At 38.9% G+C, this 72,089-nt stretch overlaps 1 protein-coding gene and 1 pseudogene across 1 annotated transcript; both read right to left on the bottom strand.

Moving 5' to 3' along the window:
* Positions 1-16,222: 16,222 nt before the first annotated feature.
* LOC150040341 (heat shock transcription factor, Y-linked-like) lies at positions 16,223-17,985 on the bottom strand. The gene is made up of 2 exons (XM_090327289.1): positions 17,396-17,985; positions 16,223-16,533 (listed from the first exon to the last, which is right to left on the bottom strand). Exons 1-2 carry the CDS (start codon positions 17,903-17,905, stop codon positions 16,309-16,311), a joined length of 735 nt encoding a protein of 244 aa, XP_090183415.1. The 5' UTR covers positions 17,906-17,985; the 3' UTR covers positions 16,223-16,308.
* Positions 17,986-41,241: 23,256 nt separating this feature from the next.
* Positions 41,242-46,337, bottom strand: LOC150040340 (periphilin-1 pseudogene; annotated as a pseudogene).
* Between the last annotated feature and the right edge of the window lie 25,752 nt (positions 46,338-72,089).

Here is a 72,089-nt window from a genome sequence, read left to right as displayed (position 1 = left end):
TGTACCTCCTATTCCTATTTTTTTTCCAAGGGCTATCAACATGAATGGATGTTTTGTTTGTCAAATGCCTTCTCTGCATCCAGAGAAATTATCGTATGATTCTTATCCTTATCTCTATTGATATGATGGATTACATTAATTGATTTCTGAATGTTAAGGCAACCTTGCATGCTCCGTGGAATGAAGCCTGCTTGATCGTAGTGTATAATTTTTTAAAATTTGTTTCTGGATTCTGGTGGCTAGTATTTTGTTAAGGAGCTTTGAATCTGTGTTCATTAGAGAGATATGTCTATACTTCTCTTTTTGTGTTGGGTCTTCCCCTGGTTTGAGGATGCGTGTGATATTAGCTTCATAAAATGAGTTTAGTATGGCTCCTTCTGCTTCTATTTCTTAGAAGAGTTTCAATAGTATTGGTGTGCGTTCATCTTTAAAAGTCTTGTAGAATTCTGCAGTGAAACCATCTTGACCTGGGCTCTTCTTGGTTGGTATTTCCTTGATTGCTTCCTCTATCTCATTGTATGAGACTGGTTGTTCAATTTGCTTATCTCTTCTTTGTTCCATGAGGGTCACCTATACTTATTTAAGAAACCATCCATTTTTACTAGATTTCCCTGGAAGTACTTATTCATAAAGGACTAAATTTCTTGAATATTAGTCGTTATTATTCTCTTAGGATCTCTAATCTTGCTAATTTGAGTCTCCCCTCTCCTCTTTTTAAAATTAAATTTGGCAAGCGTCTGTCAATTTTGTTAAATCTTTCAAAGAACCAACTTATTGATTTAATTTTAATGTATAGTAGACCTTATTCCTGTCTCTGATATTTCTGATTGTATTTTTGTTATTACTGTCCTTCAAGTTGTTTTAGAATTAACTTTTTCTTGCTCCTCTAGGTGCTTCAATTTCTTCTTTAGGTTATTTACATGAAGTTCTTCTGTCTTATGGGCTCCTAGTGCGATAAATTTGCCCCTTAAAACTGCTATCGCTGTGTCCCAGATGTTCATTTGTGAAGTATCTTGATTGTCATTACATTCAAGAAAGTTTTGAATTTCTTCTTTGATTTGTTCTGTGCTTCAGGAGTTATTCAGAAGTGTGCTTCCAAGGGCTTGAATATTTTTTACCCTTTACTATGTTGTTTAGAACTAGTCAGATTCCACTATGATCAGATAGAATGCAGGGGATTATATCAGTCCTCTTGTATCTGCTTAAGTTTTCTGTATGAATTAATATGGGATCTATTTTGGAGTGTGTTTCACGTGCTGCTGAGAAACATGTATAAAGTTTTGCCATTGGGTGGAAGACTCTGTGAATATCTGATAAGCCCAGTGTCAGTTAAGTCAGAGGTGCCTTGCTTTATCTTTTGTTGATTTGACCTGTCATTTGGTGTGAGTGGCATATTGAAGTCTTCCACTATGACCCTATTTGAGTCTATCTTGTGCTGTAACTCTACGAGAGTCTGCATGATGTACTTAGGTGTTCTTATGTTGGGGAAGTAGTAAATGTTTATAACTAACATTCTAGTCATGAATTGTCCCCCTTACTAATATATAGTGGCCACCTTTATCTCATTTTACTGCAAAGTTTATTTTGACAGAAATTAAGATTGCCGCTCCTGCTTTTTGCATGGTGCATTGAAGTGGAAAGTTCTTTCCCATCCTTTCACTTGGAGTTTGTTTCTGTCTTTGGCAGTGATGTGGGTCTCTTGGAGACAGCATATTGACAGGTCTTGTTTCTTAATTCAATCTGCTCTTCTGTGTCATTTGATTGGATTGTTCAGCCCATTCATGTTTATGGAAATTACAGAGAAGTGGTTAGTGTCCTTTGTCATTATTTATTTTTCCTTCTGAGTTTCTCTCTCTCCCTTTTCCACATTTGTGTTTACTGATTTATAGATGATAGCTTCCTGATGGGAGTTCTTGCTGTTCTTCAATTTGTTCTTGATTATTTAATATTTCTGTAATGCTGGTTTAGTGTACATGTATTCATATAGCTTCTCTTTGGAATGAAATATTCTTGTTTCTCCCTCAAATGTAAATGCTAGTTTCACTGCATATATCAGTCTGGGTTGGCAGTTTTTGGCTTTCAGGGCATGAATGATATTTTTCCAAGGTTTTCTTGCATTTAGGGTTTGCATGGAAAGGTCTGCAGGGATTCTAATTTTTTTCCATTGTGGTATAGCTCTTTCTTTGTTTTTTGTAGCATTAAAGATCAGCTCCTTAGTATTCAGGTCTAATGTTTTTACTATGATGTGTCTGGACGAGTGCCTTCTGGGATTTTGCTTGCTTGGGGTCATGAAGGCTTCAAGAATGTGAGTGAGACTTTTCCTTTTGAGGTTGGGGAAGTTCTTTACTAAAGTCTTGGTGAATAAGTGTTGCATTTCCTTTGCTAGAAACTATCCCCCTTCATCATTTCCAATTATATGAAGATGGTTAGATTTCTTGGCTACGTCTGCCCATTCTTGAACTTCTCTTTGGTGAATTCTGATTTCTCCAGACTAATCACTCTCTGTTCCAGCTCTTGTGCTTTATCTTCCATTCATGATGTCCTATGCTCTATCTCATTCAATCTGTTGCTTAGTGCTTCCATTTTCGTTTGCATTGTGGATATTGAGCCCATCATGTCTGCTCTGAGGATATTCATCTTTACACCTAGGAAAGTATAAGCTTTGTCTATTTTTGTCTCCACTTCTCTTTTGAAATCAAGGAACTCCTTCATGATTTCCTGCTTATATTCCTGGAATTATTTTCAAAGTTCTGCTTTAATCTCTTTAGCCATGTCCGTAATCATCTCATTGAACAGAGTCATGTTTTAAGTCATTTCAGATGTCATTTCTTTGGACGATGACTTCTCTCTCGCCCCTTCAGTCTTATTTCCTTTTGGGGTTTGTGTAGGAATTCAATTGTTTACATATTTTGTGATTTGTCACTGTGATTTCTGCTACATTGGGTGATTTTGCTCTGTGGTCAGTACGCAGTAGTCTTTACTTTGTTTGGGGCTGGTGGTTCTGGGTAATTGTGTGTATGTGTGTTTCTCAGCCAAATTAATTCCACTGCTGAATGGGTCTGAGTTTGCAGCTTTTGCTGGTGGGTCTGCAAGTTCCCAAAGGCTGTATGCAACTGTGCAGCTAGGACTCAGCTAGCCCAATTGCCAGCCCTCTTCCCGGGGGCAGAGTCCAGCTGAAGATGTGGGCTCTGGGATTTTGTGTAGTAGGTCGGAGCTGAGCACCTAGGTCTCAGATAGTCCAACCACTCATTTTCCAACCCTGTTCCCAGGGGCAAGTCCTGAGCACTGAGGGTGGAGCCTCACCTTTCTGGTTCTCAGAGCATGAGCTCATCCCTTGCTAGACTGCCTCCAGTTTCCTGCTGTGTTTGGGGGTTGGCATCCCTCTCTTTCTGTTTTTCCACACTAGGACAGAGTGCACCTTTGATTTCCACTAGAAGTACAGGGTTTTTCAGTAACCTCATAGGGAGGACCCACTGGTGCTGGCTTGCCAGAGGCTCCCAGCAGGAGGGTGCACCATTGACTTTTGGCTCACTCAGATGCAGGCTCACAGGCTTGCACGCATACACCCACCTTCTGTTGGAATGCAGGGTCTTAGCACCCCTCAGTCTCTAGTTTAGTGGCCTAGGTAAGGAGGCTTTTGGGCAGGTGCAAGCAGGCACACTTCCACACCATTGTTGGGGTGCTGGGTCTTAGTGCCTTCCTGTCCATCTCCAGGCAATAGCCTGCGGGAGGGGGCCATTAGGAGAAGAGGCAGGATTCTGAATTCCTTGTCCCCCCAACACTTGCCAGTCTTTCTTGGGTGGGATTGAGAGGGGTCTGGGTTTAAGTTCTGTAACTTGCCACCAGTTCTGCTTTCCTCATGAGTTTGGGGGAACTTGGTGTGCTACTTACTCATCCCAGGTTTGGCTGTGAGCTGCTTTATCATGTTGGAGAGTCGTTCATCTCCCCCATGGTCTCGGTCATTATCTGTGCTGTCTGCACCCAGCCTGTGTGGGATTCCTGCATCTGGATTCTGCCACTTGCTGGAGTTCAGGATTTCCTACTCGTGGCACCCACCACCACTGCTTTTGAAGCTTGGAGGCTCTGGGCTAGGGGTGTGCCGGGGCCAACCGGCAGCAAACCAGGGTTCGCAGATTGGGGTTCCTGAAATAGGGGACAAGGACTAGGAAGAAATAGAAGAGAGACACACACACTGGGTCCGGGATGTCCGCAGTCCAGGTAAAGACTGCCGCGTTTATTTTTCACTCCCGCTTCTTCCCTCCTCCAGCCCCCGCGGAACCTCCAGGTGTTACATTCATATGGTAAATCTCAGATCATTTACATAGAATAGGGCCAGAAAACAATAAGAGAATAAAGCCATTGTCTGATGCAAGTCAAGGTACAGTTTGATTCCACTCTGGCTCCCAACAGGGGTGGGGGAGGGGTTCTTGCGTTTTGGATTCTTTGAGAGCATTGGATATAAACTTTATCTGTGTTTATTTAATGGTTTGTATACTTCTCCATTACTTCTTAAATTTGCAGTTGTTGATTTCTTAAGAGAGTTGGCTCCTGGGATTTCCCGATTCTCCCTTTTTTGCTGGGTCTCTATTGTTTTGGTGCCATCTTGCTTTCCAAATATTTTTGGAAGTAGAGTTCACCTTCAGGAAAGGGGCATGCATAAATTTCCAGAGGCATGGTTAAGAGTGCATTACAATTCACTGGACATTCCTAGACCTATACTGTAAACCCAATAGACTCTTTCAACTGAAATTTCTGTAACTCTGTCCTTGACAATTTCTTGGTTTGGGGCCCGAACATCTCAGGGAAAATTTTGCCCCAAGCCTCATGTTCCTGAGATCACCATGACATCCCTCTTCTGCTTTTCATTACAAGTAATCTGCTTTGCTGAAATAGTTCTAATGTTTTGTTTTTCTTTCTATTTTTTTGAAACCAGATTCATGTTTTTATTTCCTTACAATATAACATGTATTTCAGGATCTTTAAACATATTCTCTTTCTGGGTACCTAGATCCCTGATAATCTGTGAAAACAGTTTCTTGTTGGGAAAGTTGGTTGAATCATACTGAGCAAATAATATCATTTACCATTGGACTTGCAGAGAGCTTACATGGCGAAATTACAGTATTATTTCAAATAAACTAAAGGCACCTTAACATTTTTGTATTTGTGTCTTTATTGAGTGTATATGTGGTAGGGTGGTGTCTGCATCTGTGTGTAAACACATTGAAAGTATTCTCATTGCAAGGCATACAAACTGTGATCTTGGTATCACAATTATTTACTCTTTGTCTACAATTGTAATTAATGTGAATCTTGTGGATAAAAAAGTTGATTATCAAGTATGCAGCTTTTTAAAAGGAGAAATCTTTATCATTAACAGCATTAATGTGAGCAAAACCAGCAAATTACTTTTCCCTTATAGCCTAACTGTGGTTGGGAGTCACAATTAATTTCCATGAGGCAGGCCAAAGGAAAAAAAATCACAATGAGGCTCATCAGATTTGAATGAAACTACTTTGTCGAACAATTAATTCAAAACACAAATTAAGAGAAAATGGTAAGGAAATGTGAAGAATATGAAAAGTTAGTAAAGAAAGTCTAAGGAAAGGAAGTGAGGAAAGCAAATTTGGATCTCTTTGCACAAAAATAGGAAAGTAAACATTGTCTTAGAAATGCCAAAATTTTGAGAACATATCAGATGGTGTAAGCCTATTTAAAAAGATAGATGTTATGAGTAAACTTGCTGTGGAATGGAGTTGACTAAATAAAATATTGTCGTGACACTGGGACATTGATGGACATTGAATTGAATTCATTGATAGCCCTTGTCAGAATTGCCAGTCCAGGAGCATGAGAGTTTTTTTTTCCCACTTCCTTAAGACCTCTTTAATATCCTTTTTAGGTTTTTAAAATTATCATCATAAGGTTCTTTTCCTCCTAAGTTAATTTGTATTTTTATTTTCTTTGAGGCTATTGATGTTCAATCTCCATGCGTTACATGGTTTTTCTTGGTAGAGATTGTTGTTGAGTTACAATTTTATGATATTATGGTCTGAGAGAATGCAGCAAATAATTTCAGTGCTTCTGAATTTTCCCAGGTTTGTTTTATGTCCTAAAATGTGGTCTATTTTAGAAAATGTTCCAGGGTCCAGGAGTTTGGCCTACTGCTTGTCTAGCTTGCATGAAGACCCAGGTTCAATTCTTTGCTATCATATAGTAGAAACAGCCGGAAATAGTGCTGTGGCTCAAGTGGTGGACTTTGGCCTTGAAAAATCCCAAAGGCAGTGCTCAGCTCCTGAGTTCAAGCCAAATGACTGGAAAGAAACAGAATATGCTCCATGAGCTGCTGAAAAGAAAAGTATATGTTCTGGTGTTGCTGGGTAGAATAATCTGCAGATGTCTATGACATTGTCCACACAATTGTTTAATTCTGAGGTTTCTCTGTTAAGGTTTTGCCTTGTTGACATATCCAGAGGTGACAATAGTGTGTTAAAGTCACCAACCACTGTGTTTGGATCCATGCGTACTCTTAGGGTAAGTGGAATTGGTTGGATGAAGTTGGGTGTTCTAGCATTTGGTGTAAATATGTAGAATATATATATATATATATATATATATATAGATTTCCTCCATATGTCATAACCTTCTTTATCTCATCTCACTAATTTTATATAACAATGACAACTCTGGACTGTTTATGGGGACTATTTGCTTGATAAATTTTATTCCACCCTTACCCTCTCAGAAAGTGTTCATTTAGGGGGCCATGATGTGTCTCTTGAAGACAGCGCAACAATGGATCTTTCATTTTGATCCAACTAGTCAGTCTCTATCATTTAATCTCACAGTTAAGTGCATTGATAATGTGCATTAGGATTCAAAAACAGTTCCTGCCATTGTTTCTATTTCGTTATGGCCTGTGAGTTGTCAATTCTTCCTGTAATTAGCTGATATGCTTTTTAGGTGCCATTTCTCTGTTGATATCATGTTTGTGTTCATTTTCAATGTGTAGAACATCTTTGAGAAGACAGTGTAATGCAGGTTTGGTCGTTAAATATGGTTTCAATTTTCCCTTGCTGTGGAAAGTTTTTATTTTCCCCTCCACTTATGAATGACAGCTAAGCTGGGCACACTCTTCTTTGTTCGTAGGTATTTGTCTTTGGAGAATGGCATACATCATTCCAAGCTCTTCTTACTTCCATGGTCTCTGTTGAGATACCTGTGGTTATTCTGATTAGTTTTCTTTTGTAGGTGACTGTTCTCTTCTCCCTGGCCCTTTTAAGGATCTTTTCCTTGGTCTTTATTGATCCTGTATGGATTATAAAGTGGTGTTGGGAAATGCTTTTGTGGTCTGGTCTCTTTGGGGTTCCTAAAGCTTCTGGTATCTGGATGGGCCTGTCATTCTGGATATTTGGGAAGTTCTCTGAAATGCTTTTCTGAGGTATATTTCCAAATGCTTTGTCATCCTTCTCCAGGCCCTCCTCAATACCAATTCACCTTAAATTAGACTTCCTCATTGTATCTTAGAACTCCTGAAGAGATTTGCCAGATTTCTTGGATTTGTTTTGAATAAATTTTGCATCTTTATAAGTTCCAGGATCTGTATCTTCTAATCTGCTATTAATAATTTCTACTTTGTTTTTCATCTCCCTTTCTCTATTTTTATGGCTTGCTTCTCTTGTTTTAGATCTTGTCTGGACTTCTTTACCTGCTTGATTTGGATTTGGGTGCTATCATCGAAGTTCTTTAGCTCAGCGACTGTACTCTCATTGGACTTTTGTTGGAATTCATTTAGCCTTCTGTTTATGGATTCTGTGAATTCCTCCATTACATATTGATTGGCTTCAACACGTTCACATTCACATTGGTCAAGTTTACCAGTAGTATCTCTAGAGCGTTTTGAGGGCTCTCCTCTAGGCTTTCCCTGACAGCTCAGTTGTTAGTTTATTTTGAGTGGGAGATGAAGTTCTTTGATTTGTCCTTGTTGTTGAGTTTCTTTTTCTGCTCATTTGGAAATGGGAACAAGGCTAATACCACGTTAGATGGCAATTTTAAAACAAGAACCAACCTAGCTCTCTATGGTTGCATAGACTAGAGCAGTTCATGATCTTAGATTGGTATTTCCTTTTGCTCACTTACAAAGAAATCTAATACCACCATGAAATCCAGAGTTATGGCTCCAAATATTTCAATCCATATGAGGTTTAAATCAATGTTGATCTACATATAATTCAACAAATACATATACAGTCTGGGTCAAGAATATTCATCTCTAGGTCCATGAACTATGGAAATCCAAGAGGGAGCAAATGATCATAGATAGAAAGGAATTATGAAAGCAAGAGGTAGAAATAAGAGAAGACTAATGTGGAGAACAGACTAAAGATAACTATAACCTAAAGTGAGAGAAAAGGAAAAAAAAGAAAAGCACACGAAAAACCAGCTTCTTTGGGACATGGCAAAGGCAGTACTCAGAGGAAATTTTATAGCTCTGAGTGCCTACAATACCAAATTGGAAAAATCGGAAACCAACAATTTAATGTGTCACCTTAAGATCCTGCAAAAAGAGCAACAAACCAACCCTAATCCCAATAGAAGAAAGCAAATTGTTAAAATCAAAACAAAATTAAATGAATTGGAACCCGAAAATCTATAGAAAGAATGAACAAAACAAGTAGTTGGTACTTTGAAAGAATTAACAAAATTGACAAACCCTTAGCAAATCTTACCAAAAAAAGAAGTGAGCATACCGAAATAAACAAAATCACAGCCCAAAATGGTAATATCCCGACAGAAATTACCAAGATCCAGAGTATCATGAGAGAATACTTCTCAAACCTTTACTCCAACAAATTTGAAAATCTAGAAGAAATGGATGAATTCCTAGCCAATATTAACATACCCACACTGAACCAAGAACTAACCCAACTAAACAGGCCTATTTCAAGCACTGAAATAGAAATGGCAATAAGAGACCTTCCACCTAAGAAGAGCCTAGTGCCAGATGGATTCACAGCTGAATTCTAGAAGGACTTCATAGCAGAGCTCACACCAATACTCCTCAAGCTCTTCAACGAAATTGAAAATGAAGGTTCCTTACCAAACTCATTCTGTGAAGCCAGTATAACCCTCATCCCCAAACCAGACAGAGATTCATCAAAGAAAGAGAACTATAGACCCATTTCTTTGATGAACATCGATGCAAAACTTCTCGACAAAATACTGGCCAACTGTCTACAAGAACTCATAAAAAAATTATACACTATGATCAAACAGGATTCATCATTGGGAGGCAAAACTGGTTCAACGTATGCAAATCAATTAATATAATTTAACACATGGCCGATAGACACATGAAGAAATGCTCTGGTCAAAAAAGAAATGCAAATCAAAACAACTCTAAGATCCCACCTCATTCCAGTTAGAATGGTCAGGATCAAGAAAACTAATAACAACAGATGCTGGAGGGGATGTGGCCAGGAGGGATCACTACTACACTGTTGGTGGGAGTGCAAACTCATTCAACCACTATGGAAAGCAGTGTGGCAGTGCCTCAAAAGGCTAAACATAGAACTCCCCTATGACCCAGCAATTCCACTACTTGGCATTTACCCAACCACCCAGAAACAAGGACATACTAAACCCACTAGCACAACAATGTTCATTGCAGCACTATTCACCATAGCAAAGATATGGAACCAACCTAGATGTCCCTCAGTTGATGAGTGGATCAACAAGTTGTGGTATTTGCACACAATGGAATTCTATGCTGCTGTCAGAAAGAATGACATCGCCCCATTTGTTAGGAAATGGAAAGACTTTGAAAAAGATCATAGTAAGTGAAGTAAGCCAGACTTAAAGAACTAAGCTCAATGGTTTCCCTCATTTGTCATAATCAGTAGAAACTTTAGGCTCTCCTAGCAATAGAGTAAACACTTGATACATAAGGCTATATAGTATGACCCTAAATGAAAGCACCTCTAGGATAAAGAAACAAAAGCCATATAATGAATGATTGTTGTCCTTAATGGATTATGTTATCTCTCATCTCTCTTGCTGTCCCCTGGTTATCTCAATTGTTACAGTATCCTACTTTGTTACCTGATATATTAGATATATTTGTATTTGGTCATTTCAAATTGGATAGGGAAGTGGGGAAAACAAGATAAGGAGGTTGGGGGGAGAGAAATGGGGATCAAGGCATGTGAAAGGGTATCAATGTATGTGAATTAATGCACCTCCTATCTGGCAAATATCATGTAACCTTTCTATTAATTACAATAAAAACATGTATAAAAATAACCCCTCTATACATCACCCTGACTATAAGAGAGAAAGACAGACAGAGAGACAGAGACAGAGAGACAGGGAGACATAGACAAAGAAAGAGACAATACAGAGAGAGAGAGACAGAGAAAGAGACAAATACACATAGAGAAAGTCAGACAGAATCTCAATTTAATAGGTGGAAAAAAGAATTAACATTAAATGAGAAATAAATGAATTTGAATCCCAAACACCCCAAAAACCAATCAGCAAAGCAGAGTTGGTTATTTGAAAAAGTTTTGTAAGTTAATGGAAAGATTTGGAACAAAAATCATATTAAGTGAAGTAAGCCTTGATCAAAGAAACATAGACTCCATGTTTTCCCACCTTTGTAATAATTAGTTAGTGTCTAGAATTTAATTAGGATATTATTTAGAAATTAATATGTGTGAAGTATTAGTAAGTGTCTAGCAATTGCTCAAGAGCTATGTTCACATGACCATATAATGATGCTAAGGAAAAAAATTCCAGGATACAGAAAGAAGTTGTACATTTTGCTCTCAGTTTTTAATATATCTTATTAATTTATTTCTTCTTTTTTTTGCTTTCCCCCCATGGTTTATCTATTATTGTCATTATGAATTATTTTGATATTTTGTTTATTGTTTTGTTTACTTGAAATAGGGCAGAGAAGGGGAACAACAAAACGGTGGGACATAGGACCAATGCAATAGCAACACACACAAGACACTGTTGTAAATGAATTCTACAAGTTGTGGTGGAAGGTTGGGGTAGTGAATGTGTGAGAAAAACATGAGACAAAGTAGCATAGTTCTACAAATCCCGTACTCTCCACCATAGGAATATAACTCTACCCCTCTTATCTCACACTGACAATAAAATATATTGTTTAAAAAAAAGAAATGTGCTAGCTACCTTACCTATGTACCTGTAACTGTGGTATGTATTTACAACATGTAAGTTGATTCATTCTTCTATGGGAGGCATCATGGTCAGGTCCACATCTTAGCTATGGTAACTCAGACTGTACTGGACATCGCTGTGTTGGGAACTTTAGTGTGGAATTGTTTGTGGTTATTTTTGGTAAATACTCTGTAGCTGGATTGCCTAGTCATATGGTATAGTCATATTGCCTAGTTCATATTTAGTCCTTTGAGTAACCTGCATAATGCCTTGCAGTGTGGTTGCATTGTGTCTGGAGTAGCACTTCCAGTAGCCATTCTTTCCTTTTTTTGCCAGTCCTGGGCTTAAACTCAGGGCCTGAGCACTGTCCTTGGACTTTTTCTCAAGGCTAGAGCTCTACCACTTGAGCCCCAGCACTTCCAGCTTTTTCCTATGTACGTGGTACCAAGGAATCGAACCCTGGTCATGCATGCTAGGCAAGCATTCTACCATTAGGCTAAACTCTTGTAATGGGCACCTTTTATCCTATTCAGAGAAGTCTCTCCTAAAGTCTTCAGATCAGTGTTTAAGATGGTGGTCACTTCTTTGATAATTTTTTTTTAGAAATTTAATTTTTGTGCACTAAGGATACTTTAGATCTGAGACCCTTGTTTTTGTATGGCTAGTGATGAGATTCTCCTGATCTGTGTGCTTTCATTCATCTTCCTTTGCCATGCAGAAACTGCAGTGAAATGCCATCCAATTTAGCTAACGTTTCTTTGATTTGGTGTGTCACTGAGTATTATTGATAAAGTTTTGATCTGTGCCTGGGAGCCTTAAGTTTGCCATATTGGTTATTGTAATATTTTCCAGGGATCTGCTTTATTCCCTCCAGGTCTTTGATCCATGTGGTCTTTGATTCTAGCACAGAGTGATATATAAGGATCAGATCTCCACAAATGTTTAGTCAATTCTACTAGCACCATTTGGTTAATAGGTGGTGATTTTTCTTGGTTCCTTTATCAGTGACTAGGTCAGAATAAAATTTAGGGTTCCTTCGTAGGTCTTCGGTTCCATTACATGGGTCCTCAGTCCTGTTCTTGTGCCAGTACAAAACATTTTGTGTTTTAAATTTGCTAGGGCTTTGGAGTAATTATTTTAGTTTGATATTCTTATAACCTGTGCACTGCTCTTCATGTGAAGGATTGATTCAGCTGTTCCCTATAAATTTTTGGATTGACTCTTCCATTTCATTGAATCAAGTTGGACTATTGATGAGCATTGCAACAAATTGGTAGCTTGCCTTTGGCGATATTGCCATTTTTCCAGATGTTAACCCTATCAATCTGTGGTATGTGGAAATTTTTTCAATTCCTTACATTTGCTTTAATTTTCATTTTCAGATTTTGGAAGTTTTATTTTAGAGATCATCACTTCTTGGGTTTACTTTCACATTATTTATTGACACTATTACAAAAGGAGTTGCTTTCCTGATTTCATCATTACCCTTTTCATTGTTGGCATAGAACAAGCAATGGAATACTGTGGTATGATTTCGTAACTTGAAACTTGAACAAAATTTTAGATCTGTTAAAGTAATTTAGGAGTGGTGACTATCAGGTTCTCCATATGCAGAATCATACCTTCTGCTGAAAGGGAGTGTTTTACTTCTTTTTCCCTATTGGAATCACCACTACGTTTGCCTTTTCCCTTCTTACTCTAGCAAGTATTTCTAACAGTATATTGAATAGGAGTGAATAAAGTGGCATCCCTGACTCATCCCTGGTTTTAGAGGAAATGGCTTTAACTTTTCAGCATTAAATATTATGTTAACTTTAGGTTTGTCCCGAAACAAAGAAACTATATATATGTGTATATGTGTGTGTCTCTCTCTCTATGTATATATAGACACACACACACACACACACACACACACACAGAGACAGAGAGAGAGGGAGACAGAGAGAGAGAGAGAAAGAGAGAGAGAGAGAGAGAGAGAGAGAGAGAGAGAGAGAGAGAGAGAGAGAGAGACAGAGACAGAGAGAGAGAGAGAGACAGAGAGATAGTCTCTGCTTCCTAAATGTGCCTGAGTTTTTATCATTAATGGATGTTGGATCTTTTGAAATGATTTTTATGTATCAATGGAGATGTAGTTTTGTCCTTACTCCTATGGGTGTATTGAGTAACACTAACTGACTTGTGTATACTGATCCAGCTTTGTATCCCTTGAATAAATGTGACTTTACCATAGTGTATATTATTTTTATTTTTTGAGTCAACTGGCCAGAATTTCATTGAGAAAATTTGCATCAATACTAATGAAGAAATGGGTATATAGTCCATTTTTTAGGAGTCCTTGTGTTTGAGATGAGGGTTATCCTGTCTTCATTGAATGAATTTGGTAGTAAAACTTTGATTTCTCCAAAAATATTGAGAGGATTTGGAGTGAGTTCTCTTTCAAAGACCTACTAGAATTTGGCTGTGAGTCCATGTAGTCCTGAGATTTTCTTGGTTGCCATTTGCATTTCACTACATAAATGCAAAAACATCTGCCCTAGAAGTGGCTTTGGAGTGTTTTTTTGGATGGTATAGACCCTTGTGACTGTCCTGGGTACGAGAAGTGAGAGCAGCGGCACAAGAACTCTCATTAGCAGTTGATACTCTGTGACATAGCTTAAATTGTCGGCATCAGGAGTAGCTATGGCAGCAGAGGAAGTGGGGGTCTGCTTACAAACTCTGGGATCTTCCCTAATTACTCGACTTGGTGCTTTTGGGTCTCATGCTGTGTACTTTCTCCAGATTTATTTTAGCATTCCTCTGTTTACAGTTTGAATGATGGAATTTCAGGTGTGTATTTCTGTGCCTCCCTGCACTGCATAGAGTGGCATCTGGAGGGAAACTGTGGCGCTATAGCTCTGGGGCTATAGCTGCACATCAGGGATGCATTCAATATTTCACTTTTCTTGATGGTTTGTTTTGATTTTGCTATTGCTTTGCCAAGGACGCAATTCTTCCTTAGTAGGGTCAGTATTTATGTATTTGGGGTTTGAATAGTGCAGACTCTTCAGGTAAACTTTGTGTTCTCTGTTTGGTCAGAGACAGCGGGTGAGTTTACATGTAGTAGTGCCTTCATCTTCTACTAAATCCCTGCAGTTTCATTCTTACATATACTATAGTTCAATTTAAAAAGTACATAAACTCATATGCCTATATTTGTGTATACATAAGAATTACAGAATTAGTAGGCATATTGATAAATAGGTAATGGCTCTAAACACACTTTGTAGAATAAGATGTATAAATGGTCCATAAATGCACAAAGAGAAGCTCAACATCCCTGGTTATAAGGGAAATATGAGCCAAACAAATTTCAGTTTCACTCTTACTCTAGTAATGGTGGCCATCTTGGAAATTATGAGCCACAACAAATGCTGGGGAAGACGCAGGAGAAATGCCACAAAATACATGATAGTTATGAAAGTGAATTAGTGAAACTACGCATTAATCCCTCAAAAGCCTCAACATTGTGTTTCATTATGATACAATTTTCAAGTGTTTACCCAAAGGACAGTCCTTCAGAATACAAACAGGTCCCCTACACATCCCTGTTCATTACAGCATATTTCGAAGTAGCAAAACTATGAAACATCCTAGATATCCAACAACATTGGATAGGAGCAAAACAACCAGAAAAATGTAGTACATATGTAAAATTGGATTATTAATTCTGCCTAATAAAACAAAATCATTTATAGATGTGAAGTTTTTCTTTTCTCTGTTTTTTTTCCCCCCGTATGGTTTATCTCATGTTGTTACTGTATCTGAATTTAGAACCTGGTATATTTTGTTTATATGTCTATTTGTTTATTTGAAATAGGGAAGGGGAGGGGAAAAACAAGACGACTGAGAGGGAGGAATGTGGGGAGGGAAAGTGGGAGAAGAACATGGGAAGGGGTATCAATATTCAAGAACTAATGTACCCTCTTTCTGACAAATGTAACTATAATCCCTCTTACATCACCCAGACAATAAAATACAATAACAAAAACAGAATGAGTATGGAAAAAATCACTCCAGTTTGCAGTATGATGCTATAAATTTCCCTCTAAACAGGGAAACATTTGCTGAGTTCTACTTTCACCAACATACAGTATGTGTTATGTGATGCTTACATATCACTTTAATGTTAACCTCTTTGTAACAGTTTTCTAGTGTCTTTCTGAAGTATGCTAGCTAGCATTACCCCCAAAATGTAAATTAATTGAGAAAACTTTGAAGTACAAAATATGCATTTATTTTTCCAAGACTTTATTTGGAATTCCCTTTCTAGTGTTCTTATTTAGACCATCCTTCCCACATCTGAGATTATCTTGGACTTCATGCTCTCCTGTTTCTTTGCTAGCATTACAATCCCTTCATAAAAGTCATGGACTATGTACTTACAATATGCCATTTACAAGTGAGTGAGCAGATTTCCTACCAAATGGCAGCAGAGAATCATATTTCAAAAGGTAAGAACTACCACAGCCGCTTGGTGAAATAACCAATATTTTACTAATAAGTGCTTTGCTTAAATGAGGGAAAAGAAACCATAGATATTAAAAAGCCAGTTTATTGCTTACAGAGAATATAGAGGTAAATGTTAATGCTGATACATTTTACTTCCATATGCCTTCCTTACTTTCTTTGTAGATGACTTATTATTAAGATCACAGTGGTATAATGATGATGGTTGGTGAACTGAGTTTTCAAAGGATGCAGCACATATATCAACAAGGATTGGAATGGAAAACCATTGATTGGGTGCTGCCAGTAAAAGTCATCAATCAGGAATATGATATAAAGTTGGGGTAGGAGAAGGCTCCATTCTCAGTCCAAAATTACTATCTTGTAAGGGAGATATAATCAGGTATTAACCATTAGACATTGGAATAAAATTCAGGATGTGTTTGTTAGCCTGCAGGTAGAGATCGTTTGACAACATATGAAAAGTAGACAAATGATTTAGAATGTCATTTTGATGTGTGGTAATTTGTTGTTGTTTAATTGATGACGATATAAGGGAAAAGTCATTTCTGACTAAATCAGTTGAACTTGCAATCGTGTGCCTGGTAGAAGGCAACTTAATGGGAACCAACTTCAAATCTCTAAGTTTGAAAGGACACTTTCTCCACGTGTTTCATCAACTAAATCAGAATTAGGAATATTCACATTACCCTCTGCTCCAAGGTGTTGTTGGTTGTCCAGATGCGGATATAAGGAAGCAGTTGCTGGAGTAACACTTTTAATCCTCACTCTTCTTTTTATTCTTGATAACAGTTGGGGACATCCTTGTTTAAAATTTGGATTATGGTAGCACAACAACTAAAAGCAAAGGATACAGTTACTTGGAGACATTTTTCATATAATTTTTATTGTAATTAATAGAAGGGATAAATTATATTCACTAGATAGATGGTGCATTACTTCACATACATTGATACACTTTCTCATGTGTTGGTCCCCAATTCCCTACCCTACCCCAGCCACTCATCTTCTTTTCCTCCCTTCCCTATCTGACTTCAAATAACCAAATATGTATATATACAATATATCAGATAACCAGGAGAAATGCTGTAACAATATGTGGATAACCAAGGGACAGCAAAAGAGATGAGAGATAACACTGTACATTAAGGACAACAATCACTCATTATATGGCTTTTGTTTCTATATCCTGGAGGTCCTTTCATTTAGCGTGATTCTATATGGCCTTATGAATCTACATTTTGTTCTATTGTACATCTCTGCTAGGAGAGCCTGCACCTGGAGACATTTTAGTGATAAGGCTGAGTGCCAACGCAAGTAAAAAATTAGAATATACAAGTTCATCTCATTGGCAAAGAAGTCACAGTATGCATGTAAGTTTTAATTACTTACATGCACTTAGTAGAAAATATCTCAATATTACTGTCCTCAAGTCATAACATGCTTTTTTTGTACCAACAATGCACATCTTCAGTATTATTATTCTGAGTTCATTGGTAGGATGATAAGTTGCTAACAATTTTTATTTGTAAATTCTAAACATTAAGGTGCAATTTCCCCATGAGAGATGAAAACTTTTGTTCAATTAGATTTTCAAGTAATTTGTAATTTAGTTTCACTCTAGGATAATGTCAGGAAAAATCGGTGTGCAAAAGAAAACATCTGTAAATGCTCAAGTTAAAAACATGTAAGTAATTACCTGGTTTAAAGTAGAGCGCTCCTTTTCTTCAGCAAGAAAGTCAACCAGAGAAGCAGATCGTTGAAATCGGTGCTGAATTTTCCTGAACCCATAAAGGTTCAGTTGTCTAACTAGACTTTTCATACTATTAGTTTCAAATATCTTGAAAGGATACTTTCTTCCCAAAATTTCTTCTTTAAAGATACCTTCATTTATCAAAACAGAAGATCCATCATCACTCCACCAAACAGACTTGAATTTATCACTTTCTACTATTTTCCAAAGTTTCCTGGGAAAAGTCAAAGAAATAAAGTAACTATTTTCATCTGGTTCAGAGAAACTAAACGTGGGACGTAGTCTTTCGAAGCAGGGTCCCTGAGACAAAACTTGAAAAGCAATTTCCTCAATCTTTGATCTTAATTCAGCATCTTCAGTGAGTGAATGATCACTCAAGGAAGGTTTGTTAGAGGTCTCTGTGTCTGCTGAGCCATAGTTGGAAGTATCTGGCATATCTGAACATAATTCCTCCATGTCAAATTCTTTCTTCTTCAGTCACTAAATGTGGAGCTGGAAACATGGCCACTTAAGTAGACCTACACAGATAGACCAACTTAAACCATAATAAGCATTCTATGACATCACAGGAGGAATTTTGTCTCTTAGCAGCTGTTGCATAAGTCATTCAGAATCTGTCCATACCACTCCGATGCTTATCCAGTTATCCTAAATTGGAGAGTGAATGCTTCATCTATGGGGAAACTTGAAAGTATTATTTACACAACATCAAAACCAGTCAATACTTGAATAAATCAGCTGATCAGTCTCTTCAAAACTCATTATAAAAGCTATTTATTACCTGGACTTTGGGCATCCCACATTCATGCTTAGAGCATAGGGCTGGATACTGGGACTTCTAAAGTGAGAATGAAATTACTCAAGTAGCTCTGTCTTCATGTTCTGTGGTCTGTAAACATAGCTCCTGAGGGGTTGGAGATGAGAAAAACACAGCACAGTTTCAGAGGGAGAAAGCAGCTTATGAGCAACAATCTGATACCTGAACTCAAGTCCCATACTTTATGGTTTAGTAACCCCAGTCTCTGGGATGGTCTCAAAGACCAACCCCAGGCAAATATCTGTGAAACTTTTTTGTCAAGAAGAGAAGCTACATGTATTTTGTATTTTTGCAAGCCTATGAGTGAGTTTGTTATCAAGGCTAAATATGGAAATATCAAATTGGTAGTTATTAGAAATAATATAATTCATTCCATACATTGTTTTGCTCTTAAGGTTATCTATTCTGTAATTTTTGAGTATCATTCAATCTTTAGACATGAACAATTCAAAGTTTTCAAAATGAGACCAATAAGTAATTCCTCCCCCCTTTACCATCTTTCAATTGCTGCATTCATAAACTCAATCTAGGAGATAATAAGCAGCTCCAAATGGGGATCACATTTTCTAATGAGTGTCAAGCATGTAGCATATTTTTATCTAGTTGCCCCTGATTTTCCAAAAGATTCTGTCACTCTATCAATTCATCTGATCCAATATGGGAGGGACCACTATTTGTAGTGTTTCATGATGGTAATTATTGAAACTTAGCATGCTGAGTTATGAGAATCAAGTGATATAGCTGAAGAGGTGATATTACCTGAAAGTGATAAGAACAGAGTTCCAGTCCCAATACCAACACACACACACACACACACACACACACACACACACACACACACATTCGTGCACATGCACGTGCAAGCAAGCACACATAAAAGAAACCCACACCTACAAACCTTCATACACAGTGCCTGATATGTTCCCTCAAACTGCAGGATCTAATTATATTTTTGAATGTTTTAATTCTATGTCTTTGGTTTGCCTGTAATATTCATTTGTAAGAGGAGAGATAAGTTTCACAATGAATCAGAATTTTCTTTTGCAGGCTTTTTTTGTGAAAGGGCTTGGATTACACTGACTCATGTTAAAGAAGAATAATGTTACTTTCTTTAAGTAACCACCTGTTCAAAATAATTTTTGTGTCTGTATGTGGGTGTAGGATTTTTGTATGTATTTCATTTGAAGAGATGAGAGATAATCGTGAAGATAGGGAATCAGAAAACTGCATTATATTTATTGCTCATGTGCACATTCTTCCACTTGTACCATATGTTCAGTTCTGGAGATCATTGGTTAATTGGGCCAAAGAATCTCCTGCTCTCTACTGTGCAGCCTTATTTTATACCAAAATCTTCATTTACCAGACTCTGGAGAAGCTACAGTTACAAGCGTGAGCCACTGGTGCCTGACAGAATTAATCTTAACAACATTATTTAAAAAAAGAAAACCATGATATATGTATCTATGATATACTAACCCTTAGCCTAATTTTGATTATGTTCTAAAAACTGAGTGCCAGAGATTGTATATAGAAATTTCCTTCTTGAACACTCGTTTGTTATACATGTCATTTGAAATATGATGTAAAAATCAATGTTAATAAATTCTTTAATAAAGAAAATTTGTTTTGCCAGTCATGGGGTTTGAAATCATGCCCTGAGCACTGTCCTTGGGCTTTCTGGAGACTAGAGCTCTACCACTTGAGCCACAGCACCACTTCCAGCTTCTTCAATAAATATGGGACTGATGAATCAAACCCAGTTCTTTGTGCATGCTGTGCAAGCACTCTACTAGGCCAAACTCCAAGCTCCATGATCATTTTAATATCTACTTACATATACGGTTTTTATTTGACACTTGCATAAGCTGATGATTGTAACCTCCTTGCTTTCCCTCTTCCCATTTGTAAAATGACTTCCAAAAAACATGGTATCAAAACCTCCCTTTCTAATCTCTCTGACCAATGCTTAATGTAACCCAGAAGAAACACAAAATTCTATGTCCATTCACAGAGATGTAAAATTCAGAAGTTCTTTTGTGGAATGGGTAGCCTGTCCTCTATTATCTAAATCAACAAAAGCAGAGCTAGATGGTAACTCAGGTAAGGCTATCCATAAAGTGGGCGAAGTTAATGTCCTTGTTGCAAATATTATTTTGTTATCTACTAGTTTGAAATCTCCTCAAAGCTTTACTGATGTCAAGTAAAATTCACATTAGGTTAGTCTGTAATCAGGCGTTTCCACATAGGATCACAATGTTCCAAACACATACACTAGAGTATTTTCTCTATTTTTTTCATTAAACTATTGTCCTTCATACTTTCTCTCCTTCATTTACTCCTTTAATACTTGTTTCTTTCCTTATTTTACTTAGTACAGAGACCATTCCTTCTTTTGTAATATTATTATATTTTTCCCTCTTTCCGTTCTCTCATGCCATCAGTATTATTGGATATTTTGGGGCTTGAACTCTTAGATTAGGCTGTGTCCATGAGCATAGTCCTAAAGACCAATGGAATAGAACTGAGGACCCAGATATTAACCCACAGACCTATGGGCACCTCATCTTTGATAAGGGAGCCAAAAAATTTGAATGGAAAAATCAGCCTCTTCAACAAGTGGTGCTAGCAGAACTGGTTAAGCACCTGCAACAACTAACGTTGGATCCTTCTTTGTCACCCTGCACCATGGAAATGGATCAAAGACCTCGAGGTACAAGCAGATACATTGAAAATTTTACATGAAGGCATAGGACATACAATAGTTCTCCTTGGCTCAGGTCGAAACTGTCTTAATAAGGACCAAGAAATGCAAGAAATCAGAGAAAGTCTGTATAAGTGATACTGCATCAAACTGCAGAGCTTCTTTATGGCAAAGGACATAGCTAGCAAATTAGTAGAAAGCCTACAGAGTGGGAGAAGATCTTAACTAACCAAACAACAAAGGCCTCATATATAAAATGTATCAACATCTCAAACAATTGAATCTTGGAAGAAACAACCATCCCATTAAAAGATGGGCCAAAGACTTAAAGAGCGTTGTCTCTGAAGGAGAAACAAAAATGGCCTATAGACACGTGAAGAACTGCTCAACATCTCTGGCCATAAAAGAAATGCAGATCAAAACAACTCTAAGATTCCACCTCAATAAAAATATATGGAAAGAAATAGATGTAATGGGCATTTGTGCCTGCTGACTTTAAACCAAAATCCTCAGATTTTAACCTGTGGGTTGAAGGCATGAGCCACCAAAGTTATGATTAGGGGAAAAATCTTGTTGTTTTTGGGTGGGAAGTATTTTTCCTGAGTTCCAGTTCCAGACTATTTATGGAGTCTCTTTTTTGTTTGTGATAATCCACTTTCCTTTGCCTTAGTTGTTTTTTGCAATCAGCTTGTTTGAGTGGGCAGAAAAGGATCTGCCTTACAGATTTGGGTTTTGGTGACAGCCCACCCAATTTAATTTACTGGCAGGGTGCATGATGAGCCTTGCAGTGGAAAGTTGGTATTTTCAGTAGCTTGAATGTGGGTGGAGTTTTATCCTATCTGGAATCAGTGGCATGGTTCAGAACTCAATCTGACACAGACTGAGGCTTCTATTGATTTTGCAAGTTCAGCTGAGAGTCGCTGAGGGGAGGCCCTTCCCCTGGCTGTGTTTGCAAGAGAGGAAAGCTGCTCTGCCTAGAGAAGAATTACTCCCTCCAAGGTAAGGAACAGATTGCCTGGCTAAGATGACACTTGCAGATCACTTTGCCCTTTTCAGAAATGACAATCCCAACACCTGCCTCCAGATATCTGCTAGTTGGCCTGGCAGGGTCTTTGCCAATAGCCAAAATGGCACTGTTCTCAGTTGGTGTGGCAAGGGATACCTTTGCAATACTCTTCTTTCAGGAGTGAAACTGTCATTAGTGAGATACTTACACATTTGCTAGGTTTTTGGATCTGTCTGTGATCCGCCTCTGTCTGGAGCCTGCTGGATAAAGATTTTCACCACAGTCACCTGATTTGTGCTGCAAGTAAGTGAGGCACTGAGCCTTCAGGCTCCAGTACTGTTTTCTTAATTCACTAGTAACTCCAGGGCTGTTTCCCTTTTGCGCCAGTGGTGGGACTTGACTCCAGGGGTGGATGATATCATTTAGCTTTTTTTTTTTTTTAACAAGGCTAACGCTCCACCACAAAACTCCTTTTTTGCTTTTGGGAGATAATTTGAAATAAGAGCCCACATAGTTTTCTGTCCTGCTACTTGCATAAATGCAGAGATCTCAGCCTTCTGTGTAGGCTGAATTAACAATCTGATACCAGATGATGGCTAGTAGTCCATTTCCAAGATACGCAATATTATGACCCATCTCCTTGTATACAATACCAAAATTTCTCCTACACATCACCATTTCTATAGGCATTTCTTCATATTGTTGGATACATACATTTTAATTTTAGTTCTTTATATGTAAAAATAATCTATTCACATATATTAACTATGAAAAGACATTACAGTGTCTCAGACCTGCATCCCTAGTTTTCAAAGAGACTGAGATCAAAGATCTGCAGTTCACAACCTGCTCTGGCAGAGAAGCTCATGAGACTTCAATTAAAAAGCCAGAATTTCTGGAATGGAGTATTTGCAAACATAACTGTGTTGAATAAGTCCAAGCAAGAGCATAAGCCCCAGGATTCCAACACACACACACACACACACACACACACACACACACACACACACACACACACACACACACACACTCTGACGGACAAGCATAGAACACAGTGCCGGCCAGAGGCACAGAAAGACACATGATGGAGCTGTTAATTTCAGATTACTTAATACCTAATATGTGTGAGAGATTTTATCTCACTTCTGTACTTTTTACCATGTTTTAATAGGGCTCAGAGGTAGCATTTTGAAATGCACAGTTACAGCATCTCTATAATTTTTGACTAGCTTGTGATTTTCCATTTTTTCTGCTTCTATCTTTATGAAACAAGAAGTATTTGTGCTAATAGTAATCAAATGGTATTGGTTTCCAGCCAAATTTCTTAGGCTTTATTAAGAAATTTTCAACCTGTGCCATGGAGCCCAACTGTATCTCTTATTTCTTCATGTTAAGTTTTCAGGGTATCTGCTTTTACTTCATGTTCTTTGATTGATTTGTAATTAATCCTAGTTCTGGGAGATATATAAGAATCCAACTTTAGTTTTCTACTGGTGCTTAATGAATTCTGAATGCATTTCTTGAAGAGGCTATCTTTCTTCTATCCTATTGTTTTGGCTCTCTTATAAAAGTTTAGGTGGCCATTGATCTTTGGGTTGATTACTGGGTCTTCTGTTCTATACTATTGGTCCTCAGGCCTGTTCTTGTTCCAGGACCAAGCTGTTTTGGTGACTATAGCTCTGGTATAGAGTCTGAAGTTTGAAATTCCTCCAGGACTGTTATTTCTGCCAAGTTTTGTTTTGAACTATACAGGGTCTTTTATTATTCCATATGAATTTTTGAATTGCTTCCTCTATTTCCTTAAAGAATGATATTGGGATAGATGGGTCTGATTTTGTAGATAGCCCTTGTCAGCACTGCCATTTTCACATTGTTAGTTCTCCTAATTCAGGATCATGGGAGCTTTTTCCACTTCCTTAGTTCTGCTATCACTTCCCTTTTTCAGGTTTTTAAAGTTTTCATCATAAAATTCTTTTACTTCCTTATATAAGAAATTCTTAAGGGGCCGGGAGTTTTGCCTAGTGGTAGAGTGCTTGCCTAGCATCCACGAAGACCCAGGTTTGATTCCTCGGTACCACATACATAGAAAAAAGCCAGAAGTGGTGCTGAGGCTCAAGTGGTAGAGCTCTAACATTGAGAAAGTCCAAGGACAGTTCGTGGGCCTGGAGCTTAAGCCAGGACTGGCAAAAAATTCTTAAGAATTTTATACTTCAGGACATTGCAGAAGGAATTGCTTTCCTGATTTCAGCCTTACTCTTCTCATTGTTGCCATAGAGGAAAGCCATTGTTTATGAATGGTTAATTTTATACACGGCTACTTTGCCAAGGCTCCAAATCAGCTCGAGTAGCTTCGGAGTGGAGTCTATAAGGCTATTTAAATATGGAATCATGCTCTCAGTAAAGAGGTAGTGTTTTACTTCCACTTTCCTTATCTGGCTCCTCTTTCTGTTTGTTTCTTGCCTTTTTGCTCTGGCTAGGAATTATAAATTTTATTGAAGAGGAATGGAGAGTGCAATATCCCTGTCTCATTCCTGATTTTAGAGGAAATGGGTTTAACTTTTTGCCATTAAGTATAAGACTAGCTGCAGATTTTTCATGGACAGCCTTTCTTTTTTTATTTTTTTTTATTTTTAAATTTTTTTATTGTAATTAGTAAAAGGGTTACATGATATTTGCCAGATAGAAGGTCCATTAATTCACATACATTGATACCCTTTCACATGTCTTGGTACCAATTTCCCTCCCCCCCACACTCCCCACCCATCTTGGTTTTCCCCCCTTCCCTATCAAGTTTCAAATATCCAAATACAAATAAATTCAATATATCACATGACAAAGTGAGATACTATACCAATATGAGATAACCAAGGGACAGCAAAGGAGATGAGAGACAACATAGTACCTTAAGGACAACAATCATTCATTATATGGCTTTTGTTTCAATATCCTGGAGGTGCTTCCAATTAGCTTCACATTGTATGGCCTTATGTATCAAGATTTTGCTCTATTGCAGATCTCTGCTAGTAGAGCCCAAGGTTTCTACTGATTATGACAAATGAGGGAAACCATTGAGCCTAAGTTCCTTTGAGTCTGGCTTACTTCACTTAATATGATTTTTTCTAAGTCTTTCCATTTCCTAACAAATGGGGCGATGTCATTCTTTCTGACAGCAGCATAGAATTTCCATTGTGTACAAATACCACAACTTGTTGATCCACTCATCAACTGAGGGACATCTAGGTTGGTTCCATATCTTTGCTATGGTGAATAGTGCTGCAATGAACATTGTTGTGCTAGTGGGTTTAGTATGCCCTTGTTTCTGGATGGTTGGGTAAATGCCAAGTAGTGGAATTGCTGGGTCATAGTGGAGCTCTATGTTTAGTCTTTTGAGGCACTGCCATACTGCTTTCCATAGTGGTTGAATGATTTTGCACTCCCACCAACAGTGTAGTAGTGATCCCTCCTGGCCACATCCCCTCCACCATCTGTTATTATTCATTTTCCTGATCCTGGCCATTCTAGCTGGAGTGAGGTGGAATCTTAGAGTTGTTTTGATTTGCATTTGTTTTATGACCAGAGATGTTGAGCATTTCTTCATGTGTCTATAGGGCATTTTTGTTTCTTCTTCAGAGATGACTCTCTTTAAGTCTTTGGCCCCTTTTTTGATGGGATGGTTGTTACTTTGGAGATTAGTTTTGGCGTGATTCAATTTTTTGAGTTGTTGATATATTTTAGATATGAGGCCTTTGTCCGTTGTTTGGTTGGTGAAGATCTTCTCCCACTCTGTATGCTTCCTGATTAGTTTACTAGCTATGTCCTTTGCCATACAAAAGCTCTGCAGTTTAATGCAGTCCCACTTATCCAGCCTTTCTCTGATTTGTTGTGATTCTTGGTCCTTATTAAGAAAGTTTGGACCTGTGCCAAGGAGGCCTAGTGTATCTCCTATTCCTTCCTGTAGAGTTTTCAGTGTGTCAGCTTTTACCTCCAGGTCTTTGATCCATTTGGAGTTAATTCTAGTGCAAGGTGACAAAGAAGGATCCAGCTTTAGTTTTCTGCAGGTGCTTAACCAGTTCTGCCAGCACAACTTGTTGAACAGGCTATCTTTCTTCCATTCTATTTTTTTGGCTCCCTTGTCAAAGATTAGGTGGCCATAGGTCTGTGGTTTAATATCTGGGTCCTCAGTTCTATTCCATTGGTCTTCAGGACTGTTCCTGTGCCAGTACCAAGCTGTTTTGAGAATTATAGCTCTGTAATAGAGTCTAAAGTTTGGTATTGAAATTCCTCCAGCGCTGTTCTTTCTGCTAAGAAGTGTTTTTGCTATACGGGGTCTTTTATTATTCCATATGAAATTTTGGGTTGCCTCTTCTATTTCTTTAAAGAATGACATTGGGATGTTGATGGGTATTGCATTGAATTAGTAGATAGCTCTTGGCAAGATTTTCACGATGTTGATTCTTCCAATCCAGGAGCATGGGAGGTTTTTCCATTTCCTTAGTTCTGCTTTAATTTCCTTTTTTAGGGTTTTAAAGTTTTCATCAAAAAGGTCCTTTACATTCTTAGTTAAGCTAATTCCTAGGTACTTTATTTTCTTTGAGGCTATTGTGAAAGGAGTTTCTTTCCTGATTATTGCCTCGTTCCTCTCACTGTTGGCATAAAGGAAGGCAGTTGATTTTTGAGGGTTGATTTTATAGCCTGCTACTCTTCCAAACCTTTGAATCAGCTCAAGGAGCTTGGGAGTAGAACAGACAGCCTTTCTTATACTGAGGAATGTTCCATGCTTTCGTAGTTTCTCCAGAGAATTTAGCATAAAGGGGTGTTGGAGCTTGTCAAATGCTTTTTCTGCATATCTTGAGGTGATCATGTGGTTTTTGTCCATGCTACTGGTGATGTGGTGAATTATATTGACTTATGTGTACTGAACCAGGTTTGCATCCCTATGATGAGTCCTGTTTGATCATCGTATTTATCTTTCTTGATGAGTTGCTGAAGTTGATTGGCCAGTACCTACTTGCGAAGTTTTGCATCATGTTCATGAAAGAAATAAGTTTATATTTCTGTGTCTTTGTGAGTCCCTGTCTGGGGGATGAGGGTTATGCTGGCTTCATTGAATGAGTTTGGTAGAGTGCTTTTTCATTCAAGTTCATTGAAGTATTTGAAGACTATTGGTGTGAGTTCAGATGTGAAGGCTTTATACAATTCAGCTGTGAATCCATCCGGTCCTGCACTTTCCTTGCATGTGAATCCTCTTATTGACATTTATATTTAATTAGAATTTAATCTTGAAATGAGTCTGTTGCAATGGTTTAGGTCTCCTCGGTTTAGTCTGTATAGTATTTGTTAGAAATCCATCCATCTCTTCAAGGTTTTCAGATTTGTTGGTATAAATGATTGAAAAGAATTCTCATATGATGCTCTGGATCTTGGAAATTTGTGTCTTGAGATTTCCATTCTCATCATAATTTTGTTTATTTGGGTTTGCTCCCTTGTTTTTTTTTTCTGGTAGGTTATGGTAAAGATCTGTCAATTTTGTTAATTTTTTCTTTGTTTGTTTGTTTGATTCATGTATTAAATTTTAGTAATTTGTTTCCTTCTATTGGAATTAGCATTGATTTGTTGTTCTTTTTCCAGGAGCTTAATGTACATCATTTAATTGTTGGAGTGAGGTTTCTCTTATTTTTTAATGTAGGCATTCAGAGCTATAAATTTTTCTCTGAGTAGGGTCTTTGCCATGTCCCAAAGAAGATAGTATTTTATGTGCTCCTTTTTGTTAAATAGCTTAAACTGTTGGTTTCCTCTTCTGCTCTGAACAATGACCTCTGATGATTCAGCAATCTGCTCAATCTCTGTGACATACAGGATTTTCGCTTTCGACATTTGGCGTTGCATTCCAATTTTACACCCTGAATGTCTGAGAGAATCACGGGAATAAACCCAGTGTTTCTGAATTTTTCACAGGTTTGCTTTATGCACTAAAATGTAATCTGTTTTAGTCAATGTTCCATGTGCTGCTGAAGAGAACATATAGTTTGGTGCTGCTGGATGGACTAATCTGCAGATGTCAGTTGGGGCTGCATGGTCTATTCAATTGTTCAATTCTGACATTTCTGTGCTGAATTTTTGCCTTTGTTGGTGTATCCAGAGGTGGCAGTGCTGTGTGAAAGCCACCAACAATCATTGTGTTTGGATCTATGTATGCTCTTAGCATAAGTGCTGTTGTTTGATGAAGTTGTAGGCTCTGGCATTAAGTGTGTAGATATTTAGATTGGCTATATCTTCCTTAAGGAGACACCCATTTAGTAGTATGTCTCTTTGTCTCTTCCCACTAATCTGGTATGTAGTGTATTTTATCTGATATAAGGATGGCAGCTCCAGCCTGTTTACAGGGGCCATTTGCTTGACAGATTTTATTTCAGCCTCTCACATGCAGAATATGTTTGATTGGGAGTTTGGGGTGGGGGAGATGAATCTCTTGAACACAGAAGAAAGATGTTTTTTGATCCAACTAGCCAGTCTATGTCATTTAATCGTAGAATTAGGTCCATTATTATTAAGAGTCAGGATTGAAAAATGTTTGTTAGTTTCTGTCATTTGTCTGTTTCATTAGGGCCTGCATCTTTTCAATTCTTTCTGTAATTGCCTGGCATTCTGTTTAGGTGCCATTTTTCTGTCAATGTCATGTTTGTGTTGATTTTCAATGTGTAGAACATCTTTGAGAATTTTCTACAGTGCCAGTTTGGTAGATACATACTGTTTCATATTTTCCCCTCAGCTATGAATGAGAGCTTAGCTGCATACAGTATTTTTGGTTGGTAGATATGTGTCTTGAGGGCATGGTATATATCATTCCAAGCCCTTCTTGCTTGCATGGTTTCTGCTGAGAAGTCTGTGGTTATTCTGATTGGTTTTCCTTTTTAGGTGATTGTTCTCTTCACCCTGGCTGCTTTCAGGATCCTTTCCTTGGTCTCTATCCTGTATGGATTATAATGTGGTGGTGGGATGTCCTTTTCTGGTCAGGTCTGTTTAGGGCTCCAAAAGCTTCTTGTACCTGACTGGGCCTGTCCTTCTGGGTATTTAGTAAGTTCTTTGAGATGATTCCCTGAAATATATTTCCAATTCCACTGGCCTCTTTCTCCTTTCACTCCTCAATACCAATTAGTCTTAAATTAGCCTTCCTAAGCTGCTGAAGAAATCTGTCATATTTCTTGGACTTGTTTTGAATAATTTTGAGGTCTTTTTCTTCTATGCTATTTTCAGTTCTAGTGATTCTCTCTTCTTTATAGTTTTATGGCTATCAATACTTTGCACTTTGTTGTACATCCATCTTCCTTCTACTTCCTCATTTTTTTATAGCTGGCATCACTTACTTTAAATCTTCTAAGGATTTTGATACCTCCTTGTTTTGGCTTTTATTGCTCTGTTTGAAATCATTTATCCCTGTGGCTGTACTCTTTTTGAACTTTTGCAGGAATTCAGTCAGCTTTATGTTTTTTGATTCCATGAATTCCTCTATTAATCTTTGATTAGTTTCATCATGTTCACACATTGCCTTACTCGTGCTTTCAAACTGTCACTGGTCATGTTTACCAGTAGCATTTGTAGAGCATTTTAAGGACTCTCCTCTAGGTTTTTCATTAACTACTGTGTTCCCTGTTTTAAGTGTTATGTGTGATTCTTGACTTACTATTTCTCTTGAAGTTTTTTTTTGTTCTGCCTATTTGGGAGTGGTAGCAGGACTAATAATACCACACAAGAATACAATTTTAAGATAAGAACCATCCTAGTGCTCTACAGGTACACAGACTATAAAGGGATACAATCTTAAGCAGTTACTTACATTCTCACCTTTTGTGCCTTTACAAACAAATCCAGTGCCACTACCCACGCCAGTTTGACTGCAAAAAATTCCATTCCTATGAGATTTAAGTCAGTCAGACCTACACTGTAATTTGACAAATAAATCTTACATTTTGGGTCAAGAACAGTCAACTGTAGATCAACGAACTGCAGAAATTCAAGAAGGAGCAAAGGACCAGAATGATAGAAAGATATACTGAAAGACAATAGGTGAATATAAGAGAAGAGTAATGCAGGGAATAAAAAGAATAGAGTGAAAGTAACTGAGACCTAAAGTAAAAGTGAAAGAGAACATGATTGAGTAAAAATTTTAATAAATTTAAAGTTAAAATAGGAAATTATAAGAACATACAAAAGGAGAAGAGAAAAAACATAAAAGAGATCAATAGTAAAAATAAATAACCCTCAAATTAAGCAAATTTAAAGAAGTAATACTAAAATTAGAAATACTAAGATTGAAAATACAGGACTGAAATAAAAATGTAATCTGAATTAAGTACATACACCATAAAGGAAGACATATGTGATTAAAAAGGATGCAGATTAAAAAGGGAACTAGTAAAAATGAAAAAGTAGTGTTGAGTGAGACAAGTCAAGACCTAAGGACCAAACGGTCATAGTATCCTTAATATGTGGCTATTAAATCTGAAGCTACAATAGCGAGGACTCAATAAGTGCATACCCAAAATTATGGACATGGTAATGGAAATATAAACATAACTATATAGACATAAAAACCTATGACTCTATAGACATAGTGTTTTATTTCATAAATTAATGATTCTATAACATACAAACCCCTAGCCTAATTTTGATTAAGTTCTAAATACTAAGTCCCAGTGATTGTAAATAGAGATTTCCTCCTTGAACACTTGTTTGTTAAACTTGTCATTTAAAATATGATGTAAAAATAAAGGATCTTTACCAAACTCATTCTATGAAGACACTATAACACACATCCCCAAACCAGAAGAGATTCGTCGAAGAAAGAGAACTATAGACCTATTTCTTTGATGAACCAATGTTCTCAACAAAATACTGGCCAACAGTCTACAACAACTCATCAAAAAAATTATACACTATGATCAAACTGGATTCATCAGAGGGAGGCAAAGCTGGTTCAACATACGCAAATCAATTAATATAATTCAACACATCAACAGGAGCAAAGACAAAAATCACATGATTGTCTCAATAGACGCGGAAAAGGCATTTGACAAGATCCAACACCCCTTTATGTTAAAAGCTCAGGAGAAAGTAGGAATCCATGGAACATTCCTCAATATAATAAAGGCTGTGTATGACAAACCCATAGCTAGTATTATATTTAATGGTGAAAATCTGAAGCCATTCCCTCTAATATCAGGATGCCCACTCTCTCCACTCCTCTTTAACATAGTATTAGAATTCCTAGCCAGTGCATAAGGCAAGAAGCAAGCATAAAGGGGATCCAAATAGGGAAAGAGGAAGTAAAACTATCCCTCTTTGCAGATGACATGATCCTGTATTTAAAGAATCCTATAGACTCTACTCCCAAGCTCCTTGAGCTGATTCAAAACTTTGGAAGGGTAGCAGGGTATAAAATTAACCCTCAAAAATTAACTGTCTTCCTCCTCGCCAACAGTGAGAGGAATGAGGCAACAATCAGGAAAGCAACTCCTTTTCCAATAGCTTGAAAGAAAATAAAGTACCTAGGAATTAGCTTAACTAAGAATGTAAAGGACCTTTTTGACGAAAACTTTAAAAACCTGAAAAAGGAAATTAAAGCAGAACTGAGGAAATGAAAAAAACCTCCCATGCTCCTGGATTGGAAGAATCAACATTGTGAAAATGACAATCTTGCCAAGGGCTATCTACAAATTCAACGCAATACCCATCATTATCCCAATATCATTCTTTAAAGAAATAGAAGAGGCAATCCAAAATTTCATACGGCATAATAAAAGACCCCTTACAGCATAAACACTTCGTAGCAGAAAGAACAGCGCGGGAGGAATTTCAATACCAAACTTTAGACTCTATTACAGAGCTATAATTCTCAAAACAGGTTGGTACTGGCACAGGAACAGGCCTGAAGACAAATGGAATAGAGCTGAGGACCCAGATATTAAACCACAGACCGATAGCCACCTAATCTTTGACAAGGGAGCCAAAAAAATAGAATGGAAGAAAGACAGCCTCTTCAACAAGTTGTGCTGGCAGAACTGGTTAAGCATCTGCAGAAAACAAAAGTTGGATCCTTCTTTGTCACCCTGCACTAGACTTAACTCCAAATGGATCAAAGACCTGGAGGTAAAAGCTGACACACTGAAAACTTTACAGGAAGGAATAGGAGATAAGCTAAGCCTCCTTGGCACAAGTCGAAACTTTCTTAATAAGCACCAAGAATCACAACAAATCAGACAAAGGCTGGATAAGTGGGACTGCATTAAACTGCAGAACTTTTGTATGGCAAAGGACATAGCTAGTATATTAATTAGGAAGCCTACAGAGTGGGAGAAGATCTTGACCAACCAAACAATGGACAAAGGCCTCATGTCTAAAATATATCAACAGCTCAAAAAATAGAATCACTCCCAAACTAATCTCCAAAGAAACAACCATACCATTAAAAGATAGGCCAAAGACTTAGAGTCTTCTCTGAAGAAGAAATAAGATGGCCTATAGACACATGAAGAAATGCTCAACATCTCTGGTCATAAAAGAAATGCAAATCAAAACAACTCTAAGATTCCACCTCATTCCAGTTAGAATGACCAGGATCAGGGAAATGAATAACAACAGATGCTGGAGGGGATATGGCCACTGCTACACTCTTGGTGGGAGTTCAAACTCATTCAACCACTATGGAAAGCAGTATGGCAGTGCCTCAAAACACTAAACATAGAGCTCCCGTATGACCCAGCAATTCCACTACTTGGCATTTACCCAACCATCCAGAAACTAGGGCATACTAAATCCACTAGCACAATGTTCATTGCAGCATTATTCACCATAGCAAAGATATGGAACCCACCTAGATGTCCCTCAGTTGAGGGACAATTTGTGGTATTTCTACCTAATGGAATTCTATGCTGCTGTCAGGAAAAACGACATGGCCCCATTTGTTAGGAAATGGAAAATCTTAGAAAAGATCATATTAAGTGAAGTAAGCCAGAAACCTTGGGCTCTACTAGCAGAGATCTGCAATAGAGCAAAATCTTGATACATAAGGCCATATAATGTGAAGCTAATTGAAAGGACCTCCAGGATATTGAAACAAAAGCCATATAATGAGTGATTATTGTCCTTAATGTACTATGTTATCATTCATCTCTTTTGCTGTCCTTTGGTTGTCTCATATTGTTACAGTATCTCACTTTGTTATCTGATGTATTGGATTTATTTGTATTTGGTTATTTGAAATTGGATAGGGATGGGGGAAAACCAAGACGGGGGGTGCGAGGGAGGGTAATGGGGACCAAGACATGTGAAAGGTTATCAACATATGTGAATTAATGCACCTTCTGTCTGGCAAATATCATGTAACTCTTTTATTAATTACAATAAAAATATAAAGAAAGAAGGAAAAAATTGTTTACGGATTACCAATACCTACATAGCCAGCAACAGAATATGTGGAAACATCCTCCATTACTCTTAATATGATTTGAAAACAGAGCCATGATGTTAGTAAAGAAAGAGCAGCTAAACAATTTCAGCCAATCAGAGCAACTCGAATGAAGGTCTGAAGAGGGATAACATAGGGGCCTGAGAATCCAGGATACATGACACATTGTGAAAAATGTTGCCTATGATGCTTTGCTCCTAACCAAGAAATGCTCATGGGCAAAGTGACAGATGGTTGAGTTAAAAGTGTCTTTTGGTTTCATGGTATAGGTCTAGCTATATCAATTAATCTATCATCCACATACTTCCCCTACCTCTGGAAATTTAGGTAGATCCATTTATTAATAGTCAAACCCACATCCACAGGTTTTAGAAAATTTCTGTCATTTACCATGTTGCCAAGTGGCATCTGCTAAAATTAATTCTGTATTATCCACTATGTACTCTAGAAAAACAGGCAATAAAACAAATTTCAAGACCCAGACAATAAAAACATTTCAAGACAAAACAAGAGTTACTCACCAACAAACAGAACTTGACAGAAACTCCATGTTTGAACAAACATTGGTGATAAGTACAAACAACCTTTAAAGCCATTTGGGTAATATGACACATTAGATAAATTTAATATATGAACCACTAGAAGAGCAGGGAAGTAAAGTTGATGTAAGAATGGGAATTGCAGGGAAACCTACCAGGTGGCACTACTCTGTTGCTAGGTTGGTTTTAATCACCAGGACCTGTAGAGAGGATATGCCACAAAAATGCTACTGTGAAAAACCTTAAGGGATAGATTGAGAGTAGGCTCAGAAAGGAAAAAGACTGGATGATGTTAGGTATGGTTTGTGTCTAACCACATTAAGGGTTTTAAGTTGGGAAAATGAATGATAACAATAATTTTAAGTCTCAAAATATTTGGGTTCAATGTAGACCGTGTGGACTCATGCATAGTGAACACTAGGGCTAAATTTGTTTACATCAATGTTTAGGCATATGAGATTAAGATTGGGCTAAATTTTGAATAGTTTTAGGTTTCTTAGTAAGGAAATTGGACTGTTCCCCAGTCATGATGAATGGCCAGTGGAAGCAACACTAGAGCTACCATGGGAGGCCCCGATGGACTCTCTCCCAGTAATGTGGAAGGAACAATCAACAAGAGGGATCATCAACTGTAAGAGTTGAATCCCTTGACCAATATCGGGCCTGTGCCATAGACCCTGATTTACGGCTCCTAACTTGAGAAAACATCTAACCCTATTCTGGTCTATTGGACTATGACAAACAGACTCCTAGTCTCTGGTTAAAGAAAATTGACAGTCAGCTTTAGGATTGGAAAAGTGGCTTCTGGTGAATAGAAAGATGGCACCAAGTCAGAAGAAAGTCTTATCAGTGGTTCTCTGTGTGGTCATAGTTCCAGCACAAGGTCTTTGGGGGAAGAACCAGTTCCCAAGAGAGAAGAGCAAACTCATTGGAGGAGATAACATCCAAGTCAAAGTAGAAATGAACTAACAACACTCATCCTTGAAGTCACAAGAATATAGTCACAAACAGCAAAAGAAGTTTATTGCAGGAAGGAAGATGGCGCTGAGACAATAGGGACGCTGCCTAGATTTCTCTGACAAAAAGAGAGAACCAGGGAGTCCCACGAGCCAACTATCTAAAGAAATCCACAACAACAAACTCAAAAAGCAACGGAGAAGGACTCAAACCAGAAAAGAAATCCAGATAAAGCTCACATCCAACTTTCTCAAAGAATTCGGAACGCGAGGACCCCTCCCCCACCTCTTGCCCAAAGCCTCCGAAAGCTGCGATAAGCAGCAGCTGGTGCCAGACCAAGCCACGAAAAGCGGCTTGAGTGGGCGCCGGCTCCACGCAGGGAAAGCGGGGGCGGGCACCGGCTCTAATCCACAAAAAAGCGGCTGCAGTGGAGGGCACCAGGCTGGGAGCCCAACGGCTGCAGAAACCAGCACAGAACCGGGCCAGCGAATGGTGGAAGCAGCGGAACCCAGACACGGAACGAGAACAACAAGCAGCAGAACCCAGACGCAGAACACAGGCGGCGGCGGAGACCTGAGGGGAGTGAAAGACTCCCCACCACCGTGGAGCACCTGCAGATGGACGCAGAGGCGTAAGTAATACTGCGCATCCCCAAACACATCGGGAAAACGGAGCGGGTGCCAAGCAATAGAACTTAACTCAGACCCCAACACCCCGCCTGAGAAAGACTGGCGGGAGCAGTGGGGCAAGGAATTTAGAATCCTGTCCCTTCCCTCAACAGCCCCCTCCCTCAGGCCATTGACTGGAGATTGACAGGTGGGCTACCTATAAGACCCAGCACCCCACCAAGGGAGGCGGGGCTGTCCCAACTCCCACCCGCCCAACGGGCTCAACCCCCAGCCCTCTGACTGGAGACTGACAAGCGGGCGGACCCTAAGACTCAGCACCCCACCAGGGGAGGCGGAGCTGTCCCAGCTCACACCCGCCCACCAGGCTCCTCACCCAGGCCACTGGATCTGGAGAGTGGAGGGCTTTGAGACTCTGCCTTACAACAGTGGGTAGGGGGTGCAGGTAAATAGGAGCCAGCATCTGCCCCCCCTCAATTCCTGAGCAGGGCATCCTCCAGCTGGGAATCCTGAGCAAGACACCACCGAGGGCCCCCCCCCCCCACAGTCACAGACTCTGACAAAGCAGTGGAAACACAGCAGGGATCTGAAGGGCCGACCAGCAGCCAAGCTCCCCTTCTGAGAACCAAAAAGGCGCGGCTCCGCCCTTGGAGTCCACATCCCCAGCTGGGCCCCTCCCCTGGGAACAGAGGGGCCTCCTGCTGGTCCTGCTGAGAGCTCCTGAAACTCTCAATCCCCAGACCCTTGGCTTGGAGCGGCCCCTGGAAGCAGCACAGGAAAACGTCCGCCAACCGCGCTCAGAGGGAAGCTCGCAGATCCATCCCATGGTCCACTGTGAGGCCACTGGCTGGGCTAAGAGCTAGTCGCGCAGCAACACATATGTTTAATTCTAATACTTTCCAAACTTTGTACTCAAATACTCTACCTACTTACCCCCTGACCTCTCTCATTTTATTTTTCTATCTCTGGACCTCTGCTCCTCTTTCAACCCTTATACTGCATGGATCTACACTTGATGGCTGTTGAGCAACATTGTATATCTAGGTGTTTAATTATTCTCTAGGCTCAGAGGGACTTAAAGACAGTAGAGATTGGATTGAGAGGCTTATTGTTTTGGATATAAATCGCTTATCAGTGAATAATTAGACTAGTCGGTAACTGCAGGAAAAGAAACAGTGATAACACCAATCAAAACTTGTGAACATCTAGAGTCTGCCAGCTACAGAGGTCGAGGTTGGTTATATCTGAAAAACTATAATCCTGTTTAGTATTAATCTTGCTCCCATTTTCAAATGGGCAGAACAAGAAACTCAAGAAAAATGTCAAATCAAGAAACAACATCTCCCACCTCCCCCACCCAATGTAAACAGCCAATGGAACAGTCACTGGCAAACCTAGAGGAGAGTCTTCCAAGTGCTGTACAAATGCAATTGACAAACATCATTAATGAAAAATGTGAAAATATAAAGAAAGAGATAAGGGAGGAAGCCATAGCTGAACAAGAGGAAACCATAAACAAGGTGATAAGTGAAAAAGAAGAAGCCATAAAGGAAGCCATAATAAAGGCTGTTCAAAGAAAGATGGATGAATTCATAGAATCCACAAATAAAAAGGTGACCGAACTCCAGCAAATGTTCAAAGAAAATAAAGCTACTGAGCTAACCACTCAAATGGAAATCAAGGAGCTGAAGAAATCCATACATGATCTAAAAGAAGAGATGCAAGGCATCAAAAATGAGCAATTAGAAGCAAGGGAGATGAAAAATAAAGTAGATAGCTTTGATAGCAGGTTAGACAATGCAGAGGAGAGAATTTCCGGGGCTGAAGATAATTTAGTTATTATAGAGAAAGAACAGAAAATGAGTCAATCCAAATCTAGGAAAAATGAGAGAGCACTTCAGGAGATACAAGATACAATTAGGAAGCCTAATTTAAGGCTAGTTGGTATTGAGGAGGGCGTGGAGAAAGAGGTCAATGGTATTGGAAATATACTTCAGGCAATCATCTCAGAGAATTTCCCAAATATCCAGAAGGGCAGACCCATCCAGATACAAGAAGCTTTTAGAACCCCAAACAGACCTGACCAGAAAAGAACATCTCACCGCCACATCGTAATCCGAACTGGATCAGTAGAAACCAAACAAAGGATCCTAAAGGCAGCCAGGGAAAAGGGATCAGTAACCTATAAAGGAAAACCAATCAGAATAACCCCAGATTTCTCAGCAGAGACCATGCAAGCAAGAAGTGACTGGAAGCATATATGTCATGCCCTTAAGTCAAATAACTACCAACCAAGAATCCTGTACCCAGCTAAGCTCTCATTCATAACTGAGGGAACAATAAAAACATTCCATTCCAGGGAAAAGCTGCAACAATATGTTGCAACAAAACCAACACTACAGAGAATTCTGAAAGATTTTCTATACATAGAAAACCAAAATAAATGCAATATAGAGAAAGAAATGGCACCTAAACAGCACACCATCTAAGGACCACAAGAACTGTCAAGACACAGGCCCAAATAAAAGCTTTTAATAATGGTAGGACCTAATAAATATCTCTCAATCCTAACTCTCAATATAAATGGACTCAACTCTCCAATTAAACGGCATAGGCTGTCTAGTTGGATCAAAAAGCAAGAGCCATCGTTCTGCTGTCTTCAAGAGACACATCTTACCCAAAAAAACAAGCATCTTTTGAAAGTGAGAGGTTGGAATAAACTCTATCAAGCTAACGGCCCCCATAAACAGGCTGGAGTTGCCATCCTCATATCAGATAAAGTAGACTTCAAACCAAAATTAGTAAGAAAAGACAAAGAAGGTTACTACATACTACTAAAGGGATCTTTCCTCCAGGAAGACATACGATCCTAAATATTTACACACCCAATCCCGGAGCTCCAAACTTCATCAAGCAAACTTTACTTACACTGAAACCATACATAGATCAAAATACAGTGATTGTCCGTGACTTTAACACACCACTCTCACCTATGGACAGATCAACAAGGCAAAAACTCAACAGAGAAACCTTAGAACTGAACAACTATATAGACCAACTAGATCTAACAGACATCTGCAGAATATTCCACCCAGCAACAACACAATATACATTTTTCTCAGCAGCACATGGAACATTTTCCAAAATAGATCACATCTTAGGCCATAAAACAAACCTGGACAGATTCAGAAACACAGAAATTATTTCCTGCACACTCTCAGACCACAAAGGCATCAAACTGGAACTGAACACACATCTCCACCAACGAAAACCCTGTAACTCATGGAGACTGAACAACACATTGTTGAATCACCAATGGGTCATCGAAGAGATCAGAACAGAAATCCAACAGTTTATGAAATTTAACAGGAAGGAGCACACAAAATACCAACTCCTTTGGGACACAGCAAAGGCAGTACTCAGAGGAAAATTTATAGCGCTGAGTGCCTACAACAACAAGTTGGAAAAATTGCAAACCAACAAGTTAATGTCTCACCTTAAGCTCCTGGAAATAGAGCAACAAACCAACCCTAATCCCAGTACAAGAAAGCAAATAATTAAAATCAAAGCAGAATTAAATGATTTGGAATCCAAAAAAAACTATAGGAAGAATCAACAAAACAAGGAGTTAGTTCTTTGAAAGAATTAACAAAATTGACAAGCCCTTAGGAAATCTTACCAAAAAAAGAAGAGAGCATATCGAAATAAACAAAATCGCAGATGAAAATGGTAATATCACAACAGAAATTACCAAGATCCAGAATATCATGAGGGAATACTTCTCAAACCTTTATGCCAACAAATTTGAGAATCTAGATGAAATGGATGAATTCCTAGCCAATATTAACATACCCACACTGAACCAAGAAGAACTAAGCCAACTCAACAGGCCTATTTCAATCTCTGAAATAGAAATGGCAATTAGAGAACTTCCACCTAAGAAAATCCCAGGGCCAGATGGATTCACAGCTGAATTCTATAAGGTCTTCAAAGCAGAGCTCACACCAATACTCCTCAAGCTCTTCAACGAAATTGAAAACGAAGGTTCCTTTCCAAACTCATTCTATGAAGCCAGTAAAACCCTCATCCCCAAACCAGACAGAGATTCATCAAAGAAAGAGAACTATAGACCTATATCTTTGATGAACATCGATGCAAAACTTCTCAACAAAATACTGGCCAACCGTCTACAACAACTCATCAAAAAAATTATACACTATAATCAAACTGGATTCATCACAGGGAGGCAAAGCTGGTTCAACATACGCAAATCAATTAATATAACTCAACACATCAACAGGAGCAAAGACAAAAATCACATGATTGTCTCAATAGACGTAGAAAAGGCATTTGACAAGATCCAACACCCCTTTATGTTAAAAGCTCAGGAGAAACTAGGAATCCATGGAACATTTCTCAATGTAATAAAGGCTGCGTATGAGAAACCCACTGCTACTATTACACTTAATGGTGAAAATCTAAAGCCATTCCCTCTAAAATCAGGAACGAGACATGGATGCCCACTTTCTCCACTCCTCTTTAACATAGTACTAGAATTCCTAGCCAGTGCAATAAGGCAAGAAGCAAGCACAAAGGGAATCCAAGTAGGGAAAGAGGAAATCAAACTATCCCTCTTTGCAGATGACATGATTCTGTATTTAAAGAATCCTATAGACTCTACTCCCAAGCTCCTTGAGCTGATTCAAAACTTTGGAAGAGTAGCAGGCTATAAAATCAACCCTCAAAAATCAACTGCCTTCCTGTATGCCAACAGTGAGAGGAACGAGGCAATAATCAGGAAAGAAACTCCTTTCACAATAGCCTCAAAGAAAATAAAGTACCTAGGAATTAGCTTAACTAAGAATGTAAAGGACCTTTTTGACGAAAACTTTAAAACCCTAAAAAAGGAAATTAAAGCAGAACTAAGGAAATGAAAAAACCACCCATGCTCCTGGATTGGAAGAATCAACATTGTGAAAATGACAATCTTGCCAAGAGCAATCTACAAATTCAGTGCAATACCCATCAACATCCCAATGTCATTCTTTAAAGAAATAGAAGAGGCAATCCAAAATTTCATATGGAATAATAAAAGACCCCGTATAGCAAAAACACTTCTTAGCAGGAAGAACAGCGCTGGAGGAATTTCAATTCCAAACTTTAGACTCTATTACAGAGCTATAATTCTCAAAACAGCTTGGCACTGGCACAGGAACAGGCCTGAAGACCAATGGAATAGAACTGAGGACCCAGATATTAAACCACAGACCTATGGCCACCTAATCTTTGACAAGGGAGCCAAAAAAATAGAATGGAAGAAAGACAGCCTCTTCAACAAGTTGTGCCTGCAGAACTGGTTAAGCACCTGCAGAAAACTAAAGCTGGATCCTTCTTTGTCACCTTGCACTAGAATTAACTCCAAATGGATCAAAGACCTGGAGGTAAAAGCTGACACACTGAAAACTCTACAGGAAGGAATAGGAGATACACTAGGCCTCCTTGGCACAGGTCCAAACTTTCTTAATAAGGACCAAGAATCACAACAAATCAGAATAACTAAACTTGAAATGTGACTAAAGTATCTCTTTGTAACAAAAGTTCTATACATTATGGATTTACACAAATCCAGAGGTGGAAGAGGGAAACTTAGAAACATGTCTTTCTTTATTTTGCCTGAACACTAATTCTTCTAAAAAGGCTCTCCAAAATCTTGAGCAGAATTATCATATTTTGCACTGAAATCCTTTAGTTCTTCAACACACTGCCCACTTATTTCATGTAAATTCTGCCTCAGTGCAAACTCTATTGACTATTCTAATGATGGATCTTTTTCAATCAGCATTTTCACCACCATCCTGAAAGTTTTGCAGTCTTGCCAGTAACCTCTTCAATCTCTTTGCTTTTTGGTGCTATTGCTTTAGATCGACTGGTTAGCTGACTGTCCTCAAATAATTCAGTCCCATCTGTTGTGTTCAACTAAAGTTCTTCTGGCTGGTCAATTAATGATGGTGTAGCAGGTACAGTCTCAAAGTCAGAAATTACAGACAAGTTACTCTCATTGGACCTCTCTAACTTTTCCACAGCCCACTTGCTTGAAGCCTCAGCCAGTTCCTTTTTGGTTAACCTAGTGGCTTTTTCTAATACCTTTGATGAAGGAACTGCTCAAGAGCTTGAATGTGAAGTGACTTGGGATGTTTTCTTTATATATATATATATATATATATATATATATATATATATATTGTAATTAATGAAAGGATTACATGATATTTGCCAGATAGAAGGTGTATTAATTCCCATACATTGATACCCTTTCACATATCTTTGTCCCCCCTTATCCTCCTCCCCGCCCCCCAATATTGGTTTCCCACCTTCCCTATCAAATTTCAAATAACTTGTTGGTTTGCAATTTTTCCAATTTCTTATTGTAGACACTCAGAGCTATAAATTTTCCTCTGAGTACTGCCTTTACAGTGTCCCAAAGGAGCTGGTATTTTGTGTGCTCCTTTTTGTTAAATTTCATAAATTGTTGGATTTCTGTTCTGATCTCTTCAATGACCCATTGGTGATTCAACAATGTGTTGTTTAATCTTCATGAGTTACAGAGTTTTCGTTTGTGGAGATGGGTGTTTAATTCCAATTTGATGCCCTTTTGGTCTGAGAGAGTGCGGGGAATAATTTCAGTGTTTCTGAATCTGTTCAGGTTTGTTTTATGGCCTAAAATGTGGTCTCTTTTGGAAAATGTTCCATGTGCTGCTGAGTAAAACGTATATTGTCTTGTTGCTGGGTGGAATAATCTGTAGATGTCTGTTAGATCTAGTTGGTCTATATAGTTGTTCATTTCTAATGTTTCTCTGTTGAATTTTTGCCTTGTTGATCTGTCCAAAGATGAGAGTGGTGTGTTAAAGTCACCAACAATCAGTGTGTTTCCATTTATTTATGGTTATAGTGAAAGTAAAGTTTGCTTAATGAAGTTTGGAGCTCCGGGATTTGGTGTGTAGATATTTAGGATGGTTATGTCCTCCTGGAGGAAAGATCCCTTTAGTAGTATGTAGTAACCTTCTTTGTCTTTTCTCACTAATTTTAGTTTGAAGTCTATTTTATCTGATATGAGGATGGCAACTCCTGCCTGGTATGAGGGCTGTTAGCTTGATAGAGTTTATTCCAAGCTCTCATTTTCAAAAGGTGTTTGTTTTTTGGAGTAAGATGTGTCTCTTGAAGACAGCAGAACGATGGAGCATGTTTTTTGATCCAACTATATAATCTATGATGTTTAATTGGAGAGTTAAGTACAATGATATTGAGAGTCAGGATTGAGAAATATTTATTAGTTCCTGCCATTTTTACAAGCTTTCTTTAGGGCCTGTGTCTAATTAGTTTTTGTGGTATTTAGATGTTATGAGTTTTAGGTGCCATGTCTTTCTCTGTATTACATTTGTGTTGGTTTTCCATGTGTAAAACATATTTGAGAATTTTCTGTAGTGTTGGTTATGTTACTACATAATGTTGAAGCTTTTCCTTGGAATGGAATGTTTTTATTGTTCCCTCAGTTATGAATGAGAGCTTAGCTGGGTACAGTATTTTTGGTTGGTAGTTACTTGTCTTCAGGTCATGGCATATATCCTGGCAACCTCTTCTTGCTTGCATGGCCTCTGCTGAGAAATCTGGGGTTATTCTGATTGGTTTGCCTTTTTAGGTATTTGTTCTCATCTCCCTGACTGCTTTTAGGATATTATCTGTGGCCTCTATTGATCCAGTTCAGATTATAATGTGGTGGTGGGATGTCCTTTTCTGATCAGGTCTGTTTGGGGTTCTAAAAGCTTCTTGTATCTGGATGGGCTGCCCTTCTGGATATTTGGGAAGTTCTCTGAGATGATTCCCTGAAGTATATTTCCAATACCATTGACCTCTTTCTCCAGACCCTCCTCAATAACAATTAGTCTTATATTAGGCTTCCTAATTGTACCTTGGACCACCTGTAGCATTTTCTCATATTTCCTAGGTTTGAAATAACTCATTTTCTGTTCTTTTTCTATAACAACTAAATTATCTTCAATCCCGGAAATTCTCTCTTCTGCATTGTCTAACCTGTTATCAAAGCTATCTACTTTATTTTTCATCTCCCTTGCTTCTAATAGCTCATTTTTGATGCCTTGCATGTCTCGTTTTAGATCATGTATGGATTTCTTTAGCTCCTTGATTTCCTTGAGTGGTTAGTTCAGCAGCTTTGTTCTCTTTGGACATTTGTTTGAGTTCAGTCACCTTTTTTGTGGATTCTATGAATTTGTCTCTTTTTCTTTGAAAAACCTTTATTGTGTCCTCCTTTATGGCTTCTCCTTCTTCACTTATCACCTTGTTTAGCTGTGGCTTCCTCCCTTATCTCTTTCTTTATATTTTCACACTTTTCATTAATGATTTTTATCAATTGCATTTGTATAGCACTTGGAAGGCTCTCCTCTAGATTTGCCACTGACTGCTCCATTACCTGTTTATATTGGGTGGGAAATGCTATTCCTTGATTTGACATTTTTCTTGAGTTTCTTGCTCTGCCCATTTGAGGATGGGTGTAAGATTAAAACTAAACAAGATTATAATTTTTCAGATATAACCAACCTACACCTTTTTAGTTGGCTAACAATAGATATTAGCTCTTTTAGATTGGTAATATCACTGTCTCTTTCTTTTTGTACACTTACATACAAATCTAATACAATCACAGATGACCAATTTATGAACAAAACAATAAGCCCCTCAATCCAATCTCTGTTGTATTTAAGTCCCTGTGGACCTAGAGTAATATTGAACACCTAGATACACAGCATTGCTCAACAAGCATAAATGTAGAACTATGCATTATAAGAGTTGAAGGATGAGCAGAGGACCAGAGATAGAAAAATAATATGAAAGATGACAAGGGAGGTAGGAAGAGAATAATACAGGAGTGTAAGAATATTATAGTAATGAAGAAAGGGTATTGTGTAAGGATAATTGACCTCACGTGATAGACAGGTAGAATATTTGTGTAGAAAGTTTAGATGAACTTAGATAAAACTTATCAAAATCAGAAGAGTAATAAGAAGAATATATAGAGAAAAGAGAGACTTTTTTATAGGAGATTTCAATGATACCAATTTAAGAAAGAAAAAATAAAAAAGAAACAAAACAACAACAAAATAAAAGAAAACAGAACACACACTCACACACACACACACACACACACACAAAATGAAAACAAAAACAAAATAAAAGGAAAAGAAAAAAGGTGGGAGGAGATTCCTCACTGTTCTGAGTTCTTACTCAAGAGATACTAGCATTGAGAACCCAGAGCTTAAAAAAACAGGTGGCTGTATCAGTATGGATATCATTTTTATTCAAACTGTACCCAGAGATGTCACTGTGTTTCTACGAATGACCACAGTGACAGCAGGATTGTGGGAAAAGAGAGGAGAAGAGAAGAAATAAGAGAAAAAAAGGAATGAATCATAACATTAGAAAAAAAGGTGTAGGTTAAATGGCAAGAGAAAAACAAGAATATTTAAAAATGCAAATGAAATGGGGTAAAAAAAATAAAAAGGGTATCCTTCAGTTTTGTTTTAGTTTTTTTTTTTGGTGGGGGGAGAGGTTAGGAAACTTGTGTCTCCACTAAATTCAGGATCTGAACACTTCACGATGTCTTTTTCTCTTGTGATTTGACAGTGAGGTTTTTCGGTGAGATTGCTTGCTTGGTAAAAACAAAGCTGAAAGATCCGCGGGCGGCTTGTTTATCAGGTCTGTGGGCAGCATAGAGGGATGGACTTCAGCTGCACTGGGACCAGATTTCTGGCTAAGGGATCTCTGGGAAATCCTTTGCCAGTTAGAAAGGTGGCACTGTCAGCAACACCTGTCAGGCTCCAATTGGTTTGGCCTGGGTCATTGCCAGCAGTCAAGATGGCGCTGCTCTCAGCTGGTGGGGTGTTGGGGACTAACTGTGGGGTCAGTGACCGTGACTGTGGGGTCAGTGACCTTGGACCCGCACAATTGAGTACACAAGGAAGTAAGCTCTTATCATGATTTTGGGCTGTGTCAATAGCTTCTCATTTAACCTGTTTGGGACTTGATAGCTTCTCATTCAACCTATTTGAGACTTGATACTGTTTGTATGAATGTAGCCCCTGGCAGTTCCCTAGTTTAAAGATGTGTATTTAAGATTGAGAACTGGAAATAAACGGGGCTACGGTCTTGGGCGACAGGCTTCTTAAGCTGTGGCTCCTGATTTGGGCTGTAGCCCTCCTGAACCCCATCTGTTTGTCTCTCTTCTATTTTTTCCTAGTCCTTGCCCCCTATTTCAGGAATCCCAATCTGCGAACCCTAGTTTGCTGCCGGCTGGCCCCAGCAGTGGGGGAAGGGCTCCCTCCTCACAAATTGCTGGGTTCTCTGGTTCTGTGAAGCTGGCAGATCTGTGCATGGCCGGGTCTTAGCTCTGGGCTTCCTCAGGCTGTGTATGGCTTTGTCTGCAGCAGGCTCTGTATGGCTCTGTCTGCAGTGGTGAGTCTGCGCTGCTGTGGAGCACTTTCTCTGCTCTGATTCACAAGATCCTTTGTCTCCCCAGCCGATCCACAGCGGAGCTCCTTGCTCTCTTTTTGTGCTGTTTTTTTTTCCTTTTTTTCCTCTCTGCATGAGTTCTCTGTGGTCCTAAAGCTTACTTAGGATCAATTTCTGTTAGAGGACTATATCCTGCACTGCCAGTAATGAATCTTGGCAGGAGCTCAGTACTTCTCACCCTGAAGTGCCGCCATCTTCCGCCGATCTCAGGAGTGTAAGATTATTATAGTAATGAAGAAAAGGTATCATGTAAGGATAACTGACCTAAGGTGATAGACAGGTAGAATGTTTGAGTAGAAAGTTTTGATGAACTTATATAAAACTTAAGAAAATAAAAAGAGTAATAAGAATATATAGAGAGGGCCCGGGAGTTTGGCCTAGCGGTTAAAGTGCTTGCCTAGCATGCACAAGGACCCGGGTTAGATTCCTCGGTATCCCACATGCACAACCAAGCCAGAAGTGGCAGAGATGAGACACAACCAAGCCGGAAGTGACAGAGATGAGACTGCAACAAGCGACAGAGAGCGGAGGCGAGCAAGCGGAGCCCAACCGAGTGGTGGCCGGAGCAAGCGGGGCCGGAGCGAGCAGGGCCGGAGCGTGCGGGAGCGAGCCGAGCCAGAGCCAGCGAGGCCGGAGCGAGAGGGGCCAGAGCGAGAGGGGCCAGAGCGAGAGGGGGCTGGAGCGAGCGGGGGCCGGAGCGAGCGGGGCCAGGAGCGTGAGGGAGCAAGCCTGACCAGAGCGAGCGGGGCCGGAGCGAGCGGGGCCGGAGCAAGCGGGGCCAGAAAGAGCGAGAGAAGGGGACCAAAAAAAAAAAAAGAATATATAGAGAAAAGTGGGAGGTAGATATAGGAGATTTCAATGATACAAATTTTAAAAAGAAAAAAGAAACAAAACAACAACAAAATAAAACAAAACATACCAAAAAAAGAGAAAAGGTGGAGGGAGATTGTTCACTATTGTAAGTTCTTACCCAAGAGATACTAGGTTTAAGAACCAGGAAATTAAAAAGCAGGTGACTGTATCAATATAGATATCATTTTTATTGAGACTGTACCCAGAGCTGTCACTGTGTTTCTAGGAATGACCACAGTGACAGAAGGAATGCGGAAAAGAGAGAAGAATAAAAAGAGGAAAGAAAAAGAATGAATCGTTAGATTAAAAAAAGAGGTGTGGGTAAATTGGCAAAGAGAAAATAAGAACACCTAAAAATGCAAATGAAAATGAGTAGAACAACAAAAAATAGGGTATTCTTCATATTTTCATGGGTTGGGCAGGATAGGAACCTTGTGTCTTCACTAAATTTGGGATCCAAACACTTCACAAAATCTTTTTCTCTTGTGATTTGGCTTTGTGGTTTTTCAGATCAGATTGCTTGATTGGTAAGACAAAGCTGAAAGATTCATGGGCGGCTTTGTTTATCAGGTCTGTGGTATGGTGCAGGGGACAGACTTCAGTGGCGCTGGGACCAGATTTCTGGCTAAGGGATCTGTAGGAAATCCTTTGCCAGTTAGAATGATGCTGTTGCCAGCATTGCTCTCACGCTCCAATTGCTTTGGCTGGATCTTTGCTAGCAGTCTTTGCTCTCAGATTGTGCAGAAAGGGTTTCCTTCCCAATGTCGTTCAGTTAGCAGAAGTAGAAACTTCTCCCCCAAGTTACTCACAAATTGCTGGATTCTCCAGTACCGTGAAGCTGGAAGGTCCATGCACAGCTTGGTGCTCTGGGCTCACGCAGTCTCTGGTGGCTCTGTCTGTGCCGCTGAGAAGAGCTATCTGATCCACAGCTAGTGGGGCTCTACACTGTCTTCTCACGCTGGTATTCTGCATTTTTCCTCTGACTGAGATCTCTGTGGTGCTAAAGCTTACTTAGAATCAATTTTTCCTAAGAACTGTTCCCTACACTGCCAGAACTTGCATCTTGGCTCAGAAAGACTCACACTGAACCACCACCATCTTCCGCTGATCCCTCACAAACATTGGCTTTTACGAATTTTGTATATCATTAATCTACAAATGAATTTCTTTTATACTATCTACCTACCATCTAATGGACTGGATTCTTCTTTAGCAGATAGTTTATTGCTATACTTGAGATTAAAAAGAGTTTATCGAAGGCTTATGCTTCTCCAGCCTAAGTAGTCTGTGTTTTACAGGTAAAGAATGGAGCAAAGTGATACAGACTCTTTCTAAACCACCTCATTTGCTTTTTCTCCCAGCCATTCTTCCAGAATCTTCTGTTCATTGTCAAAAGCAAGAAAAAAATGAGAAGATCTGTGGTGAGTTGCTTTTTATTTCTCTGGGTTTTACCTTCCATTTTGTGAACCTCGGCTCCCCAACTTGGAAGAGACACTTTCCAGTACATGCAGTCACACTTGGGACCTAGGGTATCTCAGTAGCATTCTTGTACACCAACAATACACAAATGGATGGCCAAATCAAGAAAATGATCCCATTACAATAGCCCCCAAAAGAATAAAATACTTAGGAATTAATTTAACCAAAGATGTAAAGGAATTATTTAATGAAATCTATAAAAGCCTAACAAAAGAAATTAAAGAGGACAGTAAGAAATGGAAAGACATCCCATGCTCATGGCTAGGGAGAAACAATATGGTGAAAATGGCTATACTGCCAAAATTGATATATAAATTCAATGCTATTCCCATCAAAATTCCAAAGATATTCTTTACTGAAATAGAAGATACAATCCAAAGGTTCATATGGAACAAGAAAACATCTAGAATAGCCAAAACAATTCTAGGTAAAAGAGCAATAATGGTATTACAATAGCAGACTTCAAACTCTACTATAGAACCATAATAACAAAATTGCATGGTATTGGCACAAAAACAGACCAGAAGATCAATGGAACAGGATAGAAGACCCAGAAATAGATCCATATACCTATAGTCAACTTGTATTTGATAAATGAGCCAAAGATATACAGTGGAATAAACACAATCTATTCAGATGAAAATGGTAATATCACGACAGAAATTACCAAGATCCAGAATATCAATGAGGGAATACTTCTCAAACCTTTACGCCAAAAAATTTGAGAATCTAGAAGAAATGGACAAATTCCTAGCCAATGTTAACATACCCACACTGAACCAAGAAGAACTAAGCCAACTCAACAGGCCTATTTCAAGCACGAAAATAGAAATGGCAATAAGAGAACTTCCACCTAAGAAAAGCCCAGGGCCAGATGGATTCACAGCTGAATTCTATAAGGTCTTCAAAGCAGAGCTCACACCAATACTCCCCAAGCTCTTCAACGAAATTACCAAACTCATTCTATGAAGCCAGTATAACCCTCATCCCCAAACCAGACAGAGATTCATCAAAGAAAGAGAACTATAGACCTATCTCTTTGATGAACATCGATGCAAAACTTCTCAACAAAATACTGGCCAACCGTCTACAACAACTCATCAAAAAAATTATACAGTATGATCAAACTGGATTCATCACAGGGAGGCAAAGCTGGTTCAACATACGCAAATCAATTAATATAATTCAACACATCAACAGGAGCAAGGACAAAAATCACATGATTGTCTCAATAGATGCCGAAAAGGCATTTGACAAGATCCAACACCCCTTTATGTTCAAAGCTCTGGAGAAACTAGGAATCCATGGAACATTCCTCAATGTAATAAAGGCTGTGTATGAGAAACCTTCTGCTAGTATTACACTTAATGGTGAAAATCTAAAGCCATTCCCTCCAAAATCAGGAATGAGACAAGGATGCCCACTCTCTCCACTCCTCTTTATCATAGTACTAGAATTCCTAGCCATTGCAATAAGGCAAGAAGCAAGCATAAAGGGGATCCAAGTAGGGAAAGAGGAAATAAAACTATCCCTCTTTGCAGATGACATGATTCTGTATTTAAAGAATCCTATAGACTCTACTCCCAAGCTCCTTGAGCTGATTCAAAGCTTTGGAAGAGTAGCAGGCTATAAAATCAACCCTCAAAAATCAACTGCCTTCCTTTATGCCAACAGTGAGAGGAACGAGGCAATAATCAGGAAAGAAACTCCTTTCACAATAGCCTCAAAGAAAATAAAGTACCTAGGAATTAGCTTAACTAAGAATGTAAAGGACCTTTTTGACGAAAAGTTTAAAACCCCAAAAAAGGAAATTAAAGCAGAACTAAGGAAATCGAAAAACCTCCCATGCTCCTGGATTGGAAGAATCAACATTGTGAAAATGACAATCTTGCCAAGAGCTATCTACAAATTCAATGCAATACCCATCAAGAATCACAACAAATCAGAGAAAGGCTGGATAAGTGGGACTGCATTAAACTGCAGAGCTTTTGTATGGCAAAGGACATAGCTAGTAAACTAATCAGGAAGCCTACAGAGTGGGAGAAGATCTTCACCAACCAAACAACGGACAAAGGCCTCATATCTAAAATATACCAACAACTCAAAAAATTGAATCACTCCAAAACTAACCTCCAAAGTAACAACCATCCCATTAAAAAATGGGCCAAAGACTTAAAGAGAGTCTTCTCTGAAGAAGAAACAAAAATGGCCTATAGACACATGAAGAAATGCTCAACATTTCTGGTCATAAAAGAAATGCAAATCAAAACAACTCTAAGATTCCACCTCACTCCAGCTAGAATGGCCAGGATCAGGAAAACTAATGACAACAGATGCTGGAGGGGATGTGGCCAGGAGGGATCACTATTACACTGTTGGTGGGAGTGCAACCTCGTTCAACCACTATGGAAAGCAGTGTGGCAGTTCCTCAGAAGACTAAACATAGAACTCCCCTAGGACCCAGTAATTCCACTACTTGGCATTTACCCAACCATCCAGAAACAAGGACATACTAAACCCACTAGCACAACAATGTTCATTGCAGCACTATTCACCATAGCAAAGATATGGAACCAACCTAGATGTCCCTCAGTTGATGAGTGCATCAACAAGTTGTGATATTTGTACACAATGGAATTCTATGCTGCTGTCAGAAAGAATGACATTGCTCCATTTGTTAGGAAATGGAAAGACTTAGAAAAAATCATATTAAGTGAAGTAAGCCAGACTCAAAGGAACTTAGGCTCAATGGTTTCCCTCATTCGTCATAATCAGTAGAAACCTTGGGCTCTACTAGCAGAGATTTGCAATAGAGCAAAATCTTGATACATAAGGCCATATAATGTGAAGCTAATTGAAAGGACCTCCAGGATATTGAAACAAAAGCCATATAATGAATGATTGTTGTCCTTAATGTACTATGTTGTCTCTCATCTCCTTTGCTGTCCCTTGGTTATCTCATATTGCTATAGTATCTCACTTTGTTATCTGATATATTGAATTTATTTGTATTTGGATATCTGAAATTTGATAGGGAAGGGAGGAAAACCAAGACAGGTGGTGGGTGTGGGGGATTAGGGAAATGGGTACCAAGACATGTGAAAGGATATCAATGTATGTGAATTAATGCACCTTCTATCTGGGAAATATCATGTAACCCTTTTACTAATTATAATAAAAAAATTAAAAAAAGAAAAGCTATAATCACATGAAATGGTGTTTCTGTCTGTGCTTTAACAATAAAAAATTATAATCCAAGCCTTGCCAATTTTTATTGTATATGGAAGTATAGGTATAGTAAATAGCTTCAGATATTAATACAAGCATGCTAACTGAATTAGCTTGGTAGAAGAGGAATAAGAACTCATATAGATGCTTGAGTGTTCAAAAACCTTCTTGACACAAATATTGGTCTTTTAAAGGAAATGGGAAAAAACTATCTGTGAGAAGTTCTTAAATTCATGATTACTAATATGTAATTCAATGGAGCATAAAATCACTTTGGGAAAGAAATAGGTCAGGAAATAAATTCCTTCACGGGCAAAGAGGAAATGCCTAAGGTATGAATAAGAGTTTATTGGCTGTTCATCTACCCTCTAACCCAGTTATATCATCGCGTCCCTCCATTGTCACACTCTATAGAAGAAAATGCAAAGTGTCAATTAAAAACTCTTAAGTGCTTCTTTATCTTCATTTTAATGTATTATTTATCTTTAGATGTTCTTCCATTAACAATACTATTTTTTTGCGAGTTCCAGGTTTGAGTTCAAGGCCTGAGCACTGTCCTTTTGCTTTCTCAAGGCTAGAGCTATACCTCTTCACCCTCAGGACCACTTTCAGCTTTTGTCTATATATGTGGTACCAAGGAATTAAATCCCAGTCTTCGTGCATGCTAGGCAAGCACACTACCAATAGGCCAAATTCCCAGCTAACAATACTGTTTTTAAGTAGCATGTAAATACTTAGTGGTATTTATAATCCATCAGCTACAGAATATAATCCATGTAATAAGATTATGAAGCAAAGGATGAAATTACAATTAAAATAGTAAAATTAGCAAACTGAGGTTTTCATTAAAATATATCCTGGGGCTGGGAGCATGGCCTAGTGGTAGAGTGCTCATCTATCATGCACTAAGCCCTGGGTTTTATTCCTCAGTGCCACATACACAGAAAAAAGCCAGAAGTGGTACTGTGGCTCAAGTGGTAGAGTGCAAGCCTTAAGAAAGCCCAAGAACAGTGCCCAGGCCCTGAGTTCAAATCCTAAGACTGGCAAAAAATATCCCTCAAAACAATGTTTTAATAGCAGTGTCATCTTATTGAGTATTTACTATTATATACAGTCGTTGAAATTATCATTTTCCCATATACAATGTTAATCTTTTGTTTTTCAAAGATTGTTATTCATGAAAGTTTGAGTCTTGCTTCTGTTTCCTACTAATTGTGTATATGTGTGTAAAATTTATATGACCTTATTGAAAATCCCATAGCAATTTAAATTATACAATGACTTATAAGGGTTACAAATGAAGACCCTCTCTTACAGAAACTTTATTATTTACATAATGTTCATTTTAAATGATTGCTTTCTTCCCTACAATAAATAATTTCTATGATAAAAAAAGAATGAGTTTGGTTAAGAACCTTCATTTTCATTTTCGTTGAAGAGCTTGGGGAGTATTGGTGTGAGCTCTGCTTTGAAGACCTTATAGAATTCAGCTGTGAATCCATCTGGCCCTGGGCTTTTCTTAGGTGGAAGTTCTCTTATTGCCATTTCTATTTCAGAGCTTGAAATAGGCCTGTTGAGTTGGCTTAGTTCTTCTTGGTTCAGTGTGGGTATGTTAACATTGGCTAGGAATTTGTCCATTTCTTCTAGATTCTCAAATTTGTTGGCGTAAAGGTTTGAGAAGTATTCCCTTTTGATACTCTGGATCTTGGTAATTTCTGTCATGATATTACCATTTTCGTCTGTGATTTTGTTTATTTCGGTATGCTCACTTCTTTTTTTGTTAAGATTTGCTAAGGGTTTGTCAATTTTGTTAATTCATTTTAAAAACGCACTCTTTATTTTGTTGATTCTTTCTATAGTTTTTTGGATTCCAATTCATTTAATTCAGGTGTGATTTTAATAATTTGCTTCCTTCTAGTGGGATTAGGGTTGGTTTGTTGCTCTTTTTCCAGGAGCTTAAGGTGAGACATTAACTTGTTGGTTTGCAATTTTTCCAACTTGTTGTTGTAGGCACTCAGCGCTATAAATTTTCCTCTGAGTACTGCCTTTGCTATGTCCCAAAGGAGTTGGTATTTTGTGTGCTCCTTCCTGTTAAATTTCATAAACTGTTGGATTTCTGTTCTGATCTCTTCGATGACCCATTGGTGATTCAACAATGTGTTGTTCAGTCTCCATGAGTTACAGCGTTTTTGCTGGGGGAGATGTGTGTTCAGTTCCAGTTTGATGCCTTTGTGGTCTGAGAGTGTGCATGGAATAATTTCTGTGTTTCTGAATCTGTCCAGGTTTGTTTTATGGCCTAAGATGTGATCTATTTTGGAAAATGTTCCATGTGCTGCTGAGAAAAATGTATATTGTGTTGTTGCTGGGCGGAACATTCTGCAGATGTCTGTTAGATATAGTTGGTCTATATAGTTGTTCAGTTCTAAGGTTTCTCTGTTGAGTTTTTGCCTTGTTGATCTGTCCATAGGTGAAAGTGGTTTGTTAAAGTCACCGACAATCACTGTATTTCGATCTATGTATGGTTTCAGTGTAAGTAAAGTTTGCTTGATGAAGTTTGGAGCTCCGGGATTGGGTGTGTAAATATTTAGGATCGTTATGTCTTCCTGGAGGCAAGATCCCTTTAGTAGTATGTAGTAACCTTCTTTGTCTTTTCTTACAAATTTTGGTTTGAAGTCTATTTTATCTGATATGAGCATGGCAACTCCAGCCTGTTTATGGGGGCCGTTAGCTTGATAGAGTTTATTCCAACCTCTCACTTTCAAAAGATGCTTGTTTTTGGGGGGTAAGATGTGTCTCTTGAAGACAGCAGAACGATGGCTCTTGCTTTTTGATCCGACTAGACAGCCTATGCCGTTTAATTGGAGAGTTGAGTCCATTGATGTTGAGAGTTAGGATTGAGAGATATTTATTAGGTCCTACCATTTTTAAAAGCTTTTATTTGGGCCTGTGTCTTGACAGTTCTTGTGGTCCTTAGATGGTATGCTGTTTAGGTTCCATTTCTTTCCCTATATTGCATTTATTTTGGTTTTCTATGTATAGAACATCTTTCAGAATTCTCTGTAGTGTTGGTTTTGTTGCGACATATTGTTGCAGCTTTTCCTGGAATGGAATGTTTTTATTGTTCCCTCAGTTATGAATGAGAGCTTAGCTGGGTACAGGATTCTTGGTTGGTAGTTATTTGACTTAAGGGCATGACATATATGCTTCCAGTCACTTCTTGCTTGCATGGTCTCTGCTGAGTAATCTGGGGTGATTCTGATTGGTTTTCCTTTATAGGTTACTGAACCCTTTCCCCTGGCTGCCTTTAGGATCCTTTTTTTGGTTTCTACTGCTCCAGTTCGGATTACGATGTGGCGGTGAGATGTTCTTTTCTGGTCAGGTCTGTTTGGGGTTCTAAAAGCTTCTTGTATCTGGATGGGTCTGCCCTTCTGGATATTTGGGAAATTCTCTGAGATGATTGCCTGAAGTATATTTCCAATACCATTGACCTCTTTCTCCACGCCCTCCTCAATACCAACTAGCCTTAAATTAGGCTTCCTAATTGTATCTTGTATCTCCTGAAGTGCTCTCTCATTTTTCCTAGATTTGGATTGACTCATTTTCTGTTCTTTCTCTATAATAACTAAATTATCTTCAGCCCCGGAAATTCTCTCCTCTGCATTGTCTAACCTGCTATCAAAGCTATCTACTTTATTTTTCATCTCCCTTGCTTCTAATTGCTCATTTTTGATGCCTTGCATCTCTTCTTTTAGATCATGTATGGATTTCTTTAGCTCCTTGATTTTCATTTGAGTGGTTAGCTCAGTAGCTTTATTTTCTTTGAACATTTGCTGGAGTTCGGTCACCTTTTTATTTGTGGATTCTATGAATTCATCCATCTTTCTTTGAACAGCCTTTATTATGGCCTCCTTTATGGCTTCTTCTTTTTTACTTATCACCTTGTTTATGGTTTCCTCTTGTTCAGCTATGGCTTCCTCCCTTATCTCTTTCTTTATATTTTCACATTTTTCATTAATGATGTTTGTTAATTGCATTTGTACAGCACTTGGAAGACTCTCCTCTAGGTTTGCCAGTGACTGTTCCATTGGCTGTTTACATTGGGTGGGGGAGGTGGGAGATGTTGTTTCCTGATTTGACATTTTTCTTGAGTTTCTTGTTCTGCCCATTTGAAAATGGGAGCAAGATTAATACTAAACAGGATTATAGTTTTTCAGATATAACCAACCTAGACCTCTGTAGCTGGCAGACTCTAGATGTTCAGAAGTTTTGATTGGTGTTATCACTCTTTCTTTTTGTGCAGTTACCAACTAGTCTAATTATTCACTGATAAGTGATTTATATCCAAAACAATAAGCCTCTCAATCCAATCTCTATTGTCTTTAAGTCCCTCTGAGCCTAGAGAATGATTAAACACCTAGATATACAATGTTGCTCAACAGCCATCAAGTGTAGATCCATGCAGTATAAGGGTTGAAAGAGGAGCAGAGGTCCAGAGATAGAAAAATAGAATGAGAGAGGTCAGGGGGTAAGTAGGTAGAGTATTTGAGTACAAAATTTGGAAAGTGTTAGAAGAAAACTTATGTGTTGCTGCGCAACTAGCTCTTAGCCCAGCCAGTGGCCTCACAGTGGACCATGGGATGGATCTGCAAGCTTCCGTCTGAGCGCAGTTGGCGGACGTTTTCCTATGCTGCTTCCAGGGACCGCCCCAATCCAAGGGTCTGGGGATTGAGAGTTTCAGGAGCTCTCAGCAGGACCAGCAGGAGGCCCCTCTGTTCCCAGGGGAGGGGCCCAGCTGGGGATTAGGGCTCCAAGGGCGGAGCCACACCTTTTTGGTTCTCAGAAGGGGAGCTTGGCTGCTGGTTGGCCCTTCAGATCCCTGCTGTGTTTCCACTGCTTTGTCAGAGTCTGTGACTGTGGGGGGGGGGCCCTCGGTGGTGTCTTGCTCAGGATTCCCAGCTGGAGGATGCCCCACTCGAGAATTGAGGGGGGAGCAGATGCTGGCTCCTATTTACCCGCACCCCCTACCCACTTTTGTAAGGCAGGGTCCCAAAGTCCTCCACTCCCAGATCCAGTGGACTGGGTGAGGAGCCTGGTGGGCGGGTGGGAGCTGGGACAGCTCCGCCTCCCCTGGTGGGGTGCTGAGTCTTAGGGTCCGCCTGCTTGTCAGTCTCCAGTCAGAGGGCTGGAGGTTGAGCCCGTTGGGCGGGTGGGAGTTGGGGCAGCCCCGCCTCCCTTGGTGGGGTGCTGGGTCTTATGGGTAGCCCACCTGTCAATCTCCAGTCAATGGCCTGAGGGAGGGGGCTGTTGAGGGGAGGGACAGGATTCTAAATTCCTTGCCCCCCTGCTCCCGCCAGTCTTTCTCGGGCGGGGTGTTGGGGTCTGAGTTAAGTTCTATTGCTTGGCACCGCTCCGCTTTCCCGATGTGTTTGGGGATGCGCTGTATTACTCATGCCTCTGCGTCTGTCTGCGGGTGCTCCATGGTGGTGGGGAGTCTTTCACTCCCCTCGGGTCTCCGCCACCGCCTGTGTTCTGTGTCTGGGTTCCGCTGCTTGCTGTCTGGTTCCGCGTCTGGGTTCCGCTGCTTCCGCCGTTCGCTGGCCCGGTTCTGTGCTGGCTTCTGTAGCCGTTGGGCTCCCAGTCTGGTGCCCTCCACTGCCGCTGCTTTTCGTGGATTAGAGCCCGTGCCCGCCCCGGCTTTCCCCGCGTGGAGCCGGTGCCAGCTCAAGCTGCTTTTCGCGACTTGGTCTGGCGCGGCTTTCCGCGGCTTTGGGTGAGAGGTGGGGGAGGGGTCCTCGCGCTCCGAATTCTTTGAGAAAGTTGGATGTGAGCTTTATCTGGATTTCTTTTCCAGTTTGAGTCCTTCTCTGTTGCTTTTTGAGTTTGTTGTTGTGGATTTCTTTAGATAGTTGGCTCGTGGGACTCCCTGGTTCTCTCTTTTTGTCAGAGAAAGCTAGGCAGCGTCCCTATTGTCTCGGCGCCATCTTCCTTCCTCCTTTATCAAATTTTTTCAGAGAGGACCTGCCAAAATAAACAAAATCAGAGGTTACAATGGAAATACCATGGCAGAACGCACTGAGATACATAACATCATAATTTAATGCTTTTCAATCCTTTATTCCAACAAATTGGAGAATCGGGGTGAAATGGAAAAATTTCTAGTGAATATCAATATATCCAAACGAAACCAAGAAGTCCTAAGCAACTAAACTGACCTTTTTCAACTAAAGACATAAAAATACCTTAAAAGACCTTCCATCTAAGGAAATTCCAGGACCTTGTGGATTCACGTCACAATTCTTTTTATTTTTACTTATATTTTTATTGTAATTTATAGAAGGGTTACATGATATTTGCCAGATAGGAGGTGCATTAATTCACATACATTGATACCCTTTCACATGTCTTGATCCCCATTTCCCTCTCCCCCACCCACACCCCTCATCTTGTTTTCCTCCCTTCCCTATCCAATTTCAAATAACCAAATACAAATATATCCGATATATCAGGTAACGAAGTGGGATACTGTAACAATATGAGATAACCAAGGGACAGCAAAAGAGATGAGAGATAACATCGTACATTAAGGACAATAATCATTCATTATATGGCTTTGGTTTCTATATCCTAGAGGTCCTTTCATTTAGCGTCCTACTCTATGGCCTTTTGTATCAAGGTTTTGCTCTAGTGCAAATCTCTGCTAGGAGAGACCAAGGTTTCTACTGATTATGACAAATGAGGGAAACCATTGAGCCTACGTTCCTTTCAGGCTGGCTTCCTTCACTTAATATGATCTTTTCTAAGCCTTTCCATTTCCTAACAAACGGGGCGATGTCATTCTTTCTGACAGCAGCATAGAATTCCATTGTGTACAAATACCTCATCTTGTTGATCCACTCATCAACCGAGGGACATCTAGATTGGCTCCATATCTTTGCTATGCTAAAGAGTGCTGCAATGAACATCGTTGTGCTAGTAGATTTAGTATGTCTTTGTTTCTGGATGATTGGGTAAATGCCAAGTAGTGGAATTGCTGGGTCATAGGGGAGCTCTATGTTTAGTCTTTTGAGGCACTGCCATACTGCTTTCCATTGTGGTTGAACGAGTTTGCACTCCCACCAACAGTGTAGTAGTGAGCCCTCCTGGCCACATCCCCTCCAGCATCTGTTTTTAATAGATTTCTTGATCCTGGCCATTCTAACTGGAGTGAGGTGGAATGTTAGAGTTGTTTTGATTTGCATTTCTTTTATGACCAGAGATGTTGAGCATTTCTTCATGTATCTATAGGCCATTTTTGTTTCACATCACAATTCTATGAGGACTTCAATGCAGAACTCACCCTCACTACATTAAGACAGAGTCCAAGTACTGTTCCTGAGAAGCTATCTATTCAGTTAACAAATTTCCATGGAATGGAATGTCAAAAAGACATTGTTTTTTAGGAAAATTTGCAATGTGGTATATTCAAATTGCAGGTATTCCACAACTAATAAAGTTGTTTGTTAGTATTTACCAGGACACAGAGATACATGTTATATTCCTTTTCTTTCAAAGAACTGAATAATAGTATTAATTCTTATTCTCCCTTAGTCATCAGGCAAGACAAGTTAGTACAAACTTTTTTCACTCTTTGTATGTCTTAAAATAAACATATTGTGAATCTGAAAGAGATGGATGGGTTTTCATTTACACTATCTGTCAATCCTCATGAATTCATTGGAAAAATACTTTGCTAACACTGAGTCTCCAATGGAACCCAGATATGTGTGTGTATTTATCATGATTCACCCATTACTGTTTTGCATGGGAAAACAGGAGTGAGGAAATTTTGTATTGAAATCGAAATCTGCCTAGGTTTCTTTGTGAAGTATGAACCATCGTGTTCTTCTCATTTCAGTTACTTTTGTCTTTGAATATCACATTGTATTTTATCTTACTAAACAGTCTTACAAAACTCCCTATCATTTCCTTCCTTGGAAAGTTTAGAAGTGTCGCAAAACCAGTGAGGTCTGGCATAAATTCCTTATTCTAGTCAGTGATCCACCCAACCTAAGACAGGCAGATTTGTTTCTTTTAAAATAAAGCCAGGGGATATATTGGGAGCCAAGTGTGGGGGAACTTGAACCTGCACTACTGATTAGAGCTAAGTACACAAGGAGATGAGCTGTTATCATGATGACTTTGGGCTATGTCCATCTCTTCTTGCTTAGCTTACCTGAGACTTGATTATCGTTTTGTATGAATATAACCCCTGACAGTTTCCTGGTTTTAAAAAGTATATAAGACTGAAACTAGAAATAAATGGGGCTTCAATCTTAAGCTTACAGTCTTAGTCTTGGGCTGCTGACTTAATCTGTAGACTTTCCTATTTTCTTTTCTCATCCTCTTCTTTTCTCATCCTCACCCCCTAAATCAGGAATTGTGCCTTGCTGCCAGCTGGCTCTGGCAGATGGCCTTCTTACTTGCTCTGCAACTACCATGGAGAATTGATAACTTTCCTTTATACATACCTTTCTAATCTTATGCTGTTGCCCCATATCTAAGGCTCCCACAGCCCCTTCAAGCCCTTTTTAATCTCCCCCATTTTGCCTGAGGATCAATTCTTTCTCAAGACCCTTAATCTGTCTGGGTAACATCGTAAGCAGGTCCTACTGACTGCTCCATATGCAGTTTAGCTCAATGCACAGCCACGGTGATTTCTTCTATCAAGAGTGAAAAGGGCTCCTGCTCTTTCCCCTTCTACACTGATGATGATTCCAAGATATGCCTGCTCTTCTCTTGGACCTACCAAGGTAAAGCTGTCTTGCATCCCTGAAGATGAGACCCCTGCCTCTTAAGATTTCTTTTGGATATCACATTCACTATCATGGAACCGTTACTTCTGCCTTCTGGATGGACAACATCCCTGCCTTCTACCCTCAATGTTGATGCCGCTTGTGAGCAGGAAGTAGCCATTTACAACTATCAAAATGTAGGAGTGTTAGGTCCACCTGCAAGAAATGAAATCTTCTCTTGGCTCTCTCCTCCTGCACCCTGGAAATCCCCGCCCAGCACCTGTAACCCTGGCAACTGGCATGCCTGGGGGCAGTGGGAGGTCCCCCATCTAGGGTATGTGCCCATCCTCTGAGATCATATCCGATTCCATTGTGGCCATGCCCCTTCCCCTATATAATCTCTCACTTCTGGCCATATTTCTCTTGCTCTGCCCAACTATCTTTGGCAGCAGGAGGTCTGCTCTCTCCTCACACAATAAGCCCTCTTCTCCTGAAGTGTGTGGTGTATCCTTTTGGCAGAACTTATAACTAGGATATATGGTTTTTATTCCATATCCAAGTCATTTTATTCAAAGAGCAAATTTACTTCAGTTCTTCCAAACCCTATGTCAAATTCAGTTTATGATACAGACTGAGACCTTATTTTAAAAACAAATTAACACAAATTAGAAAGGAGACTTTTTCCAGTCCTTACAACAAAGCCTGTCTTCCTTTGCCATCACTGGAGTCCTGGTGATCTTCTCAAAGGAGTTTTCAAAGGAGACCACACTCCATGATCTTCACAACTCCATTGGGTATAAACATCAAAAGGTATCCCTGCCTGGATCCGATGTTCTGCTTTCATTTGCCCAACCTGGAGATTATAGTGAGCTACAGCAAATCCCTCCAGTACTCTTGTTGGTATGGTAAATCCTCAAGGGACCCCATCCTCAAAATACTAACTAAGGCTGAATCAACTTTCCTCTTTCTGTCCAGGAACAAATTACATTCACACTGCTGTGTCACCCGAATGACCAGTTTATTAGGTAGGTTCTGTAGGTACAACTGGCAACTAGGACTGCCGAACCTAGTCAGGTATTCTATTGACAAGTTGTATCAATTCCCATAGAGCACGTGACAGATAAGCCCCCAGAATGGGCTCCACCACTTTCACGAGTGCCAGACCAATCCTGGTAACTGGCCCAAAAAAGCATTTATCCTGTGAATTCAGTACTCCATGAATGCGAAAACCCTACTAAACAAATCTGCCCCAGATATGGATGTGTTAACATGTACTTACTGTTTCTTATGATAACAGATCAGATAGTACTAAGTTTAAATGTAGAAGAAGCCTTGGTTAGAAAGAGTAATGGAGGAAATTAAGGTATATGAAACTGCAAAGTGTATTTTCTGTGTAATGCAATGTCATCTTTATTACATGTCTCATATAATTAGTTAGGGGCAGTAACAAACAGTAACCCTGGATTTTACTTACAGGTTTTTATACATATTGTGTAGCAGTTGACAGTTAAATTCAAGGTCAGTAACTATCAGTTAAGTATCTTTAAATATTTTAAAGTTTGCCCTGTGATTACTTACAATATTTTAACAGAAAATTGGATTAGTATTATTTTAGTGTTACACACTTACAGACATTCTATGTCCCAACAAAGAGTTCTTTTTAGCATTTTAGTAATTGCTGTCATTGCTGCTGGATGCTTGGAATACTTATTGTGTATACTGTGCTGCCTCTTCATGATAGCATATGTCAAATTAGAAATTAGACAAATGATGCACCAATCCTTTTCATGTGTATGTAGGGTCATGATCCAATTATTTCTCTTTGCATTTATTGTGTTCACGTCTAGTAATTCACATGGACATCTTGACATGTGCGTGAATTCTGAATGCTATGAGTGGGCTCTTGGTGCTGCACATCATCCTGCATTTTAAGCTGCCATATTCATGTTCATACCTCCTTCTGCAAATAAAATTTATGATGAATGTCTTCTTGCTGGTGTGCAAGAAGCACGTGTGCATATGGTCATTCAGAATGAGATTAAGCAAAATGAACTCCAGGATAAGGAAACAAGAGGTTTATCTTTGTGATTGTTGTTCTCAAACATTAACTCTTGTCACTTAATGACATTGAATGAATGAATGAATGAATGAATGAAGTTGCAACACTGCACCCAGTAGCTCTTAGTCCTTCTGGAACCACCTGCAGCTGGTGAAGACCAAACTCAATTCCCCACTATCCCACCATTCTGAGTGCTCCACAATGAATCAGACATATCTCTACCAAAACCTGTAAGTTTGAAAGTTCTTCATTTCCAGAAATGATGCAATCCTGTTACCAACCTTATAATGAGGATCCAGTGCTTAGCATCCCACTCATGTGCCTGGGCAGTTCTACAATCTTCTTGTACAGGATCCAAAGTGGTAGAAATGCTGCAAGCACCTACTTGAGGTCAGGAACTTCCCCATGGCTGTACTTGAGACTTCATTGTGCAGGTCCTTTGCCCTAAGAATTACTGTTCAGTATAGAAACAAGAACCACATGATGTGTAACTGTTGTTCATAATGTATTATGTTACCTCTCATCTCTTTTGCTGTCCCTTGGTTATCTCATATTGTTACAGTATTTTACCTTGTTATCTGATATATTGTATTATATGCTTATTTGGTTATTTGAAATAGGATAGTGGATAAAAGTCATTCTTTAAAGAAATAGAGGAGGCAATCCAAAATATCATATGGAATAATAAAAGACCCAGTATAGGAAAAACAATTCTCAGCAGGAAGAACAGCACAGAGGAATTTCAATACCAAACTTCAGATTCTATTACAGAGCTGTAGTGACCAAAACGGCTTAGTACTGGCAGAAGAACAGGCCTGAAGACCAAGGGAATAGAACTGAGGACCAGATATTAACCCTCAGTCCTGTGGCCACCTAATCTTTGATAAGGGAGCCAAAAAATAGAAGGGAAGAAAAACAGCCTCTTCAACAAGTAGTGCTGTCAGAACTAGTTGAGCACCTGCAGAAAACTAAAGTTGCATCCTTCTTTGTCACCCTGCACTAGAATTAACTCCAAATGGATCAAAGACCTTGAGGTAAAAGGCAACACACTGAAAACTTTACAAGAAGGAAGAGGAGATACACTAGGTCTCCTTGGCACAGATCAAATCTTTCTTAATAAGGACAAAGAAACACAACAAATCAGAGAAAGTCTGCATAAGTGGGACTGCATTAGACTGCAGAGCTTCTGTATGGCAAAGGGCACAGCTAGCAAATTAACTAGAAAGCCTACAGAGTGGGCAAAGATCTTCACTAACCATACAACAGACAAAGGCCTCATACCTAAAATATATCAACAGCCAAAAATTGACTCACTCCCAAACTAACCAACCAAAGAAACAACCATCCCATTAAAAACTGGGCCAAAGACTTAGAGAGTCTTCTCTGAAGAAGAAATAAAAATGGCCTATGAAGAAATGCTCAACATTTCTGGTCATAAAAATAATGCGAATCAAAACAACTCTAAGATTCCACATACTCCAGTTACAATGAATACTAATAACAACAGATACTGGCGGGGATGTGGCCAGGAGGGATCACTACTACACTGTTGGTGGGAGTGCAAACTCGTCCAACCACTATGGAAAGCAATATGGTAATTCCTCAAAAGACTAAACATAGAGCTCCCCTATGACCCAGCAATCCCACTAGTTGGCATTTACCCAATCGTCCAGAAACAAGGACATACTAAATCCCTACCACAACAATGTTCATTGCAGCATTATTTATCATAGCAAAGATATGGAACCAACCCAGATGCCCCTCAGTTGATGAGTGGATCAACAAGATGTGGTATTTATACACAATGGAATTCTATGCTGCTGTCAGAAAGAACGACATTGCCTCATTTGTATGGAAATGGAAAGACTTAGAAAAAAATCATATTAAGTGAAGTAAGCCAGACTGAAAGGAACGTAGGCTCAATGGTTTCCCTCATTTGTCATAATGAGTGAAAATCTTGGGCTCTCCTAGCAGCGATTTACAATAGAACAAAATCTAGATACATAAGGCCATATATATAAATGAAGGACCTCCAGAATATAGAAACATAAGCCATATAATGAGTGATTGTTGTCCTTAATGTACTATGTTATCCCTCATCTCTTCTGCTGTCCCTTGGTTATCTCATATTGTTACAATATTTCACCTTGCTATCTGATATATTTTATATATGTTCAATTGGTTAATTGAAATTGGATAGGGAAGGGGGAAATCAAGATGAGCTGGGGGAGGAGGGAAGGGAAATGGGGACCATGTCATGAGAAAGGGTATAAAAAAATAAAAAGGAAATGCAAATCAAAACAAATCTAAGATTCCACCTCACTCCAGTTAGAATGGCCAGGATCAAGAAATCTACTAAAAACAGATGCTGGAGGGGATGTGGCCAGGAGGGATCACTACTACACTGTTGGTGGGAGTGAAAACTCATTCAACCAGTATGGAAAACAGTATGGCAGTGCCTCAAAAGACTAAACATAGTGCTCCCCTATGACTCAGCAATTCCACTACTTGGAATGTACCCAATCGTCCAGAAACAAGGACATACTAAATCCTCTGCCACAACTATATTCATTACAGCAGTATTTACCATAGCAAACACATTGACCCAACCCGATGCTCCTCAGCTGATGAGTGGATTAACAAGATGTGGTATTTATACACAATGGAATTCTATACTGCTGTTAGAAAGAATGACATCGCCCCATTTGTAAGGAAATGGAAAGACTTGGAAAAATATTATTGATTGAAGGAAGCCAGACTGTAAGGAACATAGGCTCAATGGTTTCCCTCATTTGTCATAATCAGTAGAAACCTTGGGCTATACCAGTTACATAAGGCCATATAGTATGACGCTAAATGAAAGGACCTCTAGGATATAGAAACAAAAGCCATATAATGAGTGATTGTTGTCCTCAATGTACTAAGTTATCTCTCATCTCTCTTGCTGTCCCTAGGTTATTTCATACGGTTACAGTATTTCACCTTATTATCTGATATATTGTATATATGCTTATTTGGTTATTTGAAATTGGATAGTGAATGGGGCAAAACAACTTGAGGAGTGGGGGTGGCTGAAGGGAAATGGGAACCAAGATATAAAAAAGGGTATTTATATTTGTGAAGTAATGCACCTCTATCCCGTGAATATAATGTAACCCTTCTATCAATTACAATTATAATAAAAATATATGGAAAAAAGAAATAGGATAGGGAAGGGGTAAACAAGATGAGGGATGGGGGTGGGATGAGGGAAATGGGGTCCAAAACATGAGAAAGGATATCAATGTTTCTGAAGTAATGGACCTTCTATCTAGTGAATATAATGTAACCCTTTTATTAATTACAAAAAAATACATTAAAAAAAGGATTATTGTTGAAGAGCTCACTAGTTTGTCTAAAGCAAGCATGCTTGGCAATTTCCTTCATACTGCATTCTAATAAGCAATATGCTTATCCTGTTGCCATGGTGCAAATGCAGGGGTGCCCATTCTGTTTTTCCTGTGTGTCCTGTTGTGTATGAATGTGTGTAATGAAGGGGTTCTTCTGTCTGTCTTGGGCTTGTACTCAGACCACTACTTTGAAAGGAAAGGAGGAAACCCAAACAGTGATTTTGAGTAAATGATCTCTGAAGCCTCTCATACACTGTACCCCAAAATTCCATTTCATATAACATTTATATCAAACAATAGTCATGAATTGCACAAACTTTTAAGTGTGATAATGTATGTATGCTCTGTACCTCCAAGTGCTCAATGAGAAGAGAAAAATGGAGAGAAAAACTCAAGTTATGGTCCACTCTGGTAGTTTGTAGTTTCTGTGGAAAAGATAGTTCTTGGAACTTGGTTTAACAGGTCACTAAGTCTTTTCAGTTCAATGATACTCACCGCCACTAGAATGGATATTTGGGCAAAAATTTCAGTTCTCTGCATTACCCACCTTTGTGTCTCCAAGATGCACACGAAAAACAACTATGAATTTATCTCTTTTAAAACTATCATTGAGCATAATCAATATGATGTGTGTCCAGTTATAGTATGTACTCTGCTACTCTTAATCTTTAGAGGATGGTAGTGCTTGAGGATTCAGCATTCCAACAAGAATCCTGAGAACCTAACTTGCTCCACCTCATGATGATGGGTCTGGGATGAAGGTCTTCAGATATAGTGGAATCCAGGCAGGGAATCTGATCTACTTTTTCACCCAAAAACTTGTAAAGACGATGTTGTATGGTCTCCTTGGGGCAATGACAATTGCATCATTTTGAAACTTCTTTATGAAGACCAGTTCAATGGAACTGCAATGATGGCAAATGAAAATGTTTCTAGACATGTTTCTAGAAGGAAGAAAAGAAGATGAAGGAGAAGAAGAAGAAGAAGAAGAAGAAGAAGAAGAAGAAGAAGAAGAAGAAGAAGGAGAAGAAGAAGAAGGAGGAGGAGGAGGAGAAGGAGAAGGGGGAGGAGGAAGAAGAGGAGTAGGAGAAGGAGGAGGAGGAGAAGGAGAAGGAGAAGGAGAGTAGAAGGAGGAGAAAGAGGTAAAGAGGACAAAAATGGGGATAAAGCCTGCTTCTGGGAAGATGGTGGAGGTTCAGGATGAGTCTAAACTCTTTCCAAGATACCAGGTTTAGCATTCTAGGGAAAATTTGTAGCTAGAGTGACACCAAGCCAGTCATAATAGCACAAAGATCTTGGCCAGAGAAGAAAAATTCAGGCACCTTGTTTAAGAAGATCATTTAGATCCAACACCAGCAGCTGTGTGGCTGTCATGGCAGTGGTAGAACTCAACACCAAACAATCACCTAGAAAATTTTGTAACTCATGGAGTTTGAACCACACATTTTGAATAACGAGTGGGCCATGAGGAGATCAGAACCGAAATCCAACAGTTTATGCTACTTCATAAAAAAGGAGCACACAAAATGCCAGCTCCTTTGGGACACAGCAAAGGCAGTACTCAGAGGAAAGTTTATAGCTTGGAATGCCTATTTTAACAAATTGGCAAAATCTCAAACCAACAATTTAGTGAGGTACCATATGCTCTTGGGTAAAGAGCAACAAACCAACCCCCAATCCATTAGAAGGAATAATTATTAATATTAAATTACAATTAAATGAATTGGAGTCCCCCCAAACCACAAAGAACCAACAATATAAGGAGTTAGTTCTTTGAAAAAGTTAATATAATTGACAAACCACTAGCAAATCATACCAAAAAAAGAAAGGAGCAAACCCTAATTATGGATGAGATTGCAAATATCTCAACAGAAATTGTCAAGATCCAGGGCATCATAAGGGAATACTTTTCAAACCTTTATGCCAATAAATTATGAAAATATTCTAGTGAATATTCACATATCCAAACTAAATCAAGGTGTAAACCAACTAAACAGACCCATTTTAAGTAATAAAATAGAAATGGGAACAAGAGACCTTCCATCCAAGAAAATCCCAGGACCTGATGGATTCACAGCCTAATTGTATAAGGACGTCAAAGCAGAGCTCACACCAATACTCCTCAAGCTCTTCAAGTTGAAAGTGAAAGTTCTGTATGAATCCATTCTCTAAAGTCAGCATAACCCTCATTCCTAAACCAGAGAGTCTCACCAGTGAAATAGAACTATAGACACCCCATTCATGCAAAACTTCTCACCAAAATACTTACTGGTCATTGACTTCAACAACTCATCCAAAAACTTAAAAACTATGATCAAACAGAATTCATGCAGGGATGCAAACTTGGCCCAATATACCCAAGTCAATTAATGTCATTCATCACATCCACAAGATCAAGGACAAGAGCCACATGATCATCTCAATGGATACAGAAAAAGCAATTGACAATTTCTAACATCCCTTTATGCTAAAAGCTTTGGAAAAACCTGGGATCCACAGAACATGCATCAGTATAATTAAGGATGTGTATGACAAACCTACAGTTAGGATTATACATAATGGCTTTAGCTACAGCCATTTTCTCTAAAATCACAAACAAGTCAGGGATGTCTACTCTCTCCACTCCCATTCAATATTGTATTAGAATTCCTAGGAAGAGCAATAAGATCTGAAGCAAACATAAAGTGGATCCAAATAGGGAAAGAAGAAGTGAAACTTTCCCTCTTTACAAATGACATGATTCTGTACTTAGAATGAGGCCGAATTCAGGAAAGCAACTCCTTTTGCAATAAGCTCAAGAATAAGATAAAACACTTAAGGATTACCTAAGGAAGTAAAGGAACTTTATGATGAAAACTTTAAAAACCTGAAAAAGTAGGTGGAAACCTCTTCCAGGCTCCTAGACTGGAAGAATGGTGAAAATGGCAATCCTGCCAAGGGCTATCTAAAAATCCAATACAATATCCCAATGTCATTCTTTGGTGAAATAGGGGAAGAACCCCAAAAAGACCCCATATAGCAAAAGTAGTCCTTAGCACAAAGAAAACTGCTGGAAGACTATCAATACCAAACTTTAGATTCTATTCATGAGCTATAGTAATCAAAACAGCCTGGTACTGGCACAAGAACAGTCCTAAGGACCAATGGGACAGAAACTAAAGTTGGAATTCATATGTCAGTGTGCACCAGAAATAATTCCGAATAGATGAAAGACCTCGAGGTAAAGGCACATACTCTGAAAACTTTACAGAAAGGAATAGGAGAAACACTAGGATTCCTTGACACAGGTCAAAACTTACTTTATAGAGACCCAGAAACACAACAAATTAAACAAAGTTTGGACAATTGGGCTGCATTAAATGGCACAGCTTCTGTATAGCAAAGGACATGGCTAGCAAGTTAAATAGAAAGCTCACAGGGAGGGAGAAGTTCTCCACCAGCCATTAAAGAGACAAGGGCCTTATATTTAAAATATATTCTGATATATATTTACATATATACATTCAAAAACAAATCCTCAGATGAAACAACCATCCCATTAAAAGATGGGCTAAAGATTTAGAGGCTTCTAAAACAAGAACGGCCAACAGACACATGAAGGAATGCTTGGTATATGCAGCTTGATGTGAGTTTTGAGGGTGCATATGTTGGGCAGCTAAGAAAATGCTGTCCAGTAAGAAACATACAAGGAAGGATTAAGGAAAAGAAAGATTCCCCAAACTTCCTCTCTATGAAGAAGCTAAGATTTCACGCTAGGATCTTTTTTCTTTTTTGGTTCATTTGCATGTAGATTTTGATGGAACAAATGAAAAGCTTTTCAAATTTTCTGATATAGGAAATAAAATAATTTTAGAATTGTACTGGTGGGCTGGGTTTGGCTTAGTGGTAGAGTGCTTGCCTAGCATGCACAAAGACCTGGGTTTGATTCCTTGATACTGCATACATAAAAATCAAAGCTGAAAGTAGTGCTATGGTTTAAGAGGCAGATCACCAGCCTTGAGAAAGCCCAAGGACAGTGCTCATGTGCTGAGGTCAAGCCCCAGGTCCTGCAAAAACAACACCAAAAAATGCCTGCATTTATAATTTGAAGTTTGTATTATTTGTATTTCATAACCTTGTTCAATAATTTTATTATTTTTATTTACAAAAATGACAGCATTATACTTCATGGATGGAATAAAATAGTCTTTATTCAATGGGAAAAAAAGAAAAGAAAAGCTTGGCGTCTCTGGCCGTAAAAGAAATGCAAAACAAAACAACTTTGAGATTTCACCTCACTCCAGTTAAAATGGCCCTTGTCAAGAAATCTAACAACAAAAGATGCTGGTGGGCTGTAGCCAGAGGAAATGCTTCTATACTGTTGTTGGGAGTGTAACAACACTCTGGAAAGCAATATTGTATGCTGATTCCTCAAAAGGCTAACTATAGAGCTTCACTGTGATCCAGAAATTCCACTCCTTGGCATTTAACCAAATGTCCATAAACAGGGCATACTAGAGCTACTAGCGCAATGACGTTCATTGCAGCATTATTTACCATAGCTAAGATTTAGAATCAACCCAGATGCCCCACAGTACATCAATGGATCTTGAAGATTCCATTATACAGAATGGAATGCTATGCTGCCATCAGAAAGAATGATAGTGACACACATAGGAAGGAAATGGAAAGAGCTGGAAAGCATCATACTAAATGAAGTAAGGAACATAGGCTCCATGGTTTCCCTCATTTGTAATAATTAGTATATGTCTAGGATTGTCCTAGCATAGATCACAATAGCTCAAAAGCTGTGTACATGTAGCCATATAGAATGAGGCTAAGCAAAATGAACTCTACGAAGAGGTTATCTTTATTGTTGTTCTTAGTGTACTATGTGAAGTTATTTCTTTTCACTCTTCTCTCCCCTATGGTTTATCTCATAAACAGTACCTGACTTCGTTAAGTGGTATATTGTATATAGATTTATTTGTTTATTTGAAATAGGGAAGGAAGGAGAAAAAAGATGATCGGGAGTATGTAGAGGTAGGGAAAATGGAAGAAAAACATGAGAATGGGTATCAATGTTCAAGAAGTAAGTAATGTGCCCACTACCTGATGAATGTAACATTAACCCTTCTGTATATCATCCTGTTAATAAAATACAATAATTTTTTAAGAAAAAGAATGGGACTAAAGAAGAAGATGGAGAAGAGGAATAAATTGATGAGAAAGAATGCGGAGGAGGAGATATCCAAAAAGAAGAGAAAGAGGGCGACGAGGAGGAAGAGGAAGAGAAGGAGGAGGAGGAGGAGAAGGAGGAAATGAAGAAGAGGAACAGAAAAATATGAATCAATGGAAAGAGAAGAGGAAGTTCAGAAGCTAATGTAAGCTTTTCAAATGGGGCAGATCATCCTCTCTGATGGAAGCATGGAATTCCATTTTGTATATCTGCCATGTTTTCTTGAGCTGTTCATTTACTCTGGGGCATCTGGATTGGCTACATATTTAAATATGTAAATATGTAAATAATGCTGCAGTGAAAATCATTGTGCTGGAAGCATTTATGGTGACCCTGTTTGGGGATATTTGGTTAAATACTCTGAAGTGGTATTACTGGGTTATATGTTTAGTCTCTTAAGGAACCATGATACTGCTTTCTGGAGTGATAAAAAGACATTACATTCCCACCAATAGTGTAATATAGTTCCCTTCTGTCCATATCCTTTTCAATACCTGTTGTTATCAGATTTCTTGATAATGGGAGGTGAGGTGCAATCTGAAAGTTGTTTTGATTTGTATTTTTATGGTCAAAGATGTTGAGTATTTCTTCATTTGACCAATTGGCCATTCTTATTTCCCTTTCAGATAAGTCTCTCTAAATCTTTAGCCCACCTTTGAATGGATTGGTTGTTTTTCGAGAGTTTTTCCACATTTGTAAAGAAATTGAAATCTTGAAAAACTTCTTAAGTGAAGTATTCCAGACACAAAGATGCATAGCATCCATATTTATCATCATCTTTAATATCTAGTATCTATCTCTATGTACCTAGGATTTACCTAGCAGAGGATCAAAATAGCCCAATAGCTGTGTATATATGATTATATAGAAAGATGATTAACAATATGAGCACCACATGTGAAAACAAGAATTTTTATTGTGGTTACACTTTTTAAGGTACTGTATGAAGT

This window comes from Megascapheus bottae, chromosome Y (genome assembly GCF_031878675.1).
Source record: "Megascapheus bottae isolate mThoBot1 chromosome Y, mThoBot2.hap1, whole genome shotgun sequence".
Classification (NCBI taxonomy): Eukaryota; Metazoa; Chordata; class Mammalia; order Rodentia; family Geomyidae; genus Megascapheus; species Megascapheus bottae.
The sequence above is the reverse complement of the archived record's forward strand: the minus strand, read 5'-3'. Positions and strand labels throughout refer to the sequence as shown.

What these genes read in the sequence shown, in the direction of transcription:
- LOC150040341 (XM_090327289.1), bottom strand. Translation starts at nt 17,905, where the DNA reads ATGGAGGAATTATGTTCAGATATGCCAGATACTTCCAACTATGGCTCA. An exon ending in AGCGCTCTACTTTAAACCAG is followed by an intron (nt 16,534 to 17,395) that starts GTAATTACTTAC and finishes CTTTGCTTTTAG; the next exon opens with TTGTTGTGCTACCATAATCC.